This window comes from Miniopterus natalensis, chromosome 12, assembly GCF_054644295.1.
Source record: "Miniopterus natalensis isolate mMinNat1 chromosome 12, mMinNat1.hap1, whole genome shotgun sequence".
Classification (NCBI taxonomy): domain Eukaryota; kingdom Metazoa; phylum Chordata; class Mammalia; order Chiroptera; family Miniopteridae; genus Miniopterus; species Miniopterus natalensis.
Genome location: NC_142092.1, coordinates 53605455 through 53677543, shown reverse-complemented (window position 1 = coordinate 53677543; position 72089 = coordinate 53605455). Strand labels below are relative to the sequence as shown.

Sequence of the window (72089 nt, the reverse complement as noted above, 5' to 3'; positions counted from 1 at the left end):
AATTCACAAAGCCAGTATCTTTAGCACCCGGAGATACAAAGCGTAGCTGATTCATTAGTTTATTGGTGTCAGGTGCAAAAAGAAGACTCTAGCAAATCAGAGATGATGGAGTGACTTTGACACTTGGATGAGGGCATTTTATAGAGATTTAGAGGAAGTACCAACCCCCCCCCCCCAAGGGACAGAAAATGTAGAAGTCTTTGTCTCCTTGCCCCCTCCAGGTCTTAACCAACTCCCAAAAAGGACATATAACTATTTTCACAAACCAAAAGAACAGCCAATTAGAAAAGCCCCAGGACAAGTAAAGTCCTATCATAATGCCACAATTAATAGAGGAAGCACAAGTATTATAAACTGGTAAAGAAAGAGATAAAAGAAATATGGACTAGCCTAGCAAGAATATAATTTGTAAAACTTAGTGTGTGCCATCCTTGCTGCTTTTTTGAGAAAGACACACACAGGAAGGTACTTGTCTTAAGTTTTAGAAGAAATTTAATATTAGGGGGAAGTGAACCACAATAACCCTCTCTAAATAATCTATCACATTTTACCGTCTAATGTTTGTCATCAGGCATCATTAGAGTTAGAATCAGTATAAGTGCCATTTTATACTAACAATTCAATTTCTGTGCAATTTTTCCATCTGATTAAATAATTTTAGAAGTTATTTTCTTTCTTCTTAATATCTTTATTTGTTCCTATTTTATAGCCCTCTGGAGACTAGGAGACAAAATTAAGAGAAAGGGCCAAGGTTGGTTGCTTAGCTGTTTATACTCATAGGTTAATTGGGAGAGGAGACGCCAATAAAGGAGACTGAGAGCAGGACCAGGATAATGTCGTGAAGCAAAGAAAACAATTTTAGGAAAGACAGAGAAATCTAGGCTACCCAAGGCTGTTCAACAGTAGTGTAAAATGAGGACCCTCGGATCTGGCAAACTGGAGATCATTGGTGATCACGGCAAAGGGAGTTTCAGTGGAGTAGAAAGAATCAGCGTAGATTGAAGAGTGATCACCTTAATAATATTGGGAATATCGCTACCCCACTGTAATACCTACTCGGCAGATTAGATATTCAGTCAATAAACCCACAATCCATATATTCAGTCATTTTACAGTCTCTCCCAAGGTAGAAGCTATGATTTCAAAGAAATTAAGGGGTGGTCCCTGTCCTTGAAGATATTATTTTTTAGATATCTCAGAATTCTCAGGAACATGTCATTCAGTCCTGGGAATTTTTCTAATGTAGTTGTTCAATATCGAATCTGCCAAAAGATGATTTAAAATTTTACACCTCCCGGATGCTCTACTCAGCAATGAATGAGGCCGAGGCTTGATTTAGTCATATACCTTTTCAAATCCTTCAGCCTGGCCCAGGGCTTTCATCCATTTTACGATGTCTTTTCATACTCCCTCTATTAAGGAATCCTTTTATGGGCTTAAATGAAGTAGAGGATGGCTGTTCGGACTCGTAACTTCTTTAACAAGTTAGATCTATTTGCCCTAAATTCTTGTCCTAAATGACTTGGCAGTTTGGGGTCAATAACTGACTATGAATAGATACTCTTATTAAATCCACCAGTTCTTCGATAACAGTAGAGAATTCATTACAACAAATGAGTTTCTTAGCACAGTAATTAGAGAATTTGATATTGATTTCCCATTCTGTGACAATTGCTGGCATTTCTGTGACAAAAATAACCATTATGTTTAGAGAATCCTTTAAATACTGACTAGAAATAGAAGTTTGAGGCATAGATACATCCATTATTATACCAGAAGTAGTTACAATCCAGAGATACAGAAGTGTTCTTTCATCTTATTGACTGGAATAGCTGTACCTCTCTCTCCTCTCTCGGCACCCTGAGGCCACCGGCATTCTTTCCCTTTTTTAAACATGTCAAGCTCCTGCCACAGGGCATTTGCACATGTTCCCTTCATGCTTGAAAGGTTCTTTCCTCCACTTTTCAAATGGATTATTCTCTGTCCTTTGGATCTCAAATATCACTTCTTTAGGGAAGTCTCTCCTGGATGCCTTACCTAACATAGGACTGCCCATTAGTCTCTTTCTGTTCCCTCAGTGTTAACTTCAAGGCATTTAACACGATTTACAATTATGTCAATTAATTGTTGATTGACTTTTCCCCCCATTCTCTTCACTTGAATCTAAGCTCAGAACAAATATATAGTTTGTTGTGTTCTCTATTAGCCTGAGAATCTAACAGAACTTGACATATAATATGAAATCAATAAAAAAAATTTAAATGATTGAATAAATTAAAATTAAACACAACCTAAATACTCTCAATAGAGGAATAGCTTTTCTATAAAATACCATTCAATTGTTTAAAAGGATGAGAGAAATTTCTGTGTACTCTTATTAAATTAAAAAGCAGGTTGCATGGCAGGACATTAACTATAGAAATATTTTATGTAAAGTATGTACGTGTGAGTATATGTACATATAGGTGTATGCATATGTATATAGGTGTACACCGTGTGTGTGCGTGTGCATGTGCGTGGTTTTGAGCACCTACAGAGGAAATTATTAACAATGGTTACAACCAAAAAAGGAAATTGTGCTGCAGAAGTTAGGAACTGAGTGATGGCAGGCCTTAGATCTTCGTTTTATTTACTTTTGTAAGAGAGTGAGTTTTTCTTTTATAAGCTTACTCAGGCTTTTGCATAAATGAAAATATTTTCCATTTGCTAATGCCTTCACTCACTATTTTGCAATTAATTCAGGAGGGTGAACAATGAAACAGGCGTGGAAATGACCAGAATCAGTATGTGGTACAACAGGGATGCGATACGTAGATGGGAAGGAATTTCAAGCCCTTAAACTGAACTTGTTAGACGAGAAGAAACATGCGATGCTGGAAACACGAAGGGCGAAAGAACACATGTTTTTGCTCCTTCAAGAAGCTGAGTTGTTTGCCGTTCCCGCTGGTTTTCAGGCTTGAAATGCCGATTTTTATACTAAGAAAGGAAAATACTCTTGAGTTTTACCTTTTTTCCAGCTGTGTTGCGGTTGACGACACAGAGGCAGGCATCGGATTTTACAACCACACACGGTTGTATACGTTGCTTGATACATCTGAGCGGCTGTCATACTTGCTCAGCTCCCATAAAGCAAGCAAACCGGCCAACAAGGGGCCTTGGCTTTTTTTACAGGCTGCCGGCTGCGTGCGGTGAGCGTGCGTGTGGCCCCGACGGAGCTGCAGATTCGGACGTGCAAGATGATCGCACAAGCGTGATGAATGGTTTCCTGAAGAATTATCATAAAATACAGGTCTAGGGGAACCCCGGGAATCCCAGCCTGCTTACGGTATCCGAAAATGGGCCCTTTCGCACCGAGAGGAGGGAAGACAGCCGCAGGCTTTCAAGAAAAGAGCCCACACGCCTGTGGGCAGAGCCCGCGACAGTGTGCGGAGGCGGCGGTGGGGAGCGGTGCGCGGGAGGGGCCCCATGGGGAGAAAAGGGGACATCTGTAATATTTTCAACGATAAAAAAAAATTAAATTAAAATAGACAACGAGCATCAGACAGCCGTGGGGACTTTTGCGGCGCTGAGCTTGAGGCCACTGCTTGGTCCCCAGCTCTGCTCCCCCTCTGCGCCCGGGTGCTGGGCCCTCTCCCTGCCCCGCTGTGGCCTTTACCATTGTCATCCACGCCGCAGAGCGGAGCGGCCGCCCAAGGACCCGCTTGCCTTCGTATTCTGAAGAGTGTGGCCTCTGCGCCCTTGGGCATGAGCTGGCTCGGCAACAGTGCCCGTGTCGCCGGCGGGGACGAGCGGAGGGGGGCTCCCTAAACGGATGCCAGAGGGGTTGTGGTATAAAACCACGGTGTGAAGTTTTAAGTCTCCATCGGTGCCCAATGGGCAGTTCCCAGCACCGTTTGAGAGATAGATACAGTTATTCTCATTTTTTTCCACCAAGCAATATAGAACCTTTATTTTGAACATGATTTCTGTGCATCAGGGGTCTGAGAGCAATCCTTTCACAAACGGAAGCGATTCCTGGAAGATACCGTGGCAAAACCCAGCAGGCACCTGGTGTGGATCCACAGGAGCCTAAGCCGCAGGTGCAGCCAAGGAGCCGGGAGGGTCCCCCTCGGCCCGGCGCCTGCGCGTCCTGAGGTCTCCCGTCCGGCCTGGTTTGCCCGGCGGGCTGGGTGTTGGCGGATGGCACGAGACGAGGGCTGAGAAAAGGAGTGGCAGTCCACATTTAGGGTGACATCAGAAGAAAGGGACACTCTATGAGCTTATCTAGCTCAAGGGAGACGGAGGCTCAGAGCCTCACACGACCACAGGACAGGCATAAATCTCTTCCCTCCCACCCGAGGCCACCATGTCGCACCTCAGGGTCTGTGAGAATGCGAAACAGCGAGGTGCCTCAGGAGTCTTCCTTCCTCATTGCTTTCTCACGAAATTTAATATCACAGATATGCTCCGTATCTGTTTATGTACCGTATACATATCTGTGCTTCACACATGAAAGAGTGATATTTTTTGTCCCTCCTCTTACTTGCCCCCCACCAATAAGAACAAACTGTCACCCTCTCGGGAGTGATGGAAAAGGGGTGCCCATCTGTGTGGCAGTGGGTGTCTTTAAAGCAGGCCGTAGTGTGGATGCTTCCCCCAGAGAGGAGCGCCCAGCTCCCCTGTGCCGCTTTGCATCCCCCAAAAGATCAGACAGTAATTTTGTGATCTCATCACAGGCAGATTTGATCCTGAACCATTTTAATTCCAATCTCAAATATTAGGTTATCTTACCTGACATCTCAGTCACATCATGAATAATAACAAAACTATTGCCACATACCGAGAATTTCCACGTTTTTACAAGGCTCATGGAACTTTATTGAAAAGCTCTAAATCATCGCCACACAGGCATCTGAATGGGTATTAAGTGGACTTTGATGGAGAATTAGGGCTGCTCATCCTCAGACTTTCCTATTCAATACCCGCCCCCCCCACACTGCATTATGTGGGCCCGTTGGCCATTCATTTCCAAAGATCCATTAGTGTCATTACCCTGAACCGGCAAAGACTTTGAAATATTAGTCTTTCATTCTGACGTTTCCTATTAAACTTTTCCATACAAGAGGTCAGTATAGAGATTTCTTTTCGTGCTGATATGAATTGTCTCCCAAATACACAAGGATATTAAAAGGGTCCTGCGGTTGTTTTTCATTGTAGTTTTAAGTAACGTTGTTTTTTTCATTATGGTGAGTCATGTATCATGACAGGTATTTCAGTTTACAATAGAAAAGACTCCGTTTGGGGTTGCTAGCCAGGCTCTGTTGCTGTTTTTGTGTTTTTTTTTCTTTCCATTTTTCAAACATCGTTCTTTGTAATGGTAAACAACAGCAAAACACTTCCACTTTTCTTTAATGGAATGATCTGTCTTGAGAATAAATTAGTTTCTTGGGGGCCTATACAAGCATAAGACTCGAGGGCCACGTTCAAGTTTATTAAATGTAAAGAAAATTCTCACATAGGAAACAAACAAATCTAGACCTCGAAACCTCTAAGGTCCCATCTAACTCATAAGATTCCAGAAACATTATTTCTTTCTCAGTATAGCAAGAGCCCAGGAAAATGTCAGTGTACCAGGTGTAGGTGATAAGCTACAACCACGGTAAATATTTTCACCAGACGTTTTCTCCTCAACATTAGCCAGAGACCTGGTCTATGCCATGCCCATTAATCTCCCCTCTTGCTTAGATTTTTGTGATACTCGATGACCATCGGTTGGGAGAGTTTTACTGCATGAAGTTTAGAGGACACGTCTACATCGAGAAGAACACAGAAGGACCCAGGAAACCTTCTTCTTTAAGGCATCCAGTGCTTCCTGCAGCTTGATTCCTTCCTCAGCCCCTGGAGACAGACATGCTCCCATCACACCAGGCCTTCGGTAACTGGAAACTGCCGTCAGCAAAAACTCTTCAGCATCACGTACGAAGTCATCTCTGGCCTGATCCCATCTATATTCATGACCTCATTTCAAACTAGCCTTTCTCTTACTTTTTTTGTTTTATGTTACTGTGCTTTTCTAAACAATGCTTTTTATGGGTTTTTTTTGCCTTTTTTTTAACTGTCTTTGTCTCTTTCACGACATTCTTTCTGTGTAGAAGTTGGTTGCTTTCTCCTTGCGATGCCCATCGATCATGAACAACTGACACCTTCCTTAACCGGCCTTCACACCACTGGTCGCCTTCTTCTCGCTCTGCGCATGTCTGTGTCACAGCTCCTCCGACCGCTCTGCGGTTCTCTGTCTACAGCTCTGCCCCTGCTAACAGCAGGCCCTTTTTTTTGAGAGCAAGGGCAGGGTTAACTCAGTCAAGTGCTTATAACATTAAGCATTTATTTATTAGGCTGAAGTATATAAAACGGCTGCTATTTAACCATTTTGACCTACACATTGCTTATACCGTATCTCATTCTAAAAATACTTCCTCAAAATCCTGGCAGAAACACTGGTAGGGAGAGAGATGCCCACCGGCTATCCCATTTGACCCCTCACATTTCCTGATGCCCTTGCTGTTGGGGGGGCCTTGCAGCCAGGTCCGGCCAATGAAGCAACAGAAAGATGGCCCGAAGCTTGTCACTTGCTCGCTGCACCATGAAAAGGGCATGTGCATCTCTCCAGGACGCTTCTCTCTCTCCGATGACCAGAGAGGCTGTGTTCCAGACGGAGCCGCGGGTGGTGACCTCAGCACGGCCACTGAGTGACCAGGGCCGGAGCCCTACACCAACCATTGCCGTGTTGAGTCACTGGATCTCGGCCTTGATTTCTGACTAATTTTTCATGTAACCAAATGGAGAAGACAAAGAAATGAGGTCAAGGTACATAAAGACAGAGAATGAAGACGGGATACTGATAAACTCAGAGTGCAAGACTTTCTGTCCCCTGTGTCCAAGGTCTGATGCATATTTGATTTGAGCTTCCCCCTGGTGAACAGAAAAAAAAAAGACAGAGCATCTCTTGCGAAGTTCAGCATCCATGAAAACTAACCTACAGCAATGCTTTAAGCTCTCTCTGTCTATTGAAGGAGTAAACCTCTTATGTTACTCTTTCTGTGCACACTGTGTGTCAGGAAATAAAGACCAGCAACCTTAGCTCTGGAAAGATCAGAGTCTTTATGAGAGTGGGTCAGAGAAACCTCTCAGCCGTGTCGAGCCCAGTCCAACACTAGATCGATTACTCTGCTCTCTCCAGAGGTAGTCACCTCAGATTTCCAATTAGCAAATGATTCTCCACAAAAGAAGGCCAGTGTTGAGGTCAACCACTCACTTTGTGCATGAATCTTTAATAAGCTCCTTTTTAAAATATTATTTTAGATACTACTCAACGGCATATTAACAAATCCGCAGCAAAGGATTTTATATGATAGTCGCATAAATTCTTAGCTAGGAGGTGAGACTAACACCTCCAGTGATTTTGTGAGTATCACGGTGCATAGAGACTGACAATAATGTATTAATAACTTTATTCTCCAAACTTTTGGTGAGAAGAAGATAGTAATTATCTGACTTGTTATCTTTCCAGTTACATACTTCCAAATTAAGATAAAAAAGGTAAAATATTTATGCATATAAAATATATGTGTGTAAGCATTTGAATCAAATGGCTTGTGAGATTATGGATCATTCTTATGATCTTCTTTCCACTTGTTCCCCCGAAAATATATAATAACAAACTACATTATTTTTATAATCTGAGAACTGCCTCTTAAAATACATGTAAATACCAACGCTTTGCCATTTTAATCCAGCCCATGCTCAGAAATATCCACCCATCCTCACTTCCTCATTCAAGCCTTGATCTGTTTGTAAGCATGACTGTCATCTAACGTTTTGTTTTGAATATATCTTTATTGATTTCAGAGAGAGGAAAGGAGGGGGGGAGAGAGAGAGAGAGAAACATCAATGATGAGAGAGTCATTGATCGGCTGCAGCCCGCAACCCTGGCCTGTTCCCTGACTGGGAATCGAACCCCGATCGCCTGGATCCTTGGTCAATGCTCAACCGCTGAGCCACACCCGGCCGGGCTAAAGTTTTTTTTAAAGAAAGGGATTAATTATATCGTACCTACCACTTATTACCCTTTTACTATCTCTATAATTTAAAGCTTCTTTGAGGACTTAAACCCTTGTTTTAAATAAGTTGAATAGGCCTATGCAGTACAGAAGCCTCAGCATTCCCACCGGCAACACTCAGAGAAGCCCCCTCCTGGTTCACCCCCAGGTTCCCCGGCCTCGGCTACCGAGCTCCAGCGTCTCGCCCTCACTGCCGCAATGCCCTTGTTTATTTAACATGACCTTGGGTCTGTCCTGTTGTCCCTCCCGTCAAAGTCAAACATTTCACTTCCAAAAATTTATCCGAAGGAAATAAAAACGGATGCCTGTGAAGTTTGCTTAAAAGAATGCCTATTATAAAATTATGTGTGATGTTCCTAGGAGACAATATGAACAACTTTGATTTCATTTCAAGGTGAAACTATAGTCATGCCTTTTATTAGCTTCTTGATAGGTTTTATTTTTTTTATGAATTTAAATATTTCCGTCATAGAAATGTAATCAGATGTGAGAATTTCGGTTTCTGATCTGAGGATGGGCCTTGTCCACAGGCAATCGGCAGGACTGGGTGACAGATGAGAGTAACTTCACCTTCCATGGAAGACTTTTTCCTCCAGAATCAGGAGAGGGGTGTTAGCAAAGCCAACATTCACTTAGGACGTGCTCATCAAAGTGAAAGGGGGCCACGCACCCACACGGCGGTGATGGGCAGGTGGTGTTTGTTTTTTGTTTATTTATTTATTTTATTTAATTTTTTAAAAAGTTTGCTTTTCTTTCCTTTTTTTTTAAAAAAATATATCTTTATTGATTTCAGAGAGAGGAAGGGAGAGGGGGAGAGAGAGAAACATCAATGGTGAGAGAGTCACTGATCAGCTGCCTCCTGCACGCCCCGGACTGGGGATCGAACCGAGACCTCCTGAATCCTAGGTCGATGCTCAACCGCTGAGCCACACCCGGCCAGGCTGTTGTTTTTTAAATGTCACCTCCTATTTGAATTATCGGAAGTAATTTCTGCTAAAGTCTCCCTTCAGCCTCTCGGCTTCGTAATCCACGTTTGCTTTCTGTACAGTTCTAAATCATCAGCCCCTTGGTTTAGTTTGAATTACTGAAAAGTGCCTCAGTAACAATGCAAATACAGAACTATTGCCTCCATGTGCTCAGTTGCCTGGGAGTAATTCCTGCACAAAGGCTGTAGCTGACACCCCGTGGCTGGTGGCGGCCAGGGTACAAATGTCTGCAAACCTTGGTTCAACTGATAAAAATCTCTGAATCGACATTTCAGCTCTAGTGTTCCCTATGAAACTGGCTGGGGCGGCAGTGTGCGGGAGCCAGGTCACCCTGCTCACTAATTCCCCTGAATGTTGGTGCGCTGGACTTGGTTGTCAAAAGACGCAGGGGCTGGAGTCGGCTCCGTAATTGCCTTATCCTCTTGAGCAAAGATACTTAACCTCTCAGAGCCTCGGTGTCATCATTCAAACCTGGGGGAATTCCTACCTCACAAGCAAACTGTGAGGATTAAATAAGAAAGTACCTGGCTCACAGTAAAAATCTGTAAAGACAAGAATATGCCAGCAGCCCGGCTGGCATGGCTCAGCGGTTGAGCATCGACCTATATGATCCAGGAGCTCGATTCGATTCCCGGTCAGGGCACATGCCCGGGTTGCGGGCTCGACCCCCAGCAGGGGGCGCGCAGGAGGCAGCCATCAAGGACTCTCATCATTGATGATTCTCTCTCTCTCCCTCTCCCTTTCTCTCTCTCTGAAATCAATAAAGATATCTTAAAATATATATATATGCTAGCAAAAGTAGTGACGGATCACAGGAAATTTTTCCAGCATGTTCAGTGAGCTCTAGGCCATTTTTCTTTAAAATGCCTATTTTTTTCCCTCATTTCCTCTGTCATTTCCTCGACCAGTAAGGTTATATACTGGAAAAGAATATTGCAGTAGGAATGAAAAGACTTAGCTTTCAATCCAGCTCTGAGCCTGTGATGTAGAATGATGTTTTCTGGGTTGAAATGACCTTAGCTACACAATGCAGAACGGCTATTTAATTTAAGGTAGCTTTAAGCTATTTTTTCAACTTTTTCCACATAAAGGTCCATCGTGAGTCAAGCTTGAACCTCTCTGGTTCTCCCCCTTCCCACAAAACAGCGTCTCTTCCCAAGTAGCGTTAAGTATTCCGGTCACAGCCCAGCCATGAGCGTGTCACAGGTTCAGAGCGAGCTCTGGGAATGTTGTGATGCAAACTCCAGCTGGAGCTGCTTCCAGGGCAGCAGTCGGCACGTGGGTCTTTCTGCTCCTCAATGTGATAGTCACGCGCTAGGAGCTACTCGGGTTTCATTGCTTACACGTGTCTGCTGACCGGCCCGCTCACCAGCCAAGCTGTGAGGTTTGCCTTGAAGTCAGTGAAACTTGGGTCCCCCTTTTTCTCTGCCTGGACCTTGGGTATCACATAAACTTCATTCACCTTGATTGCCTCAGTCGGTGACCTTTCCCTTTAACCCACCAGAGCTTCTGGGATGTTTTCCTTTTATCTTCCACAGTAAAATATCTTTCCCAGTTGAGATCTAAGAGCCTCAGAAAAGATACCAGTTAAGGTATCTAGGCATTTTTCTGTACCTTGAAAAGATACTATTGTCAAAATATAGTGTTGTCTTTCACCAGAATTACCCGAGATCCCCGTGTATCTCTTGGTGCCTCTGATTATAGCAGAATTATAGATTTTATACAACAGATACACACTGATAGTCCATGCAGAAGTCCACATTGCTTTGGAGACCATGTTTGTACATTTAACTGACACCTAAAATTTCTAAAGTGCTATCTTTTCATTATGAAGCCAATACTTTACTTCCAATAATTATTTCTCAGCAGAATTTCTCCCATTCACTTAGAGGCAACTTGGTAAGGAGACAATAATCCATAAGGCTCTTGAGTTGTAGGTTGGATCCTGACTATGGATTCTAGAGAGTCCCCATAAGAGAAATGCCCGTGCAAACCGTGGGACAGTCTGGAAGTTCTCGTTCCTGAGAAAGCCTGCATGGTATGGATTTTAAGAGAGAAAATCCAAGACAGCTGTAGAATGACTACGTGAGGAACAGACGCCTGAGGATATCATGAGGCGTAGTTTCTGCTGTCCGCTTTCTTTAGCCATTCCTCCGAGGCAACACCGTTGCTCCGCTAGGGAAGCTTTTGATGAATGCCAGTCTCAGCAAGACGGGCTCCTGGAGGCAGCTGCGGTGCCAGCACTGATTAGGACACCTTGGTGCCTCGGACACAGCAACAGGGGGGTTCAGTACAGGTCTGCGTGGATGGAAGACATGCCTATGAGCCTGGTGGGTGATGTCCAACAGACACTGAGCAAAGCTCAAGGAGGTTGCGAGATCACGGAGGTGGTCCTGTCAGCTGCTGGGATTTAGCCAGAGGCTCGCTGTAGCCTCTGCAGTGCTTGGCAAAGGTCGTACTTTTAGGGCACAATACACAATGTATGAGAGGATCTTGTGTTGTGTTAATGCAAACCAGAGAAAGGTGAGTTGAAGCAGAATAATTATTGCTTGGGGGGAGGGGGGCAGTGTTTGGTCCTTGTTGGATAGAAGTGGGTTCCAATCCCAGTGCCAACATTCACCAGCAATACGATTTGGAGCAAGTTTCTTCACCTGAACTTTCTAGGCCTTGCTTTCCTTGTCGATGAATCAGATAAAATACTGTATGCCTGCCTGGTAGGTCATTGCAAGGGTTCGATTCAGTAGCACATGTAAAGCACTTGCTGTGTAACAGGTCCTTAACGGATACCAGCTGCCACCACCGTTAGGCACATGTAAGAAATCAGTATTTATTTTCCTTCCCTTCTCATTTCGCAGTTACTTCGTGTCAAATATTTACAGTGTAGTCTACCTATAGCTTTGATCCCCAAAGCCCCAAAGAAAACTACCGCATCTTCCTCTCAGGAGTTATCCAAAATCCCTCTGCAAGATACTCTATAGTGTTTTGTGCCAAGAGGTGGGAAAACAATGGCCTCTGGAGTCTGAATTCCTGAATGTCTCCTGTTCACTGTCTCCTCGTGTTAGTGAGCGTCTGTGTTCGAGCCATTTTTCGTGTATTAAGAGGATATTATTTGCACCACAGCTCCTGAATCTTACCGCACCCAAACTAAAACGAGAGTAGCTACTGCCTGAGAAGACTTCAAGCGTGTGGGTGCACCATCTCCTTTAACGCCTGCAGTTTTAGTAAGTGATTGGTCCTGTCCCTCTCATTCTACAGACGGGAAAAACCTGGCTGGATGAGGTAAAGCTGGACCGCGGCCAGGTAGCCCACAGGAGCCGAGCTGGGGTTTAAACTTCGGCCACGCTCAAGCCCACCGCATTCTCCCCTGCGCCAGACAGCTCCCCATCAGATGGAAGCTCCAGGGGAGCTCATGTTCTTGGTGAACTACAGAAGAATAAAAATCGCGGGAGCCAAATGTCAACCTGCTCATTAAGGTAGGAAGTGCACCCAATATAAAAATGATAAATCAGTTGACGTTCTTTTTACAACCTCAGTGTACCGGGAGAAAACCAAACTCATCAATCTTCCTCCCAACTAATCTCTTCAACATTAATACATTCCTAAAGTAAATTAGGAACTGGGAATTAATTTAATGAGTTTTTCTTCCTAATGACATAAGCCCCATATCATTGTAATTTCCAAAGCAAATTGACACTTAAAAGTTATCCAAAAGGGGTGGATTGCAGCCCTCGATGGAACTCGGAGTTAAAAATGGAATTTAATAATTAGGATTTCTCATTGAAGTAGACACTTTTATTCTCAAAGAAAAAAATAATGGTTATGTGTGTTCACCTAGCCAGCGGCCTCACTGCCTTCGTAACTTAAGGGTGTTTGTTTCTTGTCATGTGTTACCTGTGTCACAAAACACATGCTGTGGGCCAATGTAAAATATGGCTCGTATACATTTTTAAATACACAATTATAATTTTCAATGAGCCATGTACCAGAGGCATATCGGCTCATGCCATTTGCATAAAATGTCAGCCCGACTGGCAGCTGGCTCACCCTCCCGCTGTCCTTGAGGCAGAGCGGGGAAGGCGGGAGCCCACGCTGTCATTAGCGACGCCAATCAGAGTAAGAATCAGTCACTCACAATAACGGGAACAATGAAAAATGGGATTGCCTCCGACTTGTCAAATCATTTCACAGAGTAATGATGCCATTAATAAATCATATTAGTCCTGCAACGGGACCAGAATTTCCGCCCTGACATTTACGGGCCCGTCATTATATTTGAGGAAGAGGAGGGTTACATGGAGAGGTTTGGGTATTTCTTCAAGTGTGTTAGTACACGAAAGGGATTAAAGAACGTGAAGTAGTGTCTTTCCTGTCAACTGACATTGTTTTGTTTGTTTTACCACTCCCCCTGGATGAGATCCTTTTGAGGGGATGACAGAACAGGTTAAAAAATTGAGTGGTCTCTGTGCTCATGGATGAGTAATTTACAAAGTTTACAAGCGACGCGGAGCTATGACGGTGAGGGATCTTTAAACACACGTGGAGCCCGGCAGGCGTGGCTCGGCGGTTGAGCATTGACCTAGGATCCAGGCAATCAGGGTTCGATTCCAGTCAGGGCGCATCCCCGGGTTGCAGGCTCGAACCCCAGTAGGGGGCGTGAGGAGGCAGCCGATCAATGACGACTCTCTTATCATTGATGTTTCTATCTCTTCTCTCTCCCTTCCTCTCTGAAATCAATAAGGACATCTTTAAAAAAAAAATAAACTCATGAGGGAATGGTTGAGGAAACTGGGTTTATTTAGCCCCAAGAAAATTCAGCATACACGCTAGACACTTTCATTTATTTGAAACTGTACTGTGGTTGTGGGTTAATAAACAAAACAAAGACAAATGGGTAGAAGGCACAGGGAGACAGATCTCTCCCATCATGGCCGGAGACCTTGTCAACACCAGAGCCACTGGGTGCCACTGAACAGACACAGGTGGAAGCTGTGACTGCTACCGGGGGAAAGAACTGTGCGCAAGGAAACTCGGGAGAGGGCCAGTCACCTTTCATTTAGTCCTAAACTCTGTTCTAGAGAATAGGAAGACAGACAGAAAATGGCCCAAGAATAATTTTAAAAGAAAATGACAGAAATGAACAAATACAAGAAAATTCGAACAGTGTGGAGCATTGTTGCAGGTTGGGCCCCTCCGGAGGGGACTCCGAGGCTGGGTTTGGTTTGCTGGATGCTTCTTAAGGAGCCCCGTCAGGGACAATCTCTGCAGAAGGGAAGGAAAGGAAACAGGGTTGAGCAGAGAAGCCGCGCCTGGAGGCAGGGCGGGGACAGCCTCAGCTGACTCTTCTGGGGCCACCTGTGTTGTCGCAAATTGCAAGATTTTCTTCTTTCAGCGGCTGGAAAATATTCCATTGGACGTACGCCCCGCATCTTCTTTATCCAATGGCCTGCCGAGGGCCACCGAGGCTGTTTTCTCTGGAGTGGTATTTATCGCCTCTGCTCCCAGGAAGGGTTCTTTCCCTTCCTACGCTTACGCAGAAGCCGTCAGAGCCTTCACGCCTTTAGCTATGTTTACAAATACTTATGCGTGTGGTTTGGTTACAGGTACCATAATGAACCTCCTGCAAGAACATCTGCCGTAAATAGGTTACATTACATTGGGCATGCTTACAGGACTTTAGAAATTAAAAAGCAGGCCCCAGATGGGAGAGCTATTCCAACTCCTTTTCCTTAGATCCAAAATAAGTGTTCCGAAGTTGTCACCTTTCAGGGAGGTGGGGAGACTTGACTCACAGTACAGTGGACCACAGGTGGGAAGACCAGGAAGGACGCTACCGTGGAAGGACACCTGCCTCTGTCAGACAACGGCGATCCTCTCTGCAAACTGTGCAAGTGTAGCTTCAGTAATGCTGTGGTGCCATCTTGTTGGGACGCGGTTTGAGGGTCTCTGGGGAGGAATCGGGGTACGTTCTCAGGAGTCGGTGATGTCTTCTCAATACTTTAAACTTTGGGCTTTTATTTTGATAAAAAGGAACACCTACATATTTAGGGCTCATCTGAACAACTTGCATCTTAAGCCCTGCATGGCTCAGGCCTGTGTGGACCCCTCTTCAGCATGAAGCAAGTGTGCTCCAGCGCAGGGTGCCCCAAGGAAGAGGTGCTCCCGGCCCGTGCGTGGCGCTTCCCGCAGCTGAAGGCCAAACGGCATCATGCCCGCTGCGCAGAGGCTTAGAGTGGGCACGGCGAGGAACGAAGGGGCACAAGCGCCCTCCGAGGCTCACAGACCATGCTGAGTCAAATGCATCACAGTCTCTCTCGAAACAGTTTTGTTTCGCCCTCTACCGGCGTCATTAGATACGTGTTATTAAGCTAAACAGTTTTGTGGTTGGTTGTACTCTTGTATATTTTCTCTCTTAGTTTTGAGAATGGAGGGCCACAGTTCCAAGTTTGTGTTCGTACATATTCCAGTAAATCCTGTGTGGAAAGCAAGTTTCCTTTAAATGGTTTTTATGTTATTAAAGAATGTTTTAGGAACAACCGAAGCTGAAAGATGTCATGTGAACCTTGGAATTAGGCTCGAATTCTGATTCTGTTGCACCTTAACTGAGGAACTAAAGCCACGTCTCTGGGCCCGTGTTTTCTCATCTCTGAGGATGGTCACAGCGCCTCTGTTGTTAGTCGGGAAACAGCTAAGACAGTGAGGCCAGGGCATGCCTGTTTTCTCTACCGTCAGCCCCCATTTTGCCGGCTGTATTTTTTCAATAGAGCCCACCAGGGAACAGCGAGGGCCGCAGAGGGCGCACCATTGGTCCATTTAGGCCTGGCGGAAATTATGTGCGAGAGGAAGTGGAAGGTACGGCTTCGGGTACTGGAATTATTTATAAAAGTAAATTACTCATGCTTTCTGGTCCCCAGAAGCAAAGGTAATCAGGATGTGTTTAACACCTGCTTCCTTATGCTGAGCTGGAAGCAATTTCAGGGCAAAAAAGTTACAATTTTTTTTTCTTCAAATTAACATCTGCCTTGAATTTTTAATCCTAAGAAATAAGCAATAAAGCAAACTTCTACACCTAAATTACTAAGGGACTTAAATGTGTTTTTCAATTACAGTTTACTTTCAATAGCATTTTGCATGGGTTTCAGGTGTATAGCATAGTGGTTAGACAATCACATACTTTACAGTGTTTCCCCGGGTATTTCCAGCACCCACCTGGCACCATACGGTCATCACATATTGCTGACTGCATTCCCCATGCTGTGCTTTACATTCCCAGGACTACTTGGTAGCTGCCAATGTGTATTTCTTAGTCCCTTCACCTCTTTCACCGAGTCCCCAGCTCTCCTCCCCTAGGGCAACCGCCAGTCCGTGCTCTGTCTGTAAGTCTGTTTCAATTTTATTTCGTCCTTTAGATTCCACAGATAAGTGAAATCATATGGCATTTGTCTCTCTCTTAGTTCACTGTGGGGCATAAAACCCTCTAGACCCATCCATGTGTCTCAAATGGTAAGACATCATTCTTTTTATGGCTGAGTAATATTCCATTCTGTAAATGGAGCATGGCTTACTTATCCATTCATCTATAGATGGAAACACAGGTGGCCTCCATCTCTTGGCTATTGTAAATAATGCTGCAGTGAATATAGGGCTGCATATACGTATTTTTTTCAAATTAGTTTTGGGTTTCTTCAGATAAATAACCCAGAGGTGGAATCACTGGGTCATAGGGCAGCTCCATTTTTAATTTTTTGAGGACCGTCCACACTGCTTTCCACAGTGGCTGCACCAGTCTAATTCCCACCAGCAGTGCACGAGGGCTCCCTTTCCCCACATCCTCACCGGCACTTGTTTGCTGATTTACTGACAATGGCCATTCTGCCAGGGGTGAGGTGATGTCTCACTGTGGACTTAATTTGCATCTCTGATGATGAGTGACGCAGAGCACACACACAAAATACTTAGGAATAAATTTAACCAAGGAGGTAAAAGACCTGTACTCAGAAAACTGTAAGATACTTTAGAAAGAAATTGAAGATACAAATTTAAATTTTGTCTTTGATTAAGTCGAAGGATGTAACATAAAGATCTTTCAACTTTGGAACACAAGTTTAGATAATTTATATAACTTCCATGCCTACAGAAATAAAATAGGAAGTATTAGATAGTATAAAAGGACTGACGCTCGATTTTTAAAAATTCTCTGAAGGAAAAATCTCCAGCATGAAGTCCTTGCTTTTAAAATGTAACTGAGACTATTACAAGCATGGTTATATGACGAAATCCTAACAGTGGCTTTTCAGTGAATATGGGCAGTCAGTCTGCTAATGGCCAGAGCTACATGAGCTAAATACCACGGCCTGTTCCACCTTGGACGTTTATGGCTCCGCTTGTTTAAGCAACAAGGCATTAATAGGCTGCGGGCTCTAAAAAGATGCGCTCAGCAGTTTACAGCCTGCTAGATTGAAGACGCGTGCTCAGTTACCACTATTCCAGAAGACCTGATGCCTCCCGCGAGGGGGAGGGGACAGAGGACCCACGGAGGGGCCGACTTGAGTAGAGCCCTCAGGGAAGGGTGCACTGATGACAGGAATGGCAGAGTGGCTGTCCCACATTCAGTGCAGACAAAGCTGTGCTCCGGAGTGGCCACCGTTGCAGACTGGGTGGAATTCAGGCCCCTGCAGGCAGTTAGTTTTAGGCAGGATGGGACTCACGCGGGCGACTGACTGAGGGCGCAGAATGCGGGCGGTTTAAGCGGGTAGCCATGGGCACGGCGAGCAATGCACAGAATGCAGCACGAATGAGCTTCAAGTTTAGAGAATTTCAGAGGAGGCTTAAGATGCTTAATGACCACCAAGCAACAAAGCTCATTTTATAAACCACATAAAAAATGGTCTGATAAAGGATAATAGGTAAAGCCCCAATTCCTTGACGAGAACTCTGGTCCTTAACTGGAGGCAAGAAAAGGAACAGCTTTGCCTACCATCCTGTCACGCGTTCAGGGGTTACTGGCCATACCATCTCACTCGGCTGCTCTAAAATGATCCACCAGCATGAGCCTTAGAACTGAACGGCAACCTTCTCCTCTACGATGTATTAAAATCTCTGTCCTTGCAGCCACCCATGCATGCCTAGGGTCTCTGCAAGGCACATCTGAATGTCATCTGGCTCCAGGCACAAACCCAGGAGCGTACCCAACGCACAGTTTGTTACATTAGAATGGCTAAGAGTACAGGCTCTTCAGCCAGTCTAGTTTAAATCCTGCCAACTGCTCCCTTACCTCGCCCGCCACTTCCTAGCTGTATAGACAAATGTCTTCAGTTTCCCATCTAGAGTTGAGAATAAATGTATAATTGAGAATATGTAGTATTAGATAATGTAATACTTCTTCTTGATACTAACAACAAAATAAGTTTCCTAAAAGTTAGTTGCAATGTGGAATTTGAAACCGTATCAATGAAGTTCTCGTACTCTGTAACATTAAAATCCATTGGCCTTCACTGTACTTACAATGGCTGTTCTACCCATGCAGGATTTTGTAACATTTCCCATTGGACATGGGACACCACCATTCACCGAGTGATGCAGATCTTCAAAATGTTAACACATTCATAATACAATATAAAAAATCCCATTAGTTAATATACCAGCAGTGTTATTAGAAAAGTCTTTAAGTATTGAGAAGATGTCAAGTTGACAATGGTAAATACAAGTTTGCCAAAATTCTAATTTTCATTCGAAAGCTACAATTTTATTACTTGCAACAAATATGTCAGGTTCTTACAACAGACTGACTTTGTTCTTCAGTTTTGAGAAATGTCTACCAAATACCATAGACTTAATAACCGTATTTGTCTTAGTCTTATGTTCAAGTAAAAATGGTATTTCATGGGATGGGAAAAAAAGGGCACTTACTTCAGACCCCAACTGAAATAACCAAATTTCTGCAAAATACCCATCATGTTTTGGTATGCGGAAGTGCTTTATATATAATCCCCATTTTATCATTCCAATTATTAAAGGAACGTACTCAGCAGGCTGATATAAAAAATAATTTGTATAGCTTCATCAAAGACAATCTTAGTGAAACTGCCATTAAAAATACTCAGAAGCATGGCAGTGAAAACTGCAAGCATTACTACCAGTGGTGTATTGTAACGCCTTTATGTGTATGATTGTGTGTGTGTGTGTTTATTTTTCTGTATAAATATCTAGTGTCAGTACCATCTGTTGAAAACTATGGTTTATCTTTTATAGATGTTAGATTCAATTTGCTAATATTTTCAGGATTTTGTTTGAGGACTACAGTCCTGTAATTTTGTTCTTTAATGTCTTTGTCAAGTTTTAGTATTAGAACGACACTGGCTTCATAAAACAAGTTGGAGGTATTCCCTCCCCATGTTTTCTAAAAGACTTTGTGTAACACCGATGTTATTTCTTCCTTCAATGTAAAATATATAAGTGAAACCATATAAAACTAGAGTTCTCTTTGTGGGAAGATATTTCATAATAATTTCAACTGCACTAGCAGATGTGAGGCTATTCAGATTTTGCATATCCTTGTGTCATTTTGGTAGGTTTTATTTTTCTAATGGTTTTTCCATTTTGTTTAAGTTGTTGAATTTATTGGCATAGAAATAGTCAATTTTGTATCCTTTTAATTTAGATAAGGATTCATAGTGGCAACTCTTTTTATTCCTGATACTGGTGATTTACAATTTCTCTGGTTTACTTGATTGGTCTAATTAGAAATATTATAATTTTGTTGCTTTTGAGAACTAGATGTCGATTTCACTGATTTTTTACATATTGTTGACTTCTAGCCTTTATTTTATTTCCATCTATTTAACTTGGATTTACAATGTTCTTATTTATCTAGAATATAGCTTAAATTAGAACCTTAGACCACTGAATTTGTACCTTTTTGTTTTCTAAGAGAAGCATTTAAATCTATAATTTTCTTTCTAATAATTAAAAAAAAATTAAAATGACACAAAGTATAATCCCTGACCATAACAAAATTAAACTAGAAATCAGTTAACAAAAAGCTACCTGGAAAATCCCCATTGGAATTGGAAGTTAAGGAATACACTCCAAAAATTTTTTTTTTAAATTCCCAATTTATTTTTTAAACCTAGTATTACCCTGAAACCAAATAAAGACTGTAGGGAAAAAAAGAAATATACAGACCAATGCTCCTCATGAAAACACATAAAAACTATGACCAAATTATTAACAAGTTGAATCTGGCAATACATAAAAATAATTACACACCATGAGCAAGTGGGGTTTATTCCAGGGACACAAGGTTTGTTTAATATTCAAAAATCAAGCAATATAATTCACAATACTAACAGGCTAAAGAAGTTACATGATCATTAGAAAAAGCAATGGACAAAATTCAACACACTCATCCACGATCACACCAGGAATAGAAGGGACCTTCTGTAATTTGATGATGAACATCTACCAAAGCCTACAGCTAACATTATGCTTAGTGGTCACAGATTGAATGCTTTCTTAATTTGGGGAAAAAGGCAAATATGGCAGTTCTCATTACTTACACAAGGAAAGAAAAGGAAAGAAAAGGCAAGTTGACCAAAAAGAAATAAAACTGCCCTGAGTGAAGCTGACGTTGACTGTGGGGAGGCTGGCTGGTTAGATTACGCCACCACACAGGAGAGGGATTCTCAAGCCCATGATTTTTGCATTTGCTGTTATGTACTTGAAATACTAAAATAAAACCCACAAGGAATCCTCCCTTAAATGTTTGAGGTCCTTCCGACAGAAAAATTTCACATGTTGTGCATACTGCTCATCTGGGTTTCTCTTAAATTTATTACGTACAATAAGTACAAATGTCCAAGCTGTCAGAGAGGTAGTATATCATAGGTTCTAGAGACCAACTGCCAACATTTGTGTGGAGGCTCTGCCACTGAATTGTATTATCACTGTGGGCAAGTTTAACTTCTCTGCTTAATTCAATGTCCTCAATTATACAATGCTGGCAACAACAGTACTTACCTCGCTGGGTTATTAATGGATTAAATGTGAAAATATGTGCGTGTGAGAATAGTGTCGATGTACAGAAAGAGCTCAGTAAATGTTACTCATATTACTGCAGATCTGTGCAATGTCCCCCTTCTAATCAAAGAATAACATCACTCACAAAAATTTAATGTTTGAGGATTTTCATCAAAGAGCAAATTATATATAAGACAAAAATATGGAAAGCAAACAAATAGAAAATTTGTAGCAGAGGAAATAAAATTAGTACATATGGCAAAATATTCAACCCCACAAGTTATTTATACAGTGCTAGTTAAAACAGCAACAAAGTACCATTTTATAAGTAGTAAATCACAAGTATTAAAATTAACAGCTGGGCTGACTAGGTTGTGGTCAATAGGTATATTATATTGGTGACAACTATACTGGTGACAGTGTTAACTGTTCTGGCAAACAATTTGCAATATATTTGAAAGAAAAAAAATTTCTTATGTCTGTTCTATGTGATATTGGGCTTCCAGTAACTTGGCATTTACAGCGTTGTCTCCCTAGCCTCCCACAGTACTGAGAACTAATTCTAGTCAATCCTTTCCCAAGGGTCCCGTAATATCAGTTATCTGGGAATTACCCAACACCTTCCCACATGTCTGAGGGAAGAATAAGAAATGTTAAGCCCAGGGCCAAGAAGTATGAGCATATGTTAGGGAAAGGATAACACAAAGGAACTAGAACTAGCATGATGAAGGGGTGTGGGGTCAAGGTAACATACCCAAGATCAGATGAGGTAAAGTCAGCTTTCAAGATTCAAAGTTTGGAGAACTGGTGACACACCTATAGACACTAACAACTATTCTTAGGGTATCTGTCAGCACGTGAGTTCTTAAAGAAATGCCATCCTTTTGAATTGGAAAGTAGAAGACACCAGGAAACACAATGATCATCAAATTTTGAGTCCTTTGAATAGAACAGATGGACCTAATCTACTTATATACATATAAGACTGAAGGAAAAGATAAATTTGGTTTGGTCTGTTGGCTCCTACATTCTCACCCACCAATAGATTGTTATTAATTGGATTATGAAAAGGCTGGCAAAAACCTCTGAAAATATTGGGGGACTTCAGATAAATTTGCACCGGAAAGCAGCATGCAACACACCTTTCTCCTAAGCTTCTGATATATTTATAAAGATTTTTAAAAAACATACAAATGCACAGACTAAGCATATAGAAACATGATATTCAAATATCATAAAATGGGAAATAGATCTTGAAAGATTTCTGTCATTTGAGTCTAACTCAGGGATCTAGCACTGTGTTCTCAAGGAACTAACTGCAAATAGCACAGAACACGCCTAACACCTTTCTGTGTTCCCTTGGTTGGTCTAGCTACTTGCTTTTTAATTCTTCCTCACCTGAATGACTTTAATACCAATAGAAAACACATTAACATTTTCTTAGGAATTAAACTAAAAGCTGATTATCAGCTATATTTATCTTATAATTTAATTTCGTCTGTTTCTTTGTATTTCTGCTTTTACAAACAGAATTTCCCACCAAGCAGGTATCTCAGGCTCCCTAACATATAAAAGACTTGTGTAAGAAAAATCACAATCACAGTAATTGGACCATAGTTACACTAGTTAGGAAAAGAGGAATCATGCTCATTTATAAGTGATTATATAAGGGAAAAGAAAATATGGATTAACAAAATAACATTAAATCTTTATATAAACAAATTAGATAAATCCCAAGTTCTTAAAAAGTGTATGTTTAAAAAGCAGGTCACAGTAAAGGAGTAAATTCATACTTTTAACTTCCACATGTGATCATTTGGGTCCTTTTGCCTGGGACTTGGTTTCCTTTGGAACCTTTCCATTCTGACACTGAGTAAATCTGGCTACTGTAGAAACACCATCCACAAACTTGGTTTTGAACAGGACGTTTGCATTGTTGAACATACCTTCCTTTAGGGACACCACAATAAACTTAAGGGAAATGGAAAAAAACATAAAAAATAATTTTTATAATATCCTTGAAGAAGTTCACTAAAAAAAAAAAATGAGGTTAAAGAATTGTTTGGAGATATTTTGACTTTGTTATTTCTTTAAATAACAAATGTAGGTAACAACTAGTTACAATATTAGACACCTAAGTTAATTCTAGCTCTTCATATTCAGTTTTAGGAGTCTCTTAATTTTACCTTGATTGCTTCATTACCCAAGTTTACTATGTCCTGCTGGTTGACAGCTTGTTGATCTTCTGTAGCTGGCAACTATTTAGTTGCGAGCTCTAAATGTCCTAGTGAAATATTTTTCTCTGTGATACTTTAGTAATGTCAAGGTTTTAAGTTCCTACTGCATTACCACTAGCTCAAATGGAAAATTTATATTTGTATAATTAAGAACAGGTACCACTTCACTGCTGTCTGCTAAAACACTGTCATAATAAATACAGACCACGATAACTGATAAGTGAAGCCCCAGAGTTGTATAATGCATGGTGTATAAACCATATTTGGCAGCCCTACTTCAATAAAGACAAAGTTCTTAGCTGAAAGGGGCCGTCTACTTTGTAGCCAGGAGGAATGAAGAACAACACACACTAAGTGCCATATGATGTTCAGATAGGCAGGGATATCATCCCTGAAACATACTTGTTTTGACTGCATCTTTGGCAGCCAGCTAGAAAAGTAGTGACATTTAACCATAAATTAAGTCCAAATTATGCAAATATTAGATTATCTTTCATGCTACAGCTGTAATGTTTGGCTTTTTCTTTAATAGGAGACCAAATCCTCTTTCATTCTAAACCCATTTGAACATTAATAAATATTTAAAGAAATACAACATACTTTAGTATTCCTAAATCTTAAATATCTTATTGATAACAACCACTACTAAAGAACAATTTTAGAAAAACAAATACTATTACTGACACATTTTTTATATTTTAAAAAACTAAAGACATTCTTCCTGGTTCCTACCTGAGAATGTGTGAAGTGAGTGCGCAGCATCTGTCCTATATTCTGGGTGTGGGAAAGGTCCAAAGCCGCATCGACCTCATCCAGGATGTAAATCGGAGCAGGTTTGAAGAGGAGCATGGACAAGATTAGTGACAAAGCCACCAAAGACCTAAGAAGAGGTTGGCAGAAAGCTGTCAAAATTGGATTTTACCACTTTTTACCAAAGCACTGAAGCAGATCTGCTATGCCGTTATCATTATTATGAAAAGTACAGATTTAGCTAAGAGATAGTCAGGAAAAAAGAATCTTAAGTTTCAAACTTCAACACTTGTATTAACTGTCTTTTACTTTCGCCTTTCATTTTCCTCTCTTCAGCATGTTTTATTCTGAATAGAACCGGTTTATACTCTTCTTTCCAAATAATCAGATTATATTTGGCATCTACCTATCCTTAAGAAAACATATTAGTGTTAATAGTTTCTTTCCTTCCACAGTTGCATTAGATGCCTAGGTGGCAGGTGAGGGCTATACACTTGTTAACAGCTTCTATCCTGGTAACAGTATAGTTTAGGTGCCCTACTTTTACTATGTATACACTCACATGCACATACAAACTGTCCATTTTTTTACTGGTGCCATTTGAGTAAGTTGAATAGATTATGGGCTATTATTCTAATACTTCAGTGTCAGAAGTTTAAGCAATCCTTATATGATGGTTAATTCTGTCAACTTGATTGAATCACAGGGTGCCCAGATGTCTGGCTAAACATTGTTTCTGGGTGTGTCTGTGAGAGTGTTTCTGGATGAAATTGCATTTGAATTGGAACTCAGTGAAGCAGTCTGCTCACCCCAATGTGGGTGGACAGCATTCAGTCCGATGAGGGCCTAAATAGTAACAAGGCAGAGGGAAGATTTCTTCTCTTCGGGCCTGATTACTTGAGTTGGGACATGAATATTCTGTTCTCGGAGCTCCTCGTTCTCAGGTCTTCACACTGGGGCTGAATGATACTACTGGCTTTCCTGGATCTCCAGTTTGCAGACAGCAAATTGTGGGACTTCTCAGCTTCCACAATAAAATGAGCCAATTCCTTGTAATAAATCTCTTCATATATACACATATAAAACCTCCTATTGGTTCTTTTTCTCTGGAGAACCCTAATACACCTTATTTAAAATACGTTGTTATGCCCACTCTTAGATCCTGCAGCTCTTTTAAAGTTCTCTTCTAACTAACCATCCCCTTTAACTGGTAGCTGTTCTCATTCTAATCTGGCATGAAGAATCGTAACAATTTTTATAACATTTTCTTCTTAAACATATTTTATAAGGAAGCCGTGTTTATTTTAATACAAATTACCCAGCATTAGAATAAAAATTACAAGAGCATTGGTAACACACTTATTCTATAACTTCAAATATCTCCTGCATCAGCACTGGAATGAATTGTCATCCTAATGCTTATTGCATTCCAATGGGGTATTTATTAAGAAACATGGAAGTAGGGGAAAAGAGAAATGTGTGCACAAGTAAAGGGGGTCTAGGAAGGTGAAACCAAAATGTCTAGCAAAGAAATGAATGAAATGGTACAATAAAAAACAACTAACAGTAAGACTGAAATTTGCCTCTATACAAGGTAGCTGAGCTCATTCAAGCAACTTAAAATTATTTTTCACTTGCTTTCTCTGTGCCAAATGTTTAAGGCATTGAGTTTTAAACATCTTCATTCAGGAAAAAAAAATCTCACCAAGAGTTAAACTACTTTGCTGGACAGTGGTATAACTACAAATAATTTTATATCATCTTATTTATGGAAATAATATTTAGGTTCCAGTAACAAAATAAAAATAAATTTTCTGTTTTCCTCAAAATATTTTCTAGGGCTTTGGCAAAAACAAATACTGGGATCTAAACTGTGGAATTCAATTTTGGTTGACAGGGAGCAGAAACTCAAAGTATTTATGAATTTTTATCAATAATGAAAAATACAGAGTGGATTACTATTCTACTCATAAAAATGACAAAGGAGCCCAGCCAGCATGGCTCAGCGGCTGAGCATCGACCTATGATCCAGGAGAGAGATAGCGGTTCGATTCCCGGTCAGGGCACATGCCCGGGTTGAGGGTTCAATCCGCAGTAGAGGGCGAACAGGAGGCAGCTGATCAATGACTTTCTCATCATTTATGTTTCTCTCTCTCTCTCTCTCTCTCTCTCTGAAATCAATAAAGACATACTTAAAAAAAAAAAGACAAAGGATTTCATAAAGGAAATGAACAGGTCTTAGTATTTTCTATGTAGGTAAGAGAAGAGTGACATGATGGCATTATGGGACATGTGAGAACAAGTCAAGGACTATGGACTGTACATCCTGCAGGGGAAAAATTAACATTTCCTTCTTAAACATATTTACATAATCTTCAATTATGTAAATATTCACAACTTTCTCTTAGGAGGTATTAATTGTTTGCTTCTCTGCAGGTAAGGAGTTAGGCTACATGACCTAAGTTTCTCTTGGTAAAGTGATTGTCTAAATCACTGAGTAAGGCTAGGAGAAACTTCCCCAAACCCCAGAACATGCTATTGCCAACACTCTTCATTCTTTTATGGAGGTCTCACTTTTCTATCTGGTTCCATTTTCCTTTACTCGAGAAGGTCCTTAACCTGTACAGTTCTACTGGGATCAAATTCTTACAGTTTCCATTTCTCTAATCACATTCTTCTTTTTTTGTAATTCATGGAAATAGTTAATGTAACTATTTACCTTCCTAATCTGCTAGTTTTATCACCTGTCACTTCTAGGTCTGTTTCCATTGACTGATTTTTCTCTAGGGTATGAGTCACATTTTCTTGATTTCTGTCTAGTAATTTTTGTTAGATGTTGGACACTGTTATTAGGTTGTTCAGAGTCTCAGTTTTGTTGTCTTTCTTTAAAGAGTATTGGACTTTGTTCTGAGAAACAATTAATTTACATGCACATAGGCTTTATTCTTCAAGGCCTGCAACTACCTTTGCTAAGGTGCACCTATATTAGCCTTCACTTCAGGGATAATACAGACCTAATGCCATGGTGTAGCTCACTGGAGCTTCCCAAAATTCTAATCTTTGTTTCATGAATTTAGTGAGACTACTGGGCTTTGTGTGGGTTTCCCTCCCTACATTTACATTCCAGAAGTTGCTCCCAGGAAAAGAGCTGGGGTAAGCATGGGGCTCAGAGTACTTTTGTCTCCTTTCTCTCAGGTACATACTCCTGAGCTACTCATTTTCCAATGTCTGAAAATAATTTTTTCATATATTTTATCTAACTTTCTAGTTGATTATCCTCACATTAAATTTGTTGCCTACTATTTTAATCAAATGTTCTAACTAAAATGTGTAGTCTTACATATTAGGCTTCTTAAATTCTATATGCAAAGAGAGCTAAGCAATGCAAAACTGAAGTAAAATTGGTAGGCAATGAGATATGGAATTATAATATAGTAAGAGGAATTATAATATAGCTAAGAGATTACTCACCTCTGACCACCACTAAGTTCAGTTAGGTTTTCTTTCCAAGTATTTCCTAAGGCAACCTTGAACTCCAGACCATCCAATACAGTTTGCCCCTCTGGTGGTGCAAGCATAGCATTAGCACCAGGCAAAAGAGTAGAAAAAATAGACCCAAAGTCCTTATTCACCTGAGTAAAAAAAAAAAAAGATATTAAAATATCATAGGTTTTCTAAAATACCAAATGTTGACATATGTATAATCAAACCCAGCAGTGTATTTTGTTGTTTGTTACTCTAGTTACTCTTACTCAGGGGTTGGCAGATTATGGTCCCTGTGACAAATTGCAATACCCATTCATTTGTGTATTTTCTATGGCTGCAAGCACTAAAACAAAAGAGTCTAGTAGTTACAACAGAGACTATTTGGCTCACAAAACCAAAAAAAATTATCTGTCCCTTTACAGAAATAGTTTATTGAGCCCTGCTCTAATTTCCAGAGGGAACTGGAGGCTATACCTCAACCCTACCCTGAAGTTTTGATAGTTTTGTGGGCCACCATGCAGGAATCCTCAGAGACACATGGCTATACAATATAGGACATCAAATCTGCGGTTAGAGAAGCAAAAACAAAACAAAATCTCTTTCTACCACAAAATGTTCTCTTACAAAACTTGTTTTCTGTTGACTGATATAGTAAGATGGACCTGTGGTTATCAGCTAACCTAAAAAAGTCTAGGATGATCAGGGTGGCTTGAGGAGAAAAAGAGGCATGAAATCAAACAATCAGGACTGTTAAAGGTGTTGTATGGCTCTTTTTATGCTTCTCACAGCCAAAGGAGTTGAGGTGTCAAGGGACAGGAATAGGATTGGACCTCAAGAGAAAAAGGCTAAAGAAGCTGTTTGGCCTATGTTCGCCAAACCACAGTAGGAGAGAGATTTAGGGTGAAAAGTATAGCTTGTAATTGGGTAATTTTTGTGGATACACACTTAATGATTTGAGAATTTGGCCACCTGTTCTCAAAGACATGACTAATAACCTTAAGAGATGAGCAGACAAATTTGAGTGTGTACACACTCACACACGTGGACTTGACAGCCAGGTTCTCTTAGGGAAATCTCTAAATTCAAGTAAAGGCAAATATACTTTTTATAAGTATTTTTAGTAATAAGGAAATCTCATAGACACAAGCAGTGCTCCTGAACATAGATTTACCAAGGAGTGCATATTTTAAGAGCAACTGTACACATGCTAAGTAATATTCTATAGAGAACGCAGGTTCTAGTTTTATCTAGGATAGATTTTTTGAGGTAGGCAAGGTTCATCTCAATGGGAAGACAACTAATTGTCTCATCTTGGAGAGCTAGAGGATATCATAGTATTTATAAACACCCTAGACTCTTTTTTTTTCTTTTTTTAAAAATTGCTTGGCTGGGCAAGAGAGAGGCAGTTCAGAACTAAGAGAGAAATGCCACTAAACCCTGAACAATGGTCATGGACCCCATATATAAATTCCTCCAAAGGAGAAAAGAGAAACTAACTTATCAGTTAATAGGCAGAGAAGAATACAGCCTTGTGCAAGATAGAAAATAAATTATATTCATGGGTAGACATAAAGATAAAATGCAATCAAATTTTGAAAATCCAATGAGGAAACAAATGCAACCAGTGCCTAAAATACTCTGGTTTTGTGACTCACATACATTTAAAACCTGAAGGAGGTATATGACACTGATAACAATAATACCTACCTCATTAGGTTACTGTGAGGATTAAATGAAAAAATTAATATGAGAATTGTACATTTCATAAGCACTCAATAAATTTACTTGCTTTGTGGGAACCTTGGAAACTGGGGGGAAATCAGTTTAAAGGATAAATTTATACTAGCGCTAAATCCAGGAACCACAGGGGAAATGAGAGACAAAACCTCTTAGATCCAGTGTTAAATCCACATGATGTACGAGAGTACTGGGGCCAACCTTTTGCATGTTTCTTTTTCCTTTTTTTTTTTATTTTATAAATCTTTATTGATTTCAGAGAGAGGAAAGGAGAGGGCGAGAGAGAGACAGAAACATCAATGATGAGAGAGTCATTGATCGAGCCCGCAACCCGGGCATGTGCCCGGGAATCGAACCCCGATCACCTGGATCCTAGGTTGATGCTCAACCGATGAGCCACGCCCGGCTGGGCTTTGCATGTATTTTTAAAGAGACAGACAAATACGACATGGGGAACACTGAAAATAAGTTGTAGAGCAGGAAAAACAAGGTGAAAGGAGTTAATTGTGCTGCCATAACTAAAAAATAAAGTTCCTATAGAATTAAGCGAAAAAGCAGCAAGGTGCCCAGGTAAATTCCTGAGGCACAGGACTGTTAAAGTACCAAAAAGCACAGTAACTATGTTCAGAATTTAATGAGAAAGTGCTTTTTGCTATGGTAAACATAGGAGAACTTCTACAAGAGGTTAAGGAACTACTCTAAAGGAGACAAATGTATAGTCAGGGAAGCAGAAAGTAATGGTAAAGAACCTTGAAATCTTCCAAAGTAGTCATAAAACAAAACAAAAATGGTAACTGGGCACTTTTTTAAAATTAAGAGTCCAGCACAAAAGAACACGAAGCTTCCTTGTTTACTGCTCAACTCTTGAAGAACAAGGGCGGCAGCAGTGAGCAACAAAGGCAGGTTTAACTCCCTACTAATTTAGAAAAAAGGAATCCCAGGTTTCCCACCTTTTGACTGTATGATCTTAGGCTATTTCATCTTTGTAAGCTTTGATTTCTTCATGTATTAAATAGGTATAATAACTGCCAGAGTTATGGAACTGTTTTAAGATAATTCATTTAAATTAACAGAGTAACTGTTCAATATGTGTTAACTAATATACTTATTAATCTCATGTGTACAAAAATGTTTTGTTAAAAACCTACAGAATGCATATTTATGAATTTTGAAATGCAATTAATAATTTGTAAGTGGTAAGAAATATGCCAATCTTGCTATAGACACATGGTTAGAACTAATATTTGACCTCTGTGAGTCTGGGCAAGAGAAATCATGGAGACTAGAACTGAAGGAGTCCTTGGGAAAGCTTTTGCAACAATCAGAGATTCCCCAATGTGAATACTGCTTCCAGTTTCAAGCAGAGCGTGAGTGGACAGTATCTGAGATTTTTTCCAAATATAAGAGCCTCTGATCTCAATGGAAGGAAACAGGATACTATAAATAGTGTCCCCTTTAACGGTAATACAGAGGCACACAGGGTAAGAATAAAGAATGGAGAAATCGAAAAGATTAGGAATTTACTATAACCTAGAAACCAGAGAAGTAGACAGAGAGCATGATGGAGTGACAGAAACCTACCTTGGCCATTCAGTAGTGAAGTCCAAAAGGACAAAATGCCTGAGGTCTCTGAGGTTTTAACTAAGTGTGAGCACGCACCCCCTTCAAACACAAACCAGCCATTTTCAATTCACCTTAGAGTATAACCTACTGCCAACAGTCTTCATCTTCGCCTCACACAGAATAAATGATAATATTTTTGTTTCAAATACCTTTTGCCAAGCAATCTTCAGAGCCTGGTTTTTCTTCTGGTCAAGGTCTTCTATAGTTGCAAGTATCTTGGATTTGTCATTTTCAACAATTCTCTTCTTCTTCATCAAGTCATTATACTAGCAAGATAAAAAGCTTACTTAATTGGAAAAAATAGAAAACTTTTAATATTCTAGAATTCAGTCAGGAATAAAGAGCTTTCATTATTTTATATACATTATATACACTCTTATTTACTAAAAACACTGTATTAATAGCTATAATGTAAACCAATTATGAGAAAAGTAAACATATCACCATTATATAAAATTCAATTATTGTAATTGAGAACTTATGGGACAAGCACCTAAAATATTTCAACTCCACTAATACTCCCTTATTTTCCTAGCAGCCAAGGCACAAAGAAAAATGTCTATAAACTCAAAAGTAGCCCTGCATGCTTTTTAAAGTTAGCCATGACACAAAACCTCAGTTCTCCATGATGAACAAATACTATATACTCTGGCCTTTCTCTCTCTCCTTTTGGCATCACACTCTTCCCCAGGCAGCAGCCATATGGTCTTTTTTCAGGTCGCTGAGCATATAAACTCACTGTAGCCTTCTCTCTCTTCCTGAACACTCTCAGTTATACAGAGCCATCAATGCTACTCATGTTCTAATGTGGCCAGTCATAGGAAGATGACCTACCCGCTCTTCTGCTTCTGTCAGCACATTCATAGCTCTCATGTTGACATTTCTTCCTAGTTTCTCCTTCATTTCTTGCAACTTCTGAAGTCTCTGACCAGCTTCTTTCGGGTTGTTGGTTTTGAAATCATAGGCACTATTGGGTAGCCCAAAGAGGTGTTTCTCTGCATTAATCCAGTCATAATCTTTCAACATTTTGGATACCTAGCCACATATAACAGAGGGATCTATCATTACTTATAAACCTACATTTAAAAACAAGTTTCTTAAATATTTACTAATTTTAAATCAAACACTTTGGAGAAAACCTCCACAATGACTCACTTGAAAAAACTGAGGTTCACTGTTGACAGTGAATCTATAGTAAGTATGAATATTTTTACCTGGAGATCAGGCTCAAAAAATGAGACTATATAGAAAAATATCTTCCTATTACTTAAGCGTTAGAAGCAAAAAAAAAACCCCAAAAAACAAAAACCAACAAACAAACAGAGAAGAAAACCAACTCAGAAATTTTTACAAAGTACATGTAAAACACTTCTAATACAATATAAGTCAGGTGAGGCTTCAGATTTTACCAAATTCAATCACTGCTTCAAAAAAACAACCCGCGAAAGTTAAAATTCTTATAGGAATACTTAAGTCATAGATTTGGTAAAACTGTGGGAGCCTATTTCTGACTGATAGAATACAATTCTGAGAAAAATTATTAGTTAAGTCCTAAACATTGATACAATCCCCAGCACTCCTCTTTTGACCAGGTACCATAAAATACTTATTCGTATAACCAATTAAAAAATTCACAGTGCTTAAGGAAGACTTCTTCTACTAGAATTGTTTAAGGTTGGTTTTGACTGATAGGCTCTAATACTTGTCAACTTGTTTATCCTTATTAATTCCCCGGGTATGGTCTCACCTCTAGGCTCCAAAGCAAAACGATCACTTCTAGTCTATCTTCCCTGCTGATACGTAAAATCTATGGAGGCATTCTGTGTACATGCTGCTCAACCTTTTATCTTTAGTGCCTGGCATTGTACCTGATACTAGTTGGTATGTAATAAATATTTGATAAACCATGTATTTCAAGGAATCCTTGACTTTTTAGCAGTTCCCCTACCATGTCCCTTTCTACCCCCTTAACTGTAAATAAAATCTAACAATCACCAATACTAGTGTTTTCAATTACCAAATAAGCTAATGGGAAATCAATACTAATAAAATAAAATGGATTACACTGATCCTTAGAAGGACATCCAAAAGCCAATTAAGTTCAGAAGGTGCCTATATACATTTCTGTGAGTCTTTAAGGCCATTGTGAAATAAGGTAAAGAATATATATTACTACTACTAATATATTAGTAATAGTTCTATGAACAATGGAGAGGAAAAAAGTCATTTGTATAGACCACTAAACCTGGAATTAAATTTAAAAACAAAAAATTTGTGCCATTTGGTGAAAGCTTCAAAATTACGTTACACGATAGTTCTGCCATTTATACTTAGTTCATCATCCAGCAGTTCACTGGAATATTTCAATAACCCAGAAGCAAAAACCCGATTGAGGGTAAAATGATCACAAACATGCCTTTGCAGCAGCATCTTCAGCTTCCCGTTTATGTTTGCTGATGTTGTGGTCCAGTTCCTTAATTTTAAGCTGAGAGTCGTTGTTTTGTTCCTTATGCTTCGCCACTTCTGCATATTTAGCTTTAATTACATTGTCTTGGGCTGTTATCACTTCTTTTTGCTTGGTCATCTCTTCTTGAGCTCTATTTAATGACTCCTGAAACAAATAATTAGGAGACAATATATAGCAAGGTAACAGGAGATATTTTTAGTTCACTAAAAGGTCACCTAATAGACTTCTGGGTAAGATGGCAATGTAATTATGGGCAGATGGTCACTTGACCCTCTATATACTATATCCCCATTAAAATGACTAGTGAATTTTATACCTAGGAAAAAACTGCGGATTTCCACTAGGGAAAAAAAAGGATGGGATGCAGTGATCATGATGGAGGCCACAAACTTTTTGCAGATTAATTGGGGGCAGGAGAGACTACTGGAATCTGACATGTGAGGTCTCTCAAAAAAGTGACATTTCTAGGGTAGTTAATAAGATAATCTGATAAAATCCCAAATGACTCTTATCCAGAGGGGCAAAGAATAAGGATAGAAGTAAGGCGGGCTGGGATCTGTTCCTCTTCCTTTCTGTGGACATAAACCATATTAACTGTACCAGTGGCAATGGAAGATCAGTGTTTGGCTCTAGCACAAGGATCAAAACACAGAAATGGAAGAGAAGCTTTTTTGAAGAAAAGATCCGTGGCACAAAGAAAACCTTCCTGATCTGATTTTTATCCCTCTACCTCCCGAAGTTGAAGCTACTCAACCTCCAAAGTGGTAATAACAATTGGAATTTAGTTTAATACCAATTCTCCTCCCAACCTCCCCCAAACCCCCAATGCTTTACCCTAGATCCTAAAAGAACTCACACAAATGCCTACAAACAAAAAAACTTAGGTCAACTTGTATTTAAGTGATGAAAAGCAAAGAAGTAGGACAACCTGCTCCCTAAAAGACTCTGAGAACAATCTCTGTAAGTGATTTAAAGCACTAATGAAAATTTTAATTATTTTTAAGGCATGCTCATTAGGAAGTAAGATAATTTTGAGCTATAAAGAATACTTGACATTATGATTAGGTTATTGATTGTGCCCAAAGTGCTTTAATTTCCTTATACTGTTTAATTTGTGTCATTAGAGGGCTTTTGCAGAAGGAACATAAATCTTGGCATTCATCTAGAACAGCAATTTTCAATTGGAGAATCAAAAAAATTTTAAAACAAGCAATACCTACTTAGGGGCACTGACCTCTTTTCCCTTAGATTGTCAAATAAAAAAATGACAACAGCCAACACAACAATAGCCGTCTGGCATGAATTAATCAAAATTTTAGCCATTTTTTGGTAAGATTTGCAAAAAAATTATATTTTGGTGTGCTGCAGAACTTTAGTAATTAGTTTATGAAAAAGGTTGAAAATCGCTGATCTAAAAAACCCAAAGGTATTTTAGCTTTTTAAAAGGTTTAAAAATAGGAAAGTAAAAAACACTCTGGTGACATTATCCAAAGGAAAACAGAGGGTTATTAACTGATGCTGTACCTGACAAAAACGTGTTTATGAAGAAGATTCTCTCATGCCTACATGTTAAAGGTTGCACTGCTAGTGAGACTGTTTTAACCTTTAAAAAAAAAAATCTTTATAATGGAGGGAAAAAACAGGAAATCGGTTACTTAAGGTTGGGCAGAAACAATTTTAGCATTGTTTGCAGCTTATTAGTTTTAGGCAGTTTCTTTTCTTAGCTTCCTAGGAATGTCCTTAACAACTCTCACCAGCAAAGGGAAACAATTCAGAATGCAGAGTCTGAAAGAACCACCTTTAAAAACTAAGCAACCCATTTCAGTTTTCCACAAAGCGAAATGGATATCCTCTTTATAGAAACAGGTACATGCCTTGATTTTATCTTTATTTAGATGAAGGAAGGAGTGGCTTATTTCACACTTCTCTTTGGAAACACAGTATCTAATTTTTAAAAAAGGAATTGAAATAACATAAAAACAAAATTAAAGGTCAAAATCACAAAAAGGGACATGAGGGTATCCAATATTAATGAGGGACAATCTCTCACAAAGACATACCTTAACATTACTTTGCAGGTTAACAATGTCTTCATAATATTTGAAACCCCTCTGACTTCAAATCCACACTCCACTGCCTGCTCCTCTATCACAAGTCTCCCTCACCAGCTATAATATTAAGCCTCATCAGTAAAGGATGCTGTGGGGACTCTGGAGAAGGAAGAGGCTTTACTTTCTGGTTCTGCTGTGCTTTTCTCATGGACAAGCCTGCCATGGACAAAGGCTAGCAGCTTGCATGGCTTCCCCTGACGTCCCCAGCAAGTGGGCTTCTCAGCATGCTCACAGGCTGGGCACCTCTCCATGGCCAGTCTCCCCTGGCATCCCAGAGAGCTATTTCCCAGCAAATGCTGCCCACTCAGCATTTCCCTATAGACGGCCTCCCCTGACACTCCAAACCTCACTACCAGTGGCCACAGTTATGTCTTCTCCAACTAGACCTGGTTCTCAGCCCTGCAGGTAGGATGGGGCTCTTTTCCAGATTTGTTTCTTCCAGGAGTGCAATGCCTCAGCCCCACAGGTAATAGCTATTCCTTTATTTGCTGTTCCTAATTTCAGAGTTCTCTTTACTCCTTAGTGATCCCCAATCATTCTAAATTCCTAGTACTGTATAGTTAATAATTTTTTTAAAATTTATTTTATGTATTTATTTATTTGTTTTTAATATATATCTTTATTGATTTCAGAGAGAGGAAGGGATAGGAAGAGAGAGATAGAAACATCAATGATGAGAGAGTCATTGATCGGCTGCCTCCTGCACGCCCCCAACTGGGGATCGAGCCCTCAACCCGGACATGTGCCCTGACTGGGAATCGAACCCCGATCACCTGGATCCTAGGTCAACACTCAACCGATGAGCCACGCCCGGCCGGGCAATAATTTTTTTTAATTTAAAATTTGCCCATTTAAATTACTGTGTGATTTTTGTCATATGAATAGACCTGGACTAAAATAGTATTATTTTAGGACTCTTTCTGCATCAGTAGTTACTATTTTTGCCTCTCATCACAAAAAGAGTGAAGAGATTGAGACCTCTAAAGTCAAAAATCTTCAAGTCAATGTTCCATAAGTAGATAACATTTGCAATCTCTTCAATATGGTAAGTGCATCTTACCTTACTCTTAGCCACCTCAGCTGCCATTACTTCAATCTGACCTTCGTAGGACTTGATCGCTTCATTTACAGCCTCAAGCTGTTGTTCACAGGATGCATGCTCTCTCTTCAGCTCTTCCAGCTCCAGAGTGATAGCTTCAACTTCCTGTAAGAAACATGGTATCTGAGCAGTCAACAGGTTCTTAACTATTGAAAAATAAATACTACGTTTGTCAATGAAATTAGTAAGAATCTCATGCAAATAAGACCCATAGCATAGTTGCTCAACTACCTAAAACAAATATAAGCTGCTTGCCCAGAGGGAGGGAAAATAAAATTATTTACCCCTATTCTTAAAAAAAAAAAAAAAAATGACAAAGTACAATATTTATCAGTTAAAACACTTTGCGTAACTATTCCCTTTATCCTTCTGTCCCTGTGCGGGAAAACAAGAGAGTTCCACATGCCATATAGCACGTACAGGCGAACAATTAGTCTCTCAACTTTCTTCTTTCTACTGTAACCTTTAGTTTGTTAGAAAATAATCTGTGTAGCTATATAATTAAAAAACCCTAAGATGGGTTAAAAAACGAACTATGAAGAAAAACTGTATGGGACAGTGATTCAGAACACAGCCACTGGAGACAGAAAAACCTAGGTTTCATTTCAGCTTCGGTACTATCCGAAAGATAAGCAAGTATCACCAGTCTACAACCAAACGGCATTTCGTAACTATAAGGTGCTTTGTCCTACATCATTCTTTCACAGTATACTTCCACATAAATGACCTCCAAAAGAAGCATCAACACAGTCTCTGATACGACACAGCTCCACCACATAATATGTTTTGGTCCATTCTAGAACGAAGCATTTGCCAAAAGGCAACTCTGCTCTTTCTCTAAAATTAGCAAGCCAATGCAACTCACACAGTTATATGGCTCTCAATTACAAGGTTTGCAGAGAAAACTATAATTTGACTTATAAGATGCATAATTTATTTCCTAAAAAAGCACACCTTGCTTTTAGACTCTGTGATGAATACTAATAAATAAAGCCAACCAATGGTGCTCTACTACCTTCAGCTCTATGCTGATTTTTAAAAGATTGGTTCTATTTCAAGAAAGATTACCTGTTGTTTTTCTTTCATTTTCTTGTTGGAAGCATCTGCTTTTGTTTTGGCACAATCAAGTTTTTTCTGAGCATCCTTCAGTTCTTTCTCTCTTTCAACTTCTGCATTTTTCATTTTATTCTCCAATACTTCATATTTTTCTTCTGCTTTTTTTTGAATTTCTTTGGTGTTTTTTAAGGTCTCCTCACTTTCCTCTGTTTAATAAAATAGGCAAATGTGGCTAAATGAGGTGCTCCAATTATTAACAGTAATAGATAATGGCTTAAAATTCAACTTTTAATAGAGGAAATGGTCTGAAAAGTTAGAGCCTAGAGTTTAAAAAAAATTGTTCCAGCCTTGTTCTAGAAATGGTATGTTGAAACACAGATCCTACATAAGAGCCATACTTGAATTATCAGAAGATCTGTGATGAAATTATTTCCAATCATAAAACTGAATAATATAAATTTTACCTATAACTTATCTAACTTCAACAAGGTTTTGAAACAACTTATTTAAAAAGGATCATGGGCCATCTTTTTAATACACCTGTATGCTTCCTAAAACCAGAACTGAGAAAATAACTATGATATTATTCTTTTATTTAAACTGCCAGAGAGCTTATAATTAATTTCATATACAAGCAACTTTGTGATCTTCGCTCATTTATTTTGATTTAAGGACCCTCTAATTAAAGAGAAATATTGTGAAACATGTCTAGGATGAAGCATAGTACAAATATTGTCTCTAAGATTATGAAGAAAAAGAAGTATGATAGAATGAGTATGTTATTGTCACAAATGACACACTGATCGAACTTGGAGGTTTTTAAAAGTCTGAACAGGAATGGACTTGGAGCAATGAGAACTTCCATATGCCACTGGTGCAGATGTGTGCTGCTACAAGTGGGCTGAATTTGGCAATATAATAACCATAATATGTTATAACTAAAATAAGTTTTAAAGATAATTCAAATAAATATATAAAGATATGATCTAAGTACCTAATGTAAGGTTACCAGAAACAGATTAAGCACTGTTCTTCATCTTACCAATGGTTTTTTTAAGAGCATCTAATTCCTCTTGCTGCTTGTGATAGGAGCTTTGCTGGAGCTTGGTTTGTAATAAATCTGCCTCCTCAGTTTTCATCTCCCACTGCTGTTTTAGTTGGCGATACCTTAGAAAAAGAGAAGTTTGTAACAAATGAACATAATTTTTTTCATGTTTGAGACATGCATTCAAACTACAGGCTTTTACCTAAAATAAACTCACATACTAAATATAAACAATATAAGATGCCACTGGTTACAAGAATAGTTTTGTGGCATCGATTAAATTCAAGTCTGATTTGGTCACTGAAGGTTAACAACTCTAAATTACCAGGAGTGATTATAACTATTTATAGAAATACTCTTAATTTTAGAAAACACTAAAAGTCATCTTTGAACAAAATAGGCTTACTTAAAAATAATCCTTTATACGAATCCTTACCAAAAGAAAAAACTCCACAACAGCTCCCCAGCGAAAAAACAGATTAATACTATATTAACAATTACACAGAACTTCAAAAATTTGGTTATCTAGTAATCTCCATTTTCAAATGTTAAAAAATTGATGTTCCCTGCATATTCTAATGAGACTGATGGTTTAAAAGTGTACAGGACTGAGCAAACATTTGCAATGCACTTCTCTCACAAACCCTGTAATTCTACCCCGGTTCTGGTTGCTTAATTATTTCTTTAGAAAGTATTTAGCTAATTCAGCTACAGTTAAATTTCAAGTAATAATCAATTCACAAAGTAGCTTGTCACTAGAAATTTGTGAGGTTGAGGAAAAAGTATAAAACAAATACTCCCTTGAGTATCCTGCCTCAGACTACTTGACATCAATTAAAACCATAATTTTAATTTCAATTCATAAAAAAAGCTATGTTCCTGATATGGCCTATGAAAGAATAGCTTTAATTGACCCTTCCACTCCCATATTTTTTCAAAATCCACTTACTTTCCTTGACCTCAGTGTCACAATTAGTCTACAAGCCAATTCTGCAAAATAAATGATCCAAAACTGCTGAACAAAGTTAACAGTTCTAAGCAAAATATGACCACAAGCTCACTGCCTTGCCAGAGCTTCCACGTATCTCAGAGGATTTTTTCCCACTGATTTTCAGGGAGAGTGGAAGAGAGGGAGGGGAAGAGAGAGAAACATCAGTGTGTGAGAGAGACATCGACTGGATGCCTACCAGGGCTGGGGCTTGAACCTGCAACCCAGACACCCGCCCTCACCTGCAATTAAACCCACCACCCCTTAGGTGCGTGGGCAGACACTTCTGTTGCATTTTTCTCACATTACTGAAGGAAAATGCAGGCTAAATGCAGGATTTACTGTATCTTGGAATGACCAGGTTGACTGATTATGGTAATTTCTTCAATATACAGTATCCTAAAAGTCTTGTTACCATTCTAAGCTTTGATAATTTTAGAAGATGAATGCTAAAAATTTACCAAAAAATTTCATTTCTAAGTTTATTTAGATTTTTTTTAAAAAAAACTTTATATTCAGTACTGTGAAATCTGAATAAAATGTTTGATTTTAATTTTATCTGAGTTGCCAACTGCCAGCTTCAGAGGGACTGGAAAAAATTTCAATTACACTTTCAAATAATGTACTTTGTAAGTTTGTGGTGTTTATACTTCTGACGTTTTTAAAGCCAGGAGGGACTCTTCTCCAGGATAAACCACATGTGGATTTTACTCACATCATTCAGGTATTTATTTAACAGCCTTCTCAGTGAGGCTTTCCCTGGACACCCAATCTGAAATTTCAGCACCTGTTGCCCTGGACAGATCAAATCTCCTTTCCTGTTTTACTTTTTTCTCCTTAGAACTTCGCATTACTGACCATGTGTTTTACAAATTTAACTTTCTTTATTGTTTATTTCCCTAACTATATATATAAAAACAAGACGAAGGAACAGGTTTATCTGTTTGATTCATCACTATACTCCAGTTCCTATAAGGATATTTGGTGGATAGGAGGCACTCCACAGTAAATAATGTTAAGTGATGAAAAGAGGTTACATTAAATAGCACGATCTCAATTTAGAAAATATAGTAACATGCATATACCTTGTACCACACACAAATAGAAGTAATATTGAAAGGTATACATACATACCTAAATCTATATCCACAGAAGAAACAAGACATTTCACACTTTAATTTTAGCAGTGACTTTCTGACATGCACTTGTTTACCTCCTCCAAAGGAAAGCTAGCGATCTTCAATAGCTATAGGAGAGCCATAATGCTGCTAAAGTCAGTGCAAACACCTGATCAGTGCTATACTGTATCATATCATTCAAATCAAGGATGCAAGTATCTGCCATCAACCTCCAGAGCACTTACGGATTTCCCCACCAATCCCAGCAGAGTACATCTCAAAAGGAAAGGGGAATACCTGGCTAATTTTCCCTTCCTTTCGTTTAATTAGCTTTCTCTAATTTCTTATAACAATGACATCATTTTTATTAGAAAAAAATGAATCACTAGTAATGAAGTTACCAACTCACTATTTATTGAACTAAAACCAAGGCTAGTATGAAAAAAGCTAGAAGTTGTATTTCTTTAAAAGTAAATTCTTTCCTTTTCTACCATTCAAATCTTTGACAAATATGTAACATATACACAAATATAATAGCTTAATTCAACAGAAGTCTTACTTTTCAGCAGTGTTTTTAAGACCTGCTAATTCCTCTTCTAGAGCCCGTAGCTCATTCTCCTTGATTCTCAGCTTATCTTGAACATCTTTGAGCTCTTGAAACTTGGTTAAAATAGAAGCTGCCTGGGATCGAGCACCTGACAGAAGCAAATTGAAAGAGGCCTCGTATAGTAAGCTATCACGTATTTAGTAAACAATAAAAAGTTTTCTAAGAAAACTACTTGAAATGATTCCATAACCAATCTTTTACAGTGAGCTTATGAAGTTATAGAATTCACTTCATCATTTAAATCTGAGAACATACATACTTGGTAAATACTTCTAGGTAATATGTGGTAGATTATTTACTCAAAATAATCATTGCCCCTGCCTACTGGGCCCACCCCTCCCAGGCCCATTTTCCTCTCCACTAAAATCAGGTTTAGCTATGTAATTTGCTCTTGACAACAAAATGGGAAATGTACTTCTGAAAGTAAGCCTTAAAGAGACAGCACCTAATTCACCATATTTCCCCCTTGCCCATTTTTCCTTCAGCCTGGGACCCAGAATGAGATTAGCATGGAGAAGAGAAAACTGACCTACAGTTAATGGAGAAGAGAAAACTGACCTACAGTTAATGTAGCATAATTATGAAAAAAACTTATAAGCCACTGAGATTTGGGGGCCATTTGTTACCACATCATAACCTTGTCCGAGCTCTGATATAGCAGAGAAAATTTGTTTCACTCTATAAGCAACTGTATTTGCCTGGCAGTAACAGGCTGGGGTGTTATATTGGCAAGAAAACTGCAGGTTTGATAGGAGAACACAAAGGTCAATTAGTGATGCTATTATGAGCACTTTATTAATACGATGGGGGTTGCCTATTTGCCAATCCTTAAGTAGGAACTTTGAGAACATGCAAATCAATGAAATTTAGTCTCTTGTTTTAAATATCTGAAAATATTGGGTCTGTCTTCCAATTGTAATTACTAGTCATCTTATTCTGTACAGGGGAACTTAATACTTGGTCATGGGATTCATTTTGTTGACTATTGTTTTCTTAGCCTAGAAAGAAATTAAGTCACTTGATATTGTTAAGAGATGTTAAACCACCTCTTGGTTTGGTTAAAAGTACAAACTGTAATTAGACTACTTCAACTGTACACTGGAGCTGATAGTAATATGCTTACCTCACAGTGCTATAAGGATTAAATGGTTAATTATTTAAAACCCTTAGAATAGGGTTTTACAGAGTGATATATCTGCATTTTCCAGTTACCCATTAATTAACCATTTATGGTTACTGAGTCCTTCAAATGTGACTTGTGCAATTGAGGAAATTTTTTTGATTCATTTTGATTATTTAAATGTAAAGAGCTACATGTGGCTAACAGTTACTGTTTTGGACAGCACAGTCTTACAACATGGCCTGGTACACAGTAAGTATTATTCAGTGTTTGTTATTATATGATCACTTGACACAGATCTGAAAACTCAATGTGGCAAACATTAGAACAAGAATATGATCATCATCTTAGAATTCCTTTCTTAAAGCATTAAAAAAGTACCATCTCAAGGGAAGATTTAATTTTGTTTTACTTTTGACAGGAGCAATGGCATATACACAAATTAGAAGTTAACGTGTTTCCTGAAGGAAACAGCAATAGACTTACTAGACATGAGTTAAAAAAACTACAGGACTATGACTTCATATAATCTCCCAATATTATTAAATACCTGTTACATGGCAGGTATTCAAAAGAAAACCCAACCCCTAGATTAGGAATAAAACTGTGGATTAAGTCATTCCAACCCCACTACTTCCTGTTAAAGGCAGTAAAAGCCCCCATCCTACTGACTACACAGGATTATGAAGATAAAATGATACAACACCTACCTCCACTCAGTGTCCCATGGGGATCAAACACCTCACCTCCTCGGGTTACAGTTCTAGTCATTATCCTCTTATCAAAGGCTACCTTTTTTGCATTATCCATATTGTCACAAACAAATGTTGTTCCAAACACAAATTCCATTGCTTTCTGAAGTTCTGGTTTGTATTCAACCAGGGAAAGAGCCACATGGACATTGTTAGGGCCAACCTGTGGGAGAAGGAATGTATCATAGTACATACTCCTTTCCTTTCAAAAATATTTTATAAAATAATAAGAACTGCTACAACAGAAACTTAGGTAATGCTTACCTAGCATTACAATTCCTTTTGAACTTTCTAAAATGCTATGGAAACCTAAAGAGTTTTAGAAAAAAAAAATTTCAAATTTAAACACTGAAAGACCAATTGAGAGTTTCTATCAAGCAGGAGCCACTACCAAGTTTCTAAATCCAAAATGAACTGTTTGGACAGACTTTCTTAATTAAAATACAGCAATTGCTGGATCAACTATGACATAAAATGCTTCGTTTCAATGATCAGTAATATGGCTGATACACAGTGAATACTTTTTCATTCAAATTAAACATGCTAGGGCAGCCACCTGCCAGTTACAAAAATAAAAGTAAAACTTATAATTGAGAGTAAAAAAAATTTTTTTAATCCCTCAGTCCTTTATTTTGATCCAACTGTCTCTTGTCAACATTTATTTATAGTGTCTACCTCTGCCCATCTTTTAGAACTAAGCATTCTTTGTGAAGCTTAGCAGCAGCAGAAGTAAAAATAAAGGCAGCTCTATGTAACACATATTTGGCATTGTACCCTCACAAAGCAGCTACCATTAAACACATCTGGCTAAAGGATCTAGCTGAAAGTATTGTTACTGTTACTTGAAATCCCAATTTACTTCTAACACTGGGACTGGGCCGCAGGCTGAAATAACTTCCGAAGTCTTCAAAGTAAAGAAAGTACTAACCAAAAATACCACCTTTCAATTACTGTGCACTCATCTTCCTTCTCCTGACATTGTATATAGATCAATACAACTGTACTTTTAAATAATTGTTATTGAAGGCTTCTCAATTTTAGAAAATATACTGAAGATCCATTTAGTATCATGTACAAATGCACTGCTGGGTTTCACAGAACTGTCACTTCAACTCAAGCACTTGAAATGACTACTAAATAATAAACCGCTACTGCTACTGAATGTTATGTTTGAATTCATGTTTTTACTCAATATTATACAACCATAATAGCTTTTTAAAGGAATTATACTCATCTGTTTTTTTACTAGTAGCCATACCACTCTACACCTCAGCAGCTGACTGGTTATCTCAGTCACGTGTTTTGTACGTTTTGAAAGGCAATCTAGAACTCTAACAGAGAAGCATCTCTGTAAGACTAACCGACACCTTCCATTATGGTTCTTGCTGTGGACAGTTTACGTGTGCCTGGCATGAAAAAAAAACTGAAGAATTCCGGTATTTATAAACTCTGTAATTCTAACTATTCAGAAAATTGAAATTTAATACAATCAGGTGCCCCTTAATGACAGGAATATGTTTTAAGAAATGTATTGTTAGGTGATTTCATCTTTGTGCAAACATCATAGAGCGTACTTACACAAACCTAGGTGGTACAGCCTACTACACAACTAGCCTATTGATCTGTAGGGGAGGAAAAATAATTTTCCCTTTACCCTTCTGTGTTCTTGGCTGAGACACTGCTATGAAAAACATTAAAAGGAGAAAAACGAAAGTGTAATAACATATATACTTCCATATACATGGGTGAGACCCAGGAAAACTGATTCATCAAAATAGCTAAAGCCAGCACCTTAAATACCATCTTCAGTGCAAGACAGAAGATTATGTTTGGGTGGGGAGGAGAGTCAGTTATGGGAGGTTGTTAGAAAAAGCACAGTAAACAAAGCAAAGGTTGCTAGGCAGATTCTGCACTGATAAGTTTCTAGAGATAAGCTCACCCCTCCTTCCAGATGAAAAGGAAGACACCCTTAGAAATGGAGATTTCCCTTACAAATGTAAATATCTTTTACAAAGGGTAACTTATACCTCCTTTGTTTGCAGTATTTTAAAATAACAAGTCGAAAGTATTTTTTATGCCAAATAGACATATTTAGGGGTGACACATTGTTTCCTTATAGCTTCTAGGCTACAAACCTGTACAGCATGTTACAGGAATACTATAGGCAACTGTAACACAATGATAAGTATTTGTGTAATGTGTTGAGCTATGACATTACTAAGGCCAGGACTTCAATAAGTCTTAAGAATTTTCAGCTCCATTATAATCTTGTAGGACGAAGGCCTTAGGTAGGGTTCTTCGTTAATGGAAATGTTTTTATGTGGTGAGTGACTGTATTTACTATCACCTGATAGTCATGTAACCAGACTTAAGGGTTAAAGAGATTCTAATACTACAACTTCAAAGCATCAATGGGAGTTTGGTCTTAAAACATTTTTATTCTCTGTCCATCTAGTTTCACAAACACCCACTCTATTTTTTTTGTATCTTAATTTTTTAAAGCATGGGAGCGATAAAATTTTGTGGTTCTGCTTATGGTTAAGTCCCCCTAAATTAATGCCCTCTAATTTTAAAAAAAGATAGAGATAAAACATATAAATAAGACTTACAAGATTCTGAGCGATTCTCAGAGTTTCTGGAGCAATACATGTGGCTGAAATTTTATTCAGTGGAATTATAGTGTATCGGCGCCTCAACTCCCCCTTTTCTAGAAGCTTTTTTCCAGTTACCTACAACATTGTGCATGTGAAATAAAAAATACATATATATTATTAATGACAGAAAACATTCAAATGGAAAGAGTGCGCATTTAGGAATCCATAATCAAATAAATGTTTAGTGCCCACTATCCTGAACAATTAAAAGTTTAAGATTGATAAAATACTTTCTGGATTCCTGAATGAGCATGAGACTTCCTCTGAAATACAGCAAATCAAACATAAGAACATCATAGTTTTACCCTATAAAGATAAGCAACCTTCAGAGAAGCTTAAAACATCATGAAAGTACCCAAATCTTCTAGCTGCACAAGATTTTCAAGCTGAACAGCAATTATAAATTTTCTTTATTAAAATCAATTTACCTCTGTGTCTACTACAACATTGTAGAGTCGTTCCCCAGCCACCAATTCTAAAGCTGTGGTGGCAGACGTATCTTTCACACTAATCAAAGAAGCTACAAGTCCTTTCACACAATTTCTATTCCAGTTCTTCTCTGGATCCCTAAAATGGAAAAGTTGACAAAAGTCAATCTTAGATAAGAAAATAGAAAAAGTTGTATATATATTAATACTCAAGAGCTATTTCTGACAACACATTAAATTGAAAGCAGAATCATACAGATTGTACAAAACAAAAATTTTAAATGTCTCAGATGACTACCCAGGTATTATTTTTAAATCAATCAAAAGCTCTTTTAGTATATATTGCTTCAATGTAACAAAAATAACTGTGACTTTCTAATCTTTGTAATACATACGTTACCATAGCACTCCGTGAAAAAATCCTATGTAGGAAATCAAACTGTAAAATGTTAATGTAGATATTTAACATTACTGATTGAAAAACTTCAAAGAAACTTTGGATTGAGATTAAATTCCCCTCATTTTGGCTTTATGATTGGTGGCATTAACAGCCATCAAATTTCACAAGAAAGAATTTCCCCTGCCCACATCTGAAACATTTCAATAAACATTTAAGGAAAAAATAGCAATTAAGGTATGGCAGTTTACAATAATTTCAAACAAAAATTTTAATGTCCATGAAATTTTCAGATTACCTTCCAGTCAAAATAAAAATATATCTTGGATATTACTATGTTAAAATTCAGGACTTAAATCTCTTACCTGTAGGCAAATTGAAGATTGGGAAATCTGGCCAAGAGAGCTTCATATGTTTCTTTCAATCTACTGATATCACGTGATAGCACCCTTCGCTTTTCTAGAAGGCTTTCCTCCTTGTTCTCTAAATAGTAAATCATAAGTAAATTAAAACCAAGTTTTAAAAATGGAAATATTCTACCGTTTTAAGGAAAATATTACTAACCTCTATTTCCAAAGCATTTCTAGAAGCAAAATACAAATTTCTGGTAAGTATTAAATAAAAAGCATGCTTAAGATTCAAATTTTCACCAAGTGTCAAGTAGACATCTCTGACAAACAGTACAATTTCCATTCCAAAAACAACACATGAATTGAATGCCTACTAACTTAGAAATATGTAAGTGGCACTTCAGAGTGATTGGAGCAGGAAATTCTGAGTAGTGAGTCTTCAAAAATTGAAAGCACTATTCTATAATTAGATACTAATACCTATTAATAGGATAAAAAAATTTTCTACTTGCTATTCTTGTATTTAAGTTGGCTTCTACCAACAATCAATGATCTAATAGCGTGTCTTTAAAGGCAAACCTTCATAGTTAAGTTTTTTCATTTCAGCTTCAAGTTTTTCTTTAAGCTTCTTCACAGCTTCTAAAGCTTCCTGATCCTTCCTGTAGCCACTATCCATCTTCTTAACTTCAGCTTGTTTAGCCTTTAATTCTTGTTGGGCATGTTTCAACTTCATCTGAGCCTGCAAAGAAAAATGTAACTGACCACCTGAACCAGACAGTGCTAGTGATTAAATGGTCACAGATTCAGATTGATTTAAGAGAATCAGCCTTGAAATTGCAACTATTTGGTCACTTATATCAATATCTCAACAGATCAATCATTTCCCAACATTTTCTCCTCAAAGAAGTACTCAGAGTAAAAACTAATATATGCTTAACATAAATCATTCAATAACTTGTAATTTAAGTCTCTATTTTTAATATTTATAAAATATTACATTAATGAGTTCAAAATTGTATCAAATAATACTTGTCATTAGCTGGTTAAATTAAAAACATAACAGAAAGCTAGAAATCTTAACTCTACTTCTCTTCCTTTCCACTTAGCTTGTACTTGTATTTGTAGTGTTGTCTATCAGAGGAGAAGCTGTATTGAGCAATGAGAAATAACATTACACAGGAAAAGGGAAGTTAAATGGACAGTAATTTAAATGCAAGGAGTCTGATATTTAAATGCTAGTTTATATAATTGAGTACTCTTCCTTAAAACCACGAACTAGTATTCTGAGCTCTATATGGGTGTATTCTCCCTCTGAAACTAAATAATGATGGACTTTCCCAATATAAAATAAGTTTACAGAAAAACTGAGAGGACTTTAAAGTTTTTTTGGCTATTGGTTATTTACAAATTCTTTGTGAACATCACTGAATGAAAAAGTGGCAAATACATAATAGAAAACCTTGAACAGGATTAGTACACAAACACAAGTCTATATATAAGAGCCGAGTCCTCCATTAAATACAGACTACAAGAATGTGTGTGTATATACACAGTTTTTCTTTCTGCCACCAAGAATCTTGTATTTACAGGACTTCAAGCTGCACAATTATCTAAACAAATTTGAAAACCACTCTAATAGACTGACAAACCTTTGAAAATTATAAAATTATGAAATCAGAGTAGGAAAACCAAAGACCAGGATGGGGGTAAATGGAGGGGAGAGATACTTCGAAAGAGTATGTTGTGAAATTTCAGAACCAAGGTTTTAAGAACTAGGTTTGGTGTGCACAGACATGGAGAGGGAACTTTTTTTCCTGTTAAAACTTAGTACTTCAAGTTTATGATGTCAATAAATACAGAAAAAAAATAAATGAAAAAAAATAAATCGACTAACCTCAAATATTCCATACTGTGGTGGAAACAGAATAAAGCATTTATTGCACTAATTTCAATTAACCTATAAAGGTATTTTAGGTTTTAAAGCATCTTAAACTATCATCAATATATAGCAATCAACATATTTGAATTTCATTATATTAGATGCTATAGAGTGGCAGAATAAAGTAAACAAGTTCCTTGACATTGATCTGATTTTTTAAAAAACATTTTATAACAACTGCCAAAGCATAAATGTGAAGTAGTTTCTGAAAAACAAAAGAAATAATCACATAGTGCCTAATGTCTACATTTACCTGTTTGGCTTCTGTCTGAGCTTTACTCATGTCATTCTTACAGGCCATCATTTGACCAGCAAGAGTTGCTTCTGCTCCATCTTCATTACTGGACAGGCCAGCGGAAACAGCATTGAAGTGCTGCTGAGCGGAAGCCAAAGCTTCGGCGTCTTTATTACTTGCTTCTTGAAGGGTGTTCAGCCCATCTGTTATCTTTTTAACCTCTTTTTCCTTTGCTGCTAAAGTTTTAGAATCCTTGAGAGGAAGTAAGAGTTTCAGATTGGAAAGTATTATCTTTTAGGAGAAACATCTATTTTCTTACACACATGTACACTTACGTCATCAAATTTCACAGCAATTTGAAGTGGGCATGGTAACAAGGAAAATAATGTAACCATAACTTTAAATACTTGATTCCCATTTTAAAACTTACACTGTTTTTAGGATAAATGTGCCTCTTATCCTACTAGAAATAGCTTATGTTATAGTTGAATCTGGGCGATAATGAGCTAAAACAACACTGCAAATTTAAACCACTTGGGAAAAAAATCAGTTTCTAAATCTAAACATTTCTAATAATAGCTATCCTACACCAACCTTAAAAGTAGAGATTTTAGGGCTAAGAGCATGTATATAATTTTGTAGGCCCTGGCTGGGTAGTTCAGTTGGTTAGAACGTCATCCCAATAAGCCAAGGTTGCAGGCTTGATCCCAGTACATATGAGAATCAACCAATGAATAGGTAATGGAACAACAAATCGATGTTTCTCTCTCTCCCCCTTCCTCTCTCCCTAAAATCAATCAATAAATTAAAAAAAATATATTTATAAACTATTAAGGACCATAAAACTTAAGTATTAAATAATTGTGGGGACAGCATCACTTAACACCTCTCAAGTTGTATTAACCAGGTACCTAGCACTATGCAAGATACTAGCACTTAATTTTATATTTATTGTTTTATATAATTTTATATATGTTTACATGAAAATGACCAGAAATCAGGAATTTTGGCCCACCTGTTTAATTTATGATTAAATATTTATCAGAAGCTTACTATTTACCAGGTATTGTTTTAGACTCCTCAGGGAGCCTATATTTTAGGGTGGAAGACGTAGTAAGCAAACAATGCAAAACAAAGAGATGGAAAGTGATGGGGGCTATTATTTTAAGAGGAATAATGACAGAAGGTCTTTTTGTGATAACACTTGAACATGTTAGGAGTTAATATCCAAAATTTATAAAAAATATCCAATGTTTAATTTTTCAATTCAACACTGAAAACACAAGAAATCAATTAAGAAATGGGCAGAGAACCTGAATAGACAGTTCTTCAAAGAAGACATACAGATTGTCAATAGATATATGAAAAGATGCTCAATGTCACTAATCATCAGAGAAGTGCAGATTAAAACTGCAATGATTTATCACCTCACACTGTCAGACTGGCTATTATCAATAAATCAACACACAAATGTTGGCAAGGATGTTGAGGAAAGGGAACCCTTGTGCACTGTTGGCAGCACTTTCAGTTGGTGTGGCCACTATGAAAAACAGTATAGAGGGTCCTCGAAAAATTAAAAATAGAACTGCCATATGACCCACCAATCCCACTGCTGGGTATTCAAAGAAACCCAAAACACCAATAGGAAAAGATATGCACCCCATGCTCACTGCAGTATTATTTACGATAGCCAAAATATGAAAGCAACTTAAGTTTCCCTGGATAGAGGAATGTATAAAGATGTGGAACATATATAATGGAGTGTTACTCAACCATAAAAAAGAATGAGATGTTGCCATTTGCTACAACATGGATGGACCTAGAGGGTATTATGCTAAGTGAAATAAGTCAGATAAAGACAAATACCATATGGTTTCACTTATATGTGGAATCTAAAAAAAATAAAATACCGAGCACAAACAAAACCAAACAAATTCATAGTTGCCAGGTGGGAGGGGGGTTTGGAGGATGGCTAAAAAAGGTGAATGGATTAAGAAGTACAAATTGGCAGTTATAAAAATAGTCACAGGGATGCAGAGCATAAGGAGTTTAGTCAATAATATTGTCATAGCTATGTTTTGTGTCAGATGGGTAAAAGACTTTACTTCGAAGTTATACAAATGTCTGATCACTAAGCTGTACACCTGAGACAAATATTGTATGTCAATTATAATTTAAAAATTTTTTAAGAAGCAATACAAATAGTCCAACTAAAACAAGAAATGTCATGTTTCTGCTCAACCAACTCCAGTGGCTTCCCACATCACTAGAAATATAGGTCAAAGTCCTTCACATAGCCTTGTAAAACTACATGTAAACCTACATCCATTAGTTTTCTGCATTCCTACTTCTTAGTGCTAACCAACTGATGTCCTTGCTTTTCCAATACCTTAGGCCCTGGGGAAATTCCCATTCTTCCTGGAGCTCCTTTCCCCACAGCCTCCCAATTTATCTGCATGGCTCTCTGACCTCCTTTGGGTCTTTAAGGAGGTATCTATCACCCTCTCTGAGAGATATGAGATTTTCAGTGGCAACCCAACTTAAAAGCCCAAACTGCACCCCTCTCTCATATACTCCAAATCCTCTCCCCTGCTGCATTTTCTATCCACATCAGTTATCACATATAACGTGCTATATATTTCACTTTTCTTTTTCATCATTTTCCTCACTAGAATGAAGACTCATTTGTTCATTTTTGTCATTTTGTCCTTTGCTATATACTAGCAAAATAAATACACTTGGTCCACAGCAGACACTCAATAAATACTAGAGTGTATACTAGTAACATTAAATTATGCTTATTTGCTTACCTCAATCATATTTTTTTCTAGCTCTTTGCGTTTGTTCTCTTCACTCGTCAGATTGTTCTTCTTGAGATCAAAGGCACTTTGAGATTTAGTATTAACTCGCTGAGCTTCTGCAAGAGCATCTTCTAAGGACCGGAGTATGCCGCCAATTTCCTATAATCAAATGTACCCAATTCAACCAACAAACTTAAAATTTGTTCATGTCATCATTTTCCTACATGATTTCTATATGAATTATTTACTTTTTAGAAGATTAGTTTGACATGCCCAGTGAATCCTAAATATTTTATTTTCTTTAGTATTTGTTCAGAGTATGTCATCTATTTTTACATATATCTGACCTTATCTTTTCTTTTTTCCAACTCTTCTATTTCATGATTAAGTGCTTTTATTTTTTTATCATTCTCAGACAATTCCTCTTGAAGCTTTAGAATTTTATCCTGCATTTCATTTAACTCCTCAGCTGAGCGTTCTTTGGTATCTTCAGCCAGCAAAAACTGATAAGCAATATATAAACGACTCAAATGTTCTATCTCTCTCATTACTTTTTGATACTCCAAATAGGAAGATCTTTCCTGAAAGAGAAATCACCAATAAAGCATAACTCAAAAATTTGTATTTTTAAACAAATTTGAAAAGAATCAAACTACAGCAACATGTAAAAACTTTCCCATTACATAATAGATTTTGTCTTAGATGAAGTGATCAGAGATTATAAATTTTAGGAAACTTGAAATAACATCAGAACTCTGGCTTTTTAGATAGCATTATACCAAGTCTAGTAAATACTATGTGGCTATTTCTTCTAATACAGAACCAGGCATTTGGGATTAACCTGCAAAGATTATAGAGAAAATTTAATTATCTATTTCAATACCTTTCATTTCCCCAAATGCCTTCAAATAGTAGTTGTAGTGAATAGGTACTAGTATCCTAAAAGTTATTTACTCTACCAGTAAGGGTTACTAAGAGTGTTACATCTTTAAGAAATGATGTTCTGTTCAATTCTAATTATCCACAAAAAAATCTGTATTTCTCTTCAACAAAGTATTAAAATCTTTAATATCATGATCTGAGATTATCCAAAATCGTTATGACTTAATAGATATAAAGTACATGTTCTCTCTGAGTAGAAGGCTGAGTATGGGATAGCAACTCTAATTCTTTGTCTCATCCCAGAAGATAATTCCTAAGATGTAGTACACATTTCATCCCTATGTATATGATCTTGGATACATCACCAACTGCGACTCTAGCTGGCTGTTCTCACATATACAATATATACCTCTTTTAATTTTTGAATGGTTGGAGTAATTTCTTCTTCAAGTATCTGAAAAATAAAGAAAATCAAATTTTTCAGTATGTAAAATATCACTAAAAAATTTAGAAAGGAGTAGTAGTATAGAAGACTGGAAAACTGAACCAAGAGGTGAGATAGGGGGGACTTCCCTTTTTAGAGCAGAGGAATTGTAAATGCAAAATTACTCTCTTCTCTAAAAATGTTTTATATAAATTTAATTACCGTCTTAATTTCTTTCAGTTTAGCCTCCTTTTTTTCTATAGTTTTCTGGGCAGCTATTTTTTTGTATTCATACATCCTGGTTCCAGCTGCTTCTTCTATCATGGACAAAATCTATAAAGACAATTATATTAATGTTTTAAGAATCTAAGACAATAAGTCTCATTGGAATTTACATTAAGTATATCATTTAAAGCTTTGGCCTAAGCCTCTTATCAAAATAATGTACCAATTGAATTATAAAAGACAAGTACATAAAAATATACATATTAGTCATAACCCTCACATTCCAAAAACATTTCTGGCCTTCACCCCAATTCTAACATCAAACTTTATGCTATACCAAAGTTCCAAAGTACATTTCTTTTAAAACTGAAGCCAGTAATTCCTCACTTCTCTTTTCCTTTAAAAATACTAGTCTAAAAAAAGTAAAGGCTAACACCATTCAGCTTTCATTTTAGAAATTTCTACTTAAAATTGTCCCAAGTAAGACTTCAGCCATTTTGTGCCTACAAGGAGGAAGCATGGCACAACTATGCACCCCAACCATGCCACATGCTTCAAGAACTTGGGCAAGTAACTTAATTTTCTCTGTGCCTCAGTTTCTTCATCCATAGAGTACTGATAATATCTCATAGAATTGTTGAGAATTCTACAAAATAATTCACATGAAAGGCACTCTGAGAAAGGCAAATATTAATCAATTATAACTGTATAAGAAGGGCAATTTTGCCAGCACTCCCTTTTCAGAAGCTTCCACTCATCACCAATCCCTATCTCAAGAGGATTATTTCTCTGGAAATCGCTTGATTTCTATGTATTTGGCAGTTTCCAATTTAGAAGTTTTTCCTTAAGATGTTATCTAAAGAAAATAAGCATGCCCCACATTCAAACTAGATAGGTATTATCAATTATCAGTCTTATTAGCTTTTCTCAGTAACTACAGAGCTTGTGTTCTCCACAAAACATTCATTCCTTCATACCAATTCTTCTCAAGCAGGCTCCAAGAGAAAATAAGCCTTAATGCCCTAAGTAATCCATTGTATGTAATGAATTAATTTTATTCAATTCTTTTTCTGTAGGATTTTTCTATAGGGTTTAACTCTAACATGAAACACCGGTTGAGAAAGGCTGCTTTATACAGTCAAAATTTCTTTTAATATTGGACACATAAAACTCCTAGAAGAAAGCATAGGTGGTAAGCTCTTTGACATAACATCTTAGTGATGATTTTTTTGGATCTGACACCAAAAGCAAACATAACAAAAGCAAAACTTAACAAGTGGGACTACATCAAACTACAAAAAACTGCATAGCAAAGGAAACCATCAACAAAATGAAAAGATAACCTATGGAATGGGAGGAAATATTTGTAAATCATGTATCTGATAAGGGGTTAATATTCAAAGACATAGAGCACTCAATAGGGAAAAAAACCCAATCCAATTCACAAACGGGCAGAAAATGTGAACAGATATTTTTCCACAGAAGACCATATGGATGGACAACAGGTACATGGAAAGGAGCTCAACATTCCTTGTCATCAGGAAAATGTAAATCACAACTACAATAAGGTATAATCTCATACCTGTTAGGATGGCTATTATAAAAAAGACAAGAAATAACAAGTACTGGCAAGGACTTGGGGAAAGGGGAAACCGTGTGCATTGCTGGGAGTGTATACTGGTGTGGGCACTGTGGGAAAACATAGTTTGGAAGTTCCTCCAAAAATTAAAAATAGAACTACCACATGATCCAGCAATTGCATTTTTGAATATTTATCCAAAGGAAAGACACTAACTTGAAAATATATCTGCACCCCCATGTTCAATACAACATTGTTTACAAGAGCCAAGACATAGAAACACCTGTCCACTGACAGATAAATAAAAAAATGAGGTATACAGGCATTCCTTGCTTTACTGCACTTCACAGATTTTTTTTTTTACAAATTGAAGGCAAGACCCTCCACCAGCAAAAAGATCATGATTTATTTTATTGCAGTGGCCTGACACTAAACCTGCAATATCTCTGTATGTGTATGCCTGTATGTGTGTGTATATAAATATAAATATAAATATAAATATATATATACACACACACACACACACACACACACACAAGCACAAGCACATACACATACACAATGGAATGTAATTCATCAATTAAAAAAGGAAATCCTGCTGTTGTGACAACATGGATAGGACACTGAGGGCATTATGCTAAATAAAACAAGTCAGAGAAAGACAAATACTGTATAATCTCACTTATATTCTTTCTCAAAAAGAAAACAAAACCAAACTCATAAAGAGAACACACTGGTGGTTGACAGGGTTGGTAGAGACTGGAGGTGGGTCAATATGTGGCCAAAATGTATAAACTTCCAGTTGTAACATAAATAACTCATTGGGATATAATGTGCACCATGGTGACTCTAGTTAATAACATTGTATTTGAAAGTTGCTAAGAGAATAAATCTTAAAAATTCTCATCACAAGAAAAAAATTGTAACTGTGTGGTCATGTTAACGAGACTTAATGTAGTGATCACCTTGCAATATATACATATATTAAATCATTATGTTGTATACCTGAAACTAATACATCAATTATATTTCAACTAATAAAATAGTTTTTAAAAATCTGCTTAACAATGTCTCATGCTTTTTTTTATATATTCTCATTTAATTCTCAGAAAAGACCTGGGGTTAGGATTATTGACTCCAATTTATGGATTAAAAAACTAAAGCTCAGGCAGTTATGTTAAAAAACAAAAATAAAATAAAATATTGGGCAAATATAGAAAAAAACACACAGAACTCCTTTCTTTACTGATCATTCTTAACTAAATGTTTCCACAAACTTAATAATGGAAGAAAGTACATTAAAAAACTGATTATCTAGCCCGTCCGGGCGTGGCTCAGCAGTTGAGCATCAACCTAGGATCCAGGCGATCGGGGTTCAATTCCCGGTCAGGGCACATGCGCCGGTTGTGGGCTCGATCAATGACTCTCTCATCATTGATGTTTCTATCGCCCTCTCCTTTCCTCTCTCTGAAATCAATAAAGATATATTAAAAAAAATAATAAAAAAATTTGATTATCTAGAAGATTAAAACAATATGCATTATTACTATTTTTACTATCTATAACCTTATGTATAAAACAATACGCATTATTACTATTTTTATTATTCTTACCTCTGGAGGCTTCATATTCAATACTTTTGTGATTCGACCCTGAAAATAAAATGGCAAACTTACCATATTAACAAATTAAAGGAATACATGTTTATCTGCACTGAAGCTACTGTATTCTAATACATCAATCTTTTGAGAGGTCTTTCTTTTACATACATGAAAAATTTTGCTTTTATCTGAGACTGAAGGTATCTTATAATTCTACAATTTTGCTATTCACTTTCTTACTTACCAGTGATACAAATTACAGAAGTTATTAAACGATACAAAGTTAACTCTGACCATATTTCTGCAACAGTTAATACTAATGATATAGAATTCCCCAATTCTAAAACAGGTAAATCAATAAGTTTTAGCACAATTATTGAATATTTCTTGTGTGTTTTTTTTTAATGACAGACCTCCAAGATAATTTCTACAAATAGACTGCATACTTCTAGGACTTAAATAGGATAGTAAAATGTTTTCTTTCAAGCCAGAAAAGCATCACAATCATTCAGTGTCAGAAAAGGACAAAGCCCTGAAAAAGCTGCTATCCAACTCTCAGAGAATATTACTTAAGATTTAGTTTCATTTGAAGTACATTTTCAGTTTTTAGGTTGTGATGTAGTGAAAACAATTTTATTTTGTCCCATCATGATCCTGACATTGACCTTGCCATAACTTTGTCAAAGGATAGCTGATGGGTCAAGTGAGACGATATAAGGGCAAGATAACATTAGTACTTATTTTTCATTTGAATAAGTCTCTAACAAAGAAAATATTTAAAATTTAGTATTTAAAATAATACTTTAATCCAATATTTTAAAAGGATATACTAAGACAATATTTAAAATTTTTTTTATAATAAGGGTGTATTGTTCTTGTAGTAAATAACAAAGCCAAGGAAAATTACTTGTTGATGTTTTTTTAAAATTCAAATGTGTACAACATGTTAGAATATATCAGTACAAATAACTAACCCCTCTTTCTTACCAGGTTGCCAAACACCAGCATAATAGTAAGTGAAAAAAATGGAACATCCAAAAAGAAGCCCTTCTCCTATTATAACAATTTAAAAATAAAAGATGTCAAAACCATTATGAAAGAGATAAAAGGATCACAAACAAAATACCTGCATGATGAGAAAGTGAGGGTTGTTAACGTTAAGGCCAACAGAACAAAAGAGATCCTGTACTCTGGTATTGTTTGCATTTACTCCATTGATTAAATATTTATTTCTGCCACCAATGACCACCTAAAAAGGGAAATATTTTTAAAAAATAAACGCACACCTTGAACTAAGATGATAAATTCCCAAATATGTTACCTTGCATTTGTTTGTTTTGCCCAACTAATGATAAACAGAACCAGTCCAGAGCAAGCTATGGAGGGAATGTGATCTGGTCAAGAAGTATACGGGATTGAGTCAGGACGACTGGCTTCTAATCCAGGGCCTTTTACTAACCAGTTACGTAACCATGCACAAGTCTCCCAACGTCCCTCCACTGGACTGGGTCTCTAAGGTCACTTCTAGCTTTGTTTCCAAGTATGTGTAAAATGTATTTTTTATCCCTGACCACCCTCTTTCCACACTGAGGTTAACCCCTCTTCCTCCCTCTTTTTCATTTCCAAAGAAACAGAAGTCAGATACAAAAAACTAAAGCAGTTTGGTATCAGTCCTTGACAAGATTCTAAAAGGGATTAGTAACTATGGTTCAAGAATGAAGCATGGCTGCGTGCTTATAATAATAGGTGACTTCAAATCCCTTTCAATCCTCATGGTAAATGGTAAGATTTGCATGGTCAAATTTTAGCACAGGAAGATATTCTTAAGGAATCTATTCAGTATTCAATGCATAGATTTCTCTCATACACTTTCTCTCTCCGGCAAAGTCATACCACCAAAAGCCAGGGCAGACATGCATATTCCTAGGTATCCAAATATTTAACAGTCACTCACCTGCCTTGTTACTGTAATTTCATCATGAACTTCAAATCCTAAAGGACTTTGCTTTTTGTCAGAATTGTCAAAGGTGATTGAGACTGAGGCTTTAGTAATACCAGCCTGCCCATTTTTGTAAACTAAATCTTGTAAATTAGAAGCCCGAACCTAAAATAAAAAAGTTTATCAATTACAAAACCCCATATTGCACAAAATGGAACTAAAAATGGGTTTCTTGATGCCAGAAAATCACCCAAGCAGTATTATCCATGAAGTAATCAAGGACAGGAGGGTACATTTACAGGCAAGGAAAATGGTAACAACCTGAAATGAATGCATTTTTCATAGGACTTTTTCAACCTTGAATTGAATTGTTTTCTACTCATTTCTTAACAAAAGTTCATTTAAAAGTTTTAAGGCTATAGAGCATCTAAGAATTTCACTAGTTGTCCAATCCCATGGTGAGATCCTGAAAAGGCATTCTAATACTAGGGGGGCTGGGGAGAGGGGTGACTACAGGCTCCAGAACCAGACGGCCTTAGACCAGGAGCACTTGAGTCTGAGTGTTGCTCCAAACAGCACAAGAGGATGAACCTTATGCGACCCATCTAAGTTTCTATTTTCTCACCTTAAAAATGGGAGTAATAATCCCTACCTTTAAGGGACTGCAGTGAGGTGTAAGATAATTCACGTAAACTAAAAAAATGCAAATACTGGTAACAGTTTCCGAGTTCAATGAGGATTAACTTTAGATTGCCCAAACTTAAATTCGGGTAAATCAGAAAGTTTCCATTTTACCTGGGACAGGTTGGAGATGCCCAGCAAAAAGCAGATGGAGTCCAGTATGTTGGATTTCCCACTGCCGTTCAAACCAGTGATGGCATTGAAGAGGGGATCAAAACCATTGACTTCAGTCCTCTGAGCATAGGACTTGAATCCTTCGAGAATGATGGACTTAATATGCATTTTCACTACTGGCCTGGACAGGGAAACCTTCGCTGGCAATCAAACAGGCCTCAAAGCGGTTCTATAGACAACAGAAACAACACAGAAGTGGAACGGAGACCTGGAGTCATACACAATGAACGCAAAAGACTAAAACAGAAGAGAGGCAGCTCAACAGAAGTAAAACAGCGACTTGCCAAGCCAAGCTGCTTCCTCTCATGTAAAGATCTCTCTCCAACTTTAAAACATACAAGGGCCAGTCGTTACCTGCGGGTTAAACAAACCATTAACTCAACCTGGAAGTCCACTGCTTACTTTTCCAGGCTCCTGCGCCACCGTTACAGCGCCCCAGCTGACAGGTCACTGACTGCTTCGCACGCCCTCCCTCGCCCTGCCCAGCGTCCTCCCAGCACCCGCAGGGCCCGCGCTCCCCCGCCGCTCAGCCTCGGCCGACGCCCCCTCACTTCTCCACAGACAAGAGCGCCTCTGCCCAGGCCCCTGCTCTGCTCTCCTTCCCCTTCAATGAACTTAAAGGCGACGCTAAACAGTATTTACTCCTCTATCCAATCTATCACAACCCAAGTTCTGAAGGATCTTCGCCGACATCCCCACTGTGCGCCCAAACAGCGCCTGACTCCAGGGCGGGTGGGATGGGGGTGGCGACAGAAAATTTTTATTAAATACAAGATTCCCACGTATTCTCCAGCCTCTTGCCTTCACTCAGGCTGTTCCCTCGCCTCCCCGGGCCTGTCAACACTCCCTCGCCCTACTCCAAGAATGGACAGGAACTGGCCGTTCTGCCAGGAACCCTTTAGGGCTGATTTTAGTCTCAGGTCCCTTCTAGCCACTACTCACCCCCTCCCCAGCCCGCGGCCCCCAACTCCGAGCCGGATCCCCAGGCTAGGCCAACCGGACGCGCGCGCCCCCGCCTCAGCGCTGCGTCCAGCCGCCCGGGCTCGAGGGCCCCCCAAACGCTCTTACTGGTCTCAAGGGCGGAGAGCGGGCCAAGCTGGCCCGGCTTCGGGCGCTACAGAGCGGACCCCACCATGCCGGCGACTGCACTCACCCCGGGCTCTGCAACCCTGCCGGAAATATTTATACCTTTGAATTTCGGCGCGAGCAAAGGACCCCATCTCCAGGGCCTAGTTCATTGGCTGGTGCCTAGGAGATGCCTGACTTAGGGGATTCCATTTTTCCTTCCCATCGAACCACCAAAGTGACAGGGAGACAGGGAAGAGAGTCACGACAACGCCAGCTCCGGGGACGCGAAGGCTCGGGCCTGCGGAATAAGGGAGCAGGTAGCATGTGTTGAGGTCGGCGTCCGGCACGCCTCGGGCAGCCCCTCACCTCAGCCTCGGGGCCTCGAGCTCCGCGGGCCCCGCCCCATCTCGGGCGCCTCCAGGCAGCCGGGCGCCTTCTGGAGACCCCGCCCCCTCGCGGGCTCGCTGGGCTCGCTGGGCTCGCTGGGCTCGCTGGGCTCGCTGGGCTCGCTCGGTGTCGGTGGCTGATGTCTCCTCAGAGCGACGGGGACCGGGAGCCTGGGAGCCTCAGAATCTCCCCGGTTGGCTCAGAGTCCTTAGAAACGGAAACTGAAACTTGTGGCCGGGGAGGCGCCGGCCTCCCGCCGACTCCGGGTCGCGTCCTGGCTCCGCCCCTCGCCTGCGGGTCCCGGCAGCCCGCCCGTCTCGGGTTTCCGGTCCCGACCGGACGACTCCGCGGGTTACCCCGGCCCGCGCTGGGCCTCGTGGAGAAACCGTGTGGGCGGCTGGCGGGACCAGCAGGCGTCCCCGCCTTGCCCGGGAAAGCTCGCCCTTCGCGCGCGGTGGAGCTAACATAACACTCCAGAGAACTTTTTTGGAAACATCCTACGGCAGCTGACCTTCGTTGAGCGCTGTGGGCCAGGCTGGGCGCCCAGGGCTTCACCAGGCCTCGCAGCATCCCCGTGAAACCGCGGTCCTGTTCTGTTTACACAGGAGCAGAGAGTCACGAACGTGAAACAACTTACTCCAAGGGGTCAGGGGCTCGCGGGGGCTTGTTCCCCGGCAGTCTTACGGATTTTGTCGCGTCCCTCTAAGTTCCCGAGTCCAGTGCTGCTGGTAGCAGGTCCTGTTACCGTTACCTGTTGGTGTGTATGGTTTTTCCTAAAAAACCAACCTGGCCGTTTACTCCCAGGTGAGCGCGCTGATGCCCACGAGCGGCGCGGCGCTCCCCGAGGCTGGGAGACGGTGGATTCCAGGCGGGGTGCTCCCCCTGAGGCGGGGCAGACGGTGGATTTCAGGCGGGGTGCTCCCCCCTGAGGCAGGGCAGACGGTGGATTTCGGGGGGGTGCTCCCCCTGAGGTGGGGCAGACGGTGGATTCCAGGGAGGGTGCTCCCCCAGAGGCGGGGCAGACGGTGGATTTCAGGCGGGGTGCTCCCCCCTGAGGCAGGGCAGACGGTGGATTTCGGGGGGGTGCTCCCCCTGAGGTGGGGCAGACGGTGGATTCCAGGGAGGGTGCTCCCCCAGAGGCGGGGCAGACGGTGGATTCCAGGGGGGTGCTCCCCCTGAGGCGGGGCAGACGGTGGATTCCAGGCCGTCGCTCAGGCGCTGCCCTGGCCCCAGCGGCTCGGCCGCGTTGACACCAGTCTCACCACCCAGAAGGGGCCTCTGTTTTGAAATTCTTTCTCTACCCAAGAGAGGAAAATAAGTTTTCCGTGGGGCTTTTTTTTTTTTTTTTGGTGGTGATGGGGGCGGAGGGGTGTTTAAGAAAGAAATCATCTGTTTACTCTCCTATCTCACCCCTCCCGTAACGTCGGGCATCGCAGCCTTGACTCCAGTTTAGTTCAGTTATTATTGTGGACCCGCGTCCCACTCACTCCATAGCTGTTCGCTTGCATTGATTCTAGTCAATCTTACTATATTTATTTTCCATTATGTCCCCCTCATCCCTGTGAATAAAGAATTTTAATTTGCCAACTAATTCTAATGTGAATTTTAAGTTGTGAGGCAGTTCTTTGGGGTGAAAATACAAGTGTTAGGACAGGTATTAATTAGCCTTTGCACTCATTTAATAAGTTAATGACTAGCTGATATATTTAAGGTAAATGCACAACGCATAGGCAAATGCACTTTTGCCGGATAAAGATTCCTGGGTAGTTATAAGAATATTCACATGTAACTACTCCCACCAAAAGTATTTATTAAAATGAAAATTGCTTATAGAGGGAGAGATGATAAATTTTAGTGCATGTCAGAAACACTAAGGGCCTGTTCATAGGGATGGACTTGAGGAAACCACTAATGGCTGAGTTGTAACTCTGCCTCCCCAGATCACAGGAAAGGACAGACCAAGGCACTGATGCCCCCTAATTCGGAGAGGGAAGGGCTGTCAGGTAGACGCAGTCTAGAGCACTGTTCTTATTTTATCACCATGGATCAAAAGCTTTTGAAAGCTTCAATTCTGGCAGGACGTGCAAGGCAGCTGCACCAGCAAGAATATCATTAAATTCATAAAGTGGGACCTAGGAAAAAGATTTAGTCTCCTCCAGGGACCCTCTTTCTCAGGGGCACTTTCCAAAATTTGGAGTCCTAAAGTCGCTTTTTTAGGGAACGGAGTGAATCCTCTCTCCCTGGAACTTGAGACAGGAGGGGAAAAAAGGAAAGGACTTCACTGTAGAAATAAGGTTGATTCAATTTGTTGAGATTAATTTTGGCTGTAAGGGGATGAATTGATAATGACAGGAAGTTCGTACTGTAAAACTGTATTGAATAGCTGCGCGTTTTGAATACACCAAGTATAACCTGTCTGACGAACCTGGAAAAAAATGCAGCTGAGAAAATGAGGGCGAGAAAGGGAGGTGGTGACAGCCCTTCGCCTGTGGGATCTGGTTAGACCCATTCATTTTCATTTCAATGGCAATACTGTTTTCAGTACTACATGTTCTGTTTGGTTCTTTGTGAAATCCACCTGTTTTTTCATTATTTTGCATCTTTAATCAAATTAAATATCTATTTTTATCTGCTCTTTCAGGTACTATTATTTCCAGCTTTTGAGCTCCTAACTCTGTTACATTTGCTGACTCTCGCTCATAGTGATTTATTTCCTCCTGTGGTGCTGTTCTGGGATGGGGTTGTTTTGTAGCAGTTATGTATTTGCTTCTGCCAGAGTTCTCTGGCTCTTAAAGATCGGGGAGCACTGGTAAATGATTATTTCTGTTTGTGGTTCCTGAATTATGCAAATACTGTAAACTTATATCAGTTGCAAGCCTGAGAATTTCCTGTTTATTGTTGCTTTCTGTTATTGAGCATGGTATGTAGTTAACATAACAATAATCATATTTTACTCAGTATATCTATGAGTTTTTAAAAGGAAGTTCAGTCAACTATGTTGGAGGAGGTCTTCTTATTTACTTTTTATGAAAAACATCAGTGATCTTTGTTTTACTCCTGCCAAGCCTTTTTTTCGGATCCCCACAGTCCATATTTAAAGTAGCTTTTCTAAAGAAATCTAGTACCAGGTCTTAAGAAAATATTTTTAGTCACTACTCATAAAATCCAGTCTCTTCTTACTTATCTCATATTTGTTCTTTCAGTTTTTTTCAGCTCTCCTTGACTTTTATCACCTCTGTGCTGGTTCATAATCAAAGCTACTCATCTCATCTCTCTTCTGCTTTGCCACATCCCTTCCCTTATGGGGGTCATTACTGGCTTCTCTTTCTCAAATAGCCTTCTCATTCCATTGTTCTCCCTGCCATCATGGTGGCTTATTATCTTTTATTTTAAATCCATACACATCTGCTTGATCTTCTATTGGTTCCCTTTATTACAAACTCATTTTTCACTAAACTCAAAAAGACTTCATTCAGACTTTTTTCCACAAAATCTGCTGCTTCTGTAATTAATGCTTCTTTACCAGTTACATCATCCTACAGTCCTCTATGGTCACAGTCTTCAAATTCTGATTTAAATTCCTACTTCAACAATACTTATTAGCCACCCGTCTCTGCCCTCTCTAAAGGTCCAGTCTACAAAATATCTGTTTCTATATCAGAAATATGATATCTCTTCACTCTGTATAAACCCTTAGTGAAAACTGCCTACAGAATTAATTCTAACCTCTATAAGGTGGCATGCCTGGCCTTTCACAATGTATTCTCAGCCTACTTTCCCAGACTTATCTCTTGCTGTTTTGCTGTTTACTGCTGTGCACCAAGCACTCACCAATGATAAGATAAACTGTGTTAGCTAAGGTTGTTAATGAATAGAAGAATGAATGAATGAATTCAGTAAGCATTTATAGAATACATACCTTATGCTAAGAATTGTGTTAGGTGCTGGGATACCAAGATAAGTAAGATACAGACCTGTCCAAAAGGAGTCTACAGTTGAGTAGAGATGACACATATAAAGACATGACCAGAGCAAGAGAATAGTGAAAGGTATAAATAGAAAAGCTCGCACAGGCAAGGACATAGAAAATAAACAATATATGAGGCAAGAAGTAGCAAGATTTAGTATAGGAGATGCTCAGGAGCCAGACTAAGGAGCATTTTTTGTGCCATCTGAAAGAGCTTTTTGTCATCCCTGTGTCTTTGCACATGCTGAACTTGAAATGATCATCCCCTCTCCCTATCTCTTTGCCATGTGTATTTCTATTTATATTTCAAACCCCGAATCTGACCTATTTTTTGCAACCTCTTCTGTAACCCCTTAATCCTTTATCCAGGTTTTTTTTTTTGTTTTTTTTTTTAATAATATATCTTTATTGATTTCAGAGAGGAAGGGAAAGGGGGAGAGAGAGAGAGAAACATCAATGATGAGAGAGTCATTGATTGGCTGCTTCCTGCATGACCTCTGCTGGGGATCGAGCCCACAACCCAGGCATATGCCCTGACTGGGGATCGAACCACGGTCCCCTGGATCCTAGATCAATGCTCAACTGCTGAGCCACGTCCAGCTGGCTATCCAGATTTTTCTTCTGACCTCTATTCCTTTGTGACATACCTCAGTACCTAGACATAGTATACAATAAATATTCTTTGAATATGAATAAGTTTTAGGGGGTTCATTTGCTGCTTTCTGGTTAAGGTAAAGGCAAATAGATTCAAAATAGAAAGCACTGCTATAGGGAGTGAATTCTTAGTGTAGAAGCAATGTCCCACTAGTAATAAATGCTATAACAGGTTAAAAGGTAGATTGGTAAATGTTTATAAAAAAGCTGATGGGTTGTAGAAGTGCTGGGCTGAGGGAACAGGAGAAAATGTTAATAGTGCTGGTTGGTGGCATCTTTTTTTTTTAATACAAAGAAATGTTGCCAACACTTCTGCTTGTACGACTAATTGGGAGTAATTCTTATTTTGTATATTTTTTATTGGTTAATGGGATCTAGGAGTGCAATAACCTGGTGAGAATTTCTCTGCAAATGGCAATCAAATTAGTCTTATTCATGAAGCTCATAAATAAGCTATCATTTAACATTTTATGTCTAGGGAAACAAAACTAGGGCCATGCTGTTGAAGTGGATAAAGGAATTTAACAGAACACTGGGGGGTTTATAGCAGATTTATGATAAAGATACATTCTAACTGGAACCGTAATTGTGATTTAAATTACAGGTCAAGCTGTGCAATGTATTTCTTTCTAGGGGAAAATCTTTGGGGAGACAGAGTGTGTTTGTTTAAAGAAGAAACAGAAAGCAAATGAGAAAACATTGCATTTTCAGTTTTCCTTTTAGAATTTCAAGCTCCTTTTAGCCAAATTGCCCCTGAGCTCCTGATGATGGCTGTGGTGAATTTCTTTGTTTCATTTCTTTGTGTTCTTCTCACCCTCTGTTCCAGAGCAGTTATTTCACTTGACAGTAACAAAAAGATGTAAGCAGCCTATCTGCCAACAGACTAATATGGAAACCAGAGATAAGGTATTCTCCACCTTTCAAGAGTTATGACATCTAGGCTGACTCACATAAAATCAGCAGGTTCTGCAATTGGAAGAACCCTTGAAAAATAATTCATTTTCCAGTTGGGAAATTAAGGCTTCCAGTGATTTTTCCTAAATTTACTCTTTAACTCAAGTAAATTAAGGAAGGTCTAATGAGGTAGTAAAATATATGTATGAATAATTGTAATTCAAAGTATAAAGAAATTGCTTCCCTGTAAAATAAAAATTAAAATAATCAGATAGAGCTTTCCTCTGTAGGGAGGATTCTACTGGGGAAAGACCAGTTAGACCTGACAGCCCAGGCTCTTACTCTCTGACATCTCCCTCTCCCTCAGGGAAATCCCTAAGTGCCACCACTGCCACCATGCAGCATGCAGCCATGGATGGGGTGGGAATGGGAACAGAAGGCCCGAGCAGGAACTGAAATGATCTGCTTTCCCTTTAAGGCTCTGAAACAAGGCCAAGTCAAGAATGAACCATTTAAACAACTCTTCACTAAAACTTCAGGAACAATAATGGGAGAACAGACCATAGAAAATAGTGGTACCTCGGTTTTTGAACGTTTCAGAACTCACGCGGTCTTCAGGAATGGATTACACTTGAAAACCGAGGTACCACAGTATGGTGAAAAGTGAGAAGCAGCTAGCTTACATGACTAGCAATGAGATACCCGGGCCTCACAGGCCTAGTGTCATCTGTGTGGGACCCAGAGAAATGGCACTGGAGTGTCCTATTCGAATCCCTCCTGTTTTCCCTCCACGCCTACCATCTTCCATCTTAGTTTCTCTACGCTGCACATCTGAGGAGTAACCCCATAGTCGCCCACTTAGAGGAACTTTTCCTCATACAAAGCAAACTCATAACAGAATTGGTGGAAAGTGCCAAGAAAGTCCACAAGAATAAAAAACATCATGGCTGGAATTAGCATCAAGAGATACTTCCTGGAGGATTAATAAGCTTTTGACAGTTGGAGATAGGGAAACAGTCCAAGTGGACAGAACATGTGGACAAAATCTAAGAGAATAGTTTTGACAGGAGGCAACCTGGAACAGACTTCCAATGATTTCATTAGACATTGACACTGCTCCGGCAATGGAAGTGTGTGGTAACACACAGTCCCCCCGGGAGCAAGGCACAAGATCCTCCGGTTGCCAGGTGTGTTGGTTGTTGGCGGCTCACTTCCCAGGCATTGCCATCCACTGAAGGACGCTGCCAGGCTGAAAATCACACCTCCTCTTCTGTGTTCGCCCATACCCAATGACTGACTGGTTGATGCAGGGACACAAAAGCCCGTTTCCTTTAACCAGGACAACTATACAGGACCATCTAACCTGAGCTCCCATACCATCAGCTGAGGCCTTGGGACTGCATCACACTTTGGCTTCTTCCTGTGGCCAGTTCTGTTTGCTGCACTGGGTCCCAGGTGTTCTGGACAGCATTCCCCATAAACCAGCATACAAAGCTCTCTCTCAGTCCATTCTCTGGGGAACCCACCCAAGACAACTCCAGTTACAGCTTGAGATGCTATAGGCTATTTTAACACAAATTAACTTAAACTTTGGAGAGCCTGAAGAGTACATATGATTCAGTCATTAGAAGTGCTAACTTGTGGTCTCTATGGTACCAAGTTGGTATCTCAAGTTAAGTGCTGAATTACTAAACTAATTTATATTCCAATGACAAAGAACTAGAAAGAAGAAAAATCTTACCTGAGTTGTGATTCTTCTGTTCTCAGTCTTTGTCAAACTCATCAATCAGTTCTGGCCACTAGGTTTCAGGGAGACTGTGTTGAAGGCTCTATCAGGAAGTCATGCTCTGAGAAAAACAAACATATATATCAAGGGCTTAAAAATCAACAACAGTTTATTTCTTGTTCATGCTACTTATCCATTACAGGTCAGCAGGGGGAGGAGGCATTTCGGCTTATCAGTCTAATGGAGCAACAACTATGTAGAACCTTGTAGATCCTTCCAGAGGGAACAAGAGCTCTGGAAGGGTCTGGAACCAGAATTTAAAACACCCCATCCAAAATGGCACACATTGCTTACAATTCACAACAACGATTTACCACAAGGGGCTCAGGAAGTGCCATCCCAAAATGTGCCTGGAAATGCATGGTGGGGGGAAGGAGGGCTGGACTACTTGATAGGCTGTACTAATAAAGAACTGGGGGGGAGGGGAGGGACTTGGAATCCAGAAAAAAAAAGTTAAGAAAAGAAAAATCAGGTTAAATAGGTAGTTAAATCCTCAATTTTCAATTAAATAAAAAGCTTAGTAGTAAGTAATCATTACTCCTTTACCCTTCAAATCATATTTGTACTGTTTAGATTTTGTATTTATCTCTTTTATAAACGTGGTTGCTACTTTCTATTTTCAAAGTGCTGTGATTTCTCTTGAAGCACAGCTACGAAAACATCTTGTTTTTCTTTAAAAGCACCTATCTAGTTGGAGATCAGTGCATTCAAAGTGTATAGCGGAGAGAACAGAAAGGGGACAGGGCAATGTGCAGTGAGCGTAAGGGAATCATTAAGTGCCAAGTTTCCATGTTTGAAGCTGGAGTGAACAAAATTGTGTTCCTACAAGAATACTTGAAAATACCCTCTGATTTGTGCTGTTCAGAAGGGCTGGGTAAGCAAAAGTGAATGTTACATTATTGCTTTTAAGTATTTTTTGATTCCTATTTCCCACTCCCATTCTAGACCCTGCTATTTATATTTAAATTGTTTTTTTCCACAGATAGTGCCACAAATCTTTATGTGGTTAGGATAAATTATTATGAACCGAAAGCTGATATCACTGCACCTTGAAATCAGGAGCCAGGCTTTTTTTGGTATTCTTTCTGTACACTCTCCTTCAAGTTAATGATGATTTATGGTGATAATTAAAATAAATTGCACCTCTAATGCCTCATATAGCTTATAAAGCAAGTTTATATAGACTATTAACATTATTTCTACAATATGAGGTTGGTTCAGGAAGTTTTAATAAAATTATTTCCATATCATAGATAGAGAAATTGAGGTTGAAAAAAGTAAAATAATTTAATTATATTTGTGCTTATTTATAGTTGTGAGCATACCACCTTAAAACAGTGGCTTAAAATAATAGCACTCATTCGTTTTGCTCACCTGAGGGTTAGCTAGGCTCAGCTTGTGGTCTGTCATGCAGTTGCCATCAAGTGATGGCCGGAGCTGAGGTCACTCCGAGGCTTCACTCACATGTGTGATGCCTGGGATGGGAAGTCTCAAACATCTGGTGTGAGAAGAGTCGGGGCTCCTCAAGCATAGCTCTCTCTGTGGTCTCCCCACATGGTGTCTGTACATTGGAGGTGCCACCTCCCTCCCTGAGGGGTATGTACTTGGGATATATGATTCTCTGCAGCCAAAGCAATTCTTGGAAGAGGTGACAGTTGAAGACTGTCTGCCAAAACGACTCCCAGCAGCTTGAGGCAACAAGTTCTTCATTAAAAAACATACCTCCCTTTGGCTTTGAATCCAGTACCCTCCCATTATACCACACAGTCTCCACTAATATAACATCACTATTCTGTAGATATTAATAAATGTTCATTATAAATTATACAGTGAAAATGAATCACTACATTGGGACACGTTGTTAAACAATTACATAGCACTTTTGCATGCGTATCTATTGCCGGAGCATTCTATGCCTTACTAACTTGTAGGTATCAGTGAGATCACATCAACATTAGTCCTCAGATCTTGCTCATTTCAAGCTCCCACATGCTCCGCGCCAAGTTCTAGCTCCTTTTCTTGCAGAGTAACCATCCTTAAACATCTGTGGGAATACCCCTAGGCGGAATATATGGACTATGAATTGGTCCAACCTTTATTTATGCTCCAGGCTGCACTACCAATGCCCCTACCCCTAATTCCATGCTTGTTTGCAGTGGAGAGTTGTGCTCCAACCTATCCACCAAGCTCCAGACTCCTAGTCACAACTGCTTTTCCAATATTTCTGTTAATAATGAGTCGGCATCTCAAAATTTACCTCTCCCAAACCAAACACTTGATTGCGCCCACCGAAACCCATGTCTCTACATTTCAGGAAATGGCACAGCCACTCCCTAAAGCTTAGAAGTCACCCTTGATTCCTTTCTTCCACATCCTGGTGTGAAGACCTGAAATGACGTTACTTATTTACTCATCTACTTGTTAAGCTTCTGTCTCCTCCGCCTAAAATTTTAGCTCTATGAGAACAGAAAATTAATTTGTTTTGTTCCCTAATGCGTATCTAGCACTGGCAAAAGCTTAGGACTATGACTTAGAGTAGGCGCTAAACAAATATATAATGAATGTATTTGTGAAGATTTTAATTTATTTTAACTAATTCAGGATCCCACAGCCGCTGGCCTCAAAAATTCTAAAGAGATGTTTCTCCAAAAAGACACATCTCTGCTCTAAGCAGAGATAGCTCTCACTGCCCTTAAAATCAGTCCATTTCTACCACCACTATTTATTAAACCAGCCACTCTCAAGATTTGCTGATGTCACCGCCAGGGTTGCTAGTCCAATGGGGATCTCCCAGCTGCTGGCCTCCAAAACTGTTTGTCCCTTATTTTAATGACACTGTGTCCAGTGGCCTAGGATGGCACAAGCCAGCATCACTGCTGCCAATATGCACTTGTGAAGTATGTTCATTTATAAAAAGAAGCATTCCAAAGCAGTTATTTTTTGTTCAAAATATTACAGATGTCCCTTTTTCTCCCCATGACCCATTCCACTCCGTCCCCGCCCCTCCCCAGGCCCTCTACCCGCCATTGTCCGCGTCCCTGGGTTGTGCATATGCCTCTAAGTTCTTTGGTTCCTCCCCCCTCCCCCCACCGCCCCTCCATCCCTCTGACATTCATCAGTCTGATCCGCGCTTCCATGTCCCAGACCATTCCTGAGTCTAGTGAAATAGACCTTTCAGTTCACACACAGCCCCTTTTATGCTCCCAGCCATTCAGTCATAGCTGGGCTAGGAGGGATAGAAATAAAAATGTAACACTGGAAGGGCCAGCTTCTTTTCATACTAATTCCTTACAATCTTCAAGACAATTCCCTCACAGAATCCCCATTGACCCTGACTACAGTCTGGGTCCAGTTTATCAGAGTCCATTCTTCTTTCCTTCCCTGTCTCTCTTTTTCCTTCCCTGCCTGTCTTTCACAAATATTCACAGAGCACCTATGCCGCTAAGTACTGAGGAACCAAAGGTGAATGAGACGGTCTGCAGCCCCAAGGTGCGGACGTGTACTTGGAAAGGTACAAAAAGGTGGCTTGGGGTTTATGACAGATACATGCTCAAGTTACAATGGGTCCCGGAGATGGGAGAAGTCAATGATTAGTGAGTAATTGATAAAATCTTACTTCAGGAGGAGAAACAAGTGTGTCTGGACATACAGGTAGTTCTTTGTTTTCTTAGGGTGGTGATGGAGTATGGGAAGCAAAAAGGCAAAAGGAAACAGGCAGGTGGAGCCGC

General features: G+C 39.1%; 1 protein-coding gene across 1 annotated transcript; it reads right to left on the bottom strand.

Moving 5' to 3' along the window:
- Positions 1–20347: 20347 nt before the first annotated feature.
- On the bottom strand, positions 20348–59867 carry SMC2 (structural maintenance of chromosomes 2). Its single transcript, XM_016224995.2, has 24 exons — positions 59546–59867; positions 58766–58915; positions 57938–58060; positions 56824–56862; positions 53629–53739; positions 53392–53436; positions 52448–52681; positions 52110–52259; positions 49318–49551; positions 47705–47864; positions 47141–47258; positions 46379–46517; positions 45906–46025; positions 43255–43459; positions 41377–41512; positions 38709–38833; positions 37679–37872; positions 36572–36715; positions 33350–33544; positions 31768–31968; positions 31083–31199; positions 27559–27719; positions 24070–24217; positions 20348–23071 (listed from the first exon to the last, which is right to left on the bottom strand). Exons 1-24 carry the CDS (start codon positions 59711–59713, stop codon positions 22913–22915), a joined length of 3576 nt encoding a protein of 1191 aa, XP_016080481.1. The 5' UTR covers positions 59714–59867; the 3' UTR covers positions 20348–22912.
- Between the last annotated feature and the right edge of the window lie 12222 nt (positions 59868–72089).

What these genes read in the sequence shown, in the direction of transcription:
- SMC2 (XM_016224995.2), bottom strand. Translation starts at nt 59,713, where the DNA reads ATGCATATTAAGTCCATCATTCTCGAAGGATTCAAGTCCTATGCTCAG. An exon ending in TGAGAATCGCTCAGAATCTT is followed by an intron (nt 43,460 to 45,905) that starts GTAAGTCTTATT and finishes CTTCTCCCACAG; the next exon opens with GTTGGCCCTAACAATGTCCA. An exon ending in CTGAAGATGCTGCTGCAAAG is followed by an intron (nt 31,969 to 33,349) that starts GCATGTTTGTGA and finishes ATATGTGGCTAG; the next exon opens with GTATCCAAAATGTTGAAAGA.